Consider the following 72,089-nt stretch of genomic DNA (forward strand, 5'->3'; position numbering starts at 1 on the left):
CGTTCACACCTTGATAAACTATTAAGAGCTTATAATGTAAATCTAGAATATATATTGAAAATGAATTGTACTGATTTAAAGAACTTTGATATATTTACCAAACTTCCACAATTTTATAAAGAGGTGTTTATTTACTTTAATCAATGTAAAAAAATTCCTAATGTGCAAAATATGAACAATAACGAAATATTACAAGAACCAATTTGGAACAATAAGCATTTTTTGTTTAATGGCAAGACTATATATTTTAAAAATTGGATAAAAAATATTAAATATGTAAAAGATTTGTTCAATGATAGCGGTTTTAAGACCATTGATGAAATAAGCAAAGAAATTTGCAAAAAAGCAAATGTACTTTGTGAATATAAAATAGTCAAATCAGCTTTTAAATACATAAGAGAGAAAATTCATGGATACGAATCAAAATTTATAAACATAAAAGATAAAAGATATTTCAATTTTACTAATAAATATTGTACGGTTGAAAAACAAAAATGTAAATTTTTCTATGAAATACTTTTGAGTAAATTGTTTATATCACCTAAGCACCATAATTTATATCACAAAGAATATAATGTCAGTAAAGAAATGTGGAAACACATTTATCAACAAAAAATCAAGTTAGCTTTAGATAGAAATATTGCTGAATTTAATTATAAACTGATGCATAATTTGCTTTCCTGTAAAAAATACATGTTTAAATGGAAAAAAGAATCTTCTGACAAATGTTCTCTGTGTCTAGAAACAGAAGATATGAGACATCTTATATATGAGTGTAAAAATGTTTCATTGGTTTGGAATATGGTGTCTTTGGCGTGCAAAGTCAATATTCAATGGAAAAGTATTGTTATTGGTTTTTATTTTGAATGTAATCAAAGCACACGCCTGCTTAATAACTTTATTTCCTTCATTGCTTTGAAGATATACAAATATAAAATGTTTTGTAGACTAAGTAATCTTGAAGAAACTGAATATAGCATATCAAATCATGTCAAGAAGTGTACAGTTTTGTGGTGTAAAGTTATAAAGTATAGTAATTATGCATTGAAAACAAATGCTATTGAACATTTCATAAAACTGTTGTAATTTGTATCTATATTTTTTCTGCAATGTATTGCATTGTACCTGTGCTATTGTACTACTGATGGTATTAATATGAGTAATAAACTATGAAATCATAAAAAAAACAAAAAAACAAAAACAACAGAAATAAATTTAAGCTGCTGTTAGCTTGGTCAGCCTGTGTTTACATTTATTGTATAAAAGAAATGAAGTATATTGAATGATATTTTTCAGTGATTGTTTACTTTTTTGGTGGATTGGCATTACAGGCTGGTAATCCTGTTTTTCAAAGTAAGGGAGAGAACAGTGTTAGGAGAAGTTGACTTCACAATTGTCTATAATTCTTTACAAGCAAAAAAAAAAAAAAAAAAAAAAAAAAAAAAAAGATAAATAAATAAATTTAAAAATCTAAATTAACCCAACCTTCAAAATCCTGGAAAGGGGGGGGGGGGCAGGGAAAAGCCCGCACGCACACACAAAGTAAACAACGATTTTTACTCAAAACTCAAACTTCACAATCTTTAATCGTAAAGGGTCGGAGGGGGGGCGGGGGGTAGCAAGTGTTCATCCTCCTCTACACGGGTTCAATTCATAGAGTAAAGTGCTGTCTGACGAGTTACAGTGTATATACTACTTTTGACTACGGATTACTCCGATTGCCTGATCAAGATATGGGCTTACCGCGGGTTGCGACTGTCAACGCACGCCACCTTTACTTGATCAAGCTTACATCCTTAACAGTCGATACTACTTTGCAAAGAGGGGGATTATAACCCAATATATTTTACTTTGAATTGTAAAGATAATTTTTGAATGTAAAAATTAACGGAAAATGTACGCTGTAAAACACGAGGCAAATGGAGCCATCTTAGCCCTGCCGTTGTTCAAGGTCATTAGGTCAAACAACAAAGTATAACAAGGTATACATACAAAATATGAAAGCCCTACGGTGTATCTTAAATAGTTCAGGAGATATTAAATAGTTTTTTTTTTTTTCAAAAAGGTCAAACTCCAAGGTCAAAAGATCAAACACCATTGTGTCACAAGGTCTTGCCAAAGAATTTATACACAAAATATGAAAGCCCTACCTAAATAGTTCCGGATATACTTAATATGTTATGTTTTCTAAAAAGTAGGTCAAACTAAGAGTTCAATGTCACAAGATCAAAGGACATGATATGAAATGAAAGGTCTTGCCATAAGAAATGTTTATATAAGATATGAAAGATTAATCTTGAATAGTTCAGGACATATTGTATAGGTCAGAATTTTATTAAAAGTAAGTCAGACTTCCAGGTCAATGTCATAAGATCACACACCATGGAATCACATGAAAGGTCTTTCTGTAAAGAATTGTATATACAAAATATAAAAGACCTAGCTTAAATACATGTAGTTCAAGAGAGTTGTAATGCTGTTTCCTAAATATATCAGCATACAAAACTTTGATCCCCCTACGTGTTACCCCTATGGGTCACCCCCATCCTAAACCCCGGGGACCATGGTTTGAACATTCTGGACTCTATTCTATGTATAAGGAGGCTTCCATGTAAATTACCACTTTTTTTTTACCCAGTGGTTCTTGAGAAGATTATTCCAAATTTTCCCTATACATCTAAATGTAAACTTTGATCCCTAACCCTAACCCCGGGGACCATGATTTGAACAAATTAGAATCTACTCTATATCAGGGAACTTTCAAGTTTCAACTTTTCTGACGCAGTGGTTCTTGGAAAGAATATTTTAAAAGATTATCCCTATATATTCGCATGTAAAACTTTGATTCCCTATTGTGACTTGAGCTTTCAGCTCAGCTGAGCTAAAAAGGGAGAAGCTCTCTAGTTCTACATGTTTGCATTAGTAGTATAAATATATCTATATTCTCAATAAAATAATCTACATCTAGGCTGGCTGATTTGTTGCTCAAATATCGAGTTAGCTCGAACATGTTGTGGTTTATTAAAACAATAGAATCTAAATTTATTCATGACAATGGAAAATAAGTATTTTTGTTGAATAGAAGAAAATATATCGTCACCTAATCATTAGTTTCCAGCTAGAAATAAAAAATTTCTTGTCATCTTCACGACGAATAAAATTGTGATGTAATACATGTAGTTATCATAAAATGATCTATTCAATTTTGCGGAATTTGTTAATTCATAATCGTTATGATTAAATTTTGGAAAGAACAGGCCCATAACATTTCCAAAGGTACTAACTCGTTATAACGAGATACTAACTGCTTATAACGAGATAATTAACTCCTATAACGAGATAATTAACGAGTTATAACGAAATACTAACTCGTTATAACGAGTTAGAACCCCCCCCCCCCTCCATTTTAAAAATGAGCCTATCCGGCTTTCGTAATACCTTCTCTTATTCCCGAAAATTAAGATTAGTTTGAAAACAAGCAGTAACAATGATACATGTACTTAAACAAATAAACAAATTTTATTCTGAATCCAGGAATTTCCAAGATAAAAAAAACCACACGTCAACTTCGTAAGTGTTTGTAATAATGCATATATCATATAAAATGAATCATCAAAGTATAGCAATTTGCTGATGTTTGTAAGTTTATATATCTTACCGGTAATATTTGAATATTTTTCGCGATATTTAACAAGAGAAAGAAATCCAAGCTGCTGTTAGCTTGGTTAGCCTGTATTTACATTTTAACTTATTAGCAGATTGGCATTGTGTACAGGCTCGTAGACCTGCTTTTTCAAAGTAAGGGAGAGGACAGTGTTGTGAGAAGTTGACTTCACAGTTGTCTATAATTCTTTACAAGCAAAACATAAATAAATAGATGAATAAAAATAAATAAATAAAAATCGATAAAAATTTCAAATATAACAGGCGCGGATCCAGAAATTTTTTCCAGAGGGGATCGAACCTTTTCACAAAATCTAACCCGTAATATACATGTATAACAGTCAACTCATTTTTCTTATAAATCATTATATTGTAAATTTTTTTACCTATGCATATTCCGGGGGGGGGGGGGGTGTCCGGACCCCCCGACCCCCCCTCTATCCCCTATATATCTAAATATAAACTTTGATCCCCTATTGTGGCCCCACCCTAACCCCGGGGAACATGATTTGAACAAATTAGAATCAACTCTATATCAGGGAACTTTCAACTTTTCAACTTTTCTGACCCAGTGGTTTTTGAAAAGAATATTTTAAAAGATTATCCCTATATATTCGCATGTAAAATTTTGATTCCCTATTGTTACCCCACTCTACCTCTGGGAGCCATAATTTTAGTAAACTTGAATCTGCACTATGTCAGAAAACTTTCATTTAGATTTAAATTTTCTGGCCAACTGGTTCTTGAGAGATTTTTGAATTCATTCAACTTTTGTATTATCGTGATTACTCCCCCGTTAAGGGGTCTGTCCCTTCATTAGAACAAACCTGAAATCCCTTTCCACAAGGATGATCTGTGCCAGTTTGGTTGAAATTGGCCTATGGCAGTTCTGGAGAGGAAGTTGAAAATGTAAAAACGTTTACTGACAGACAGACGGAGGCCGGACAAAAAGTTAATAGAAAAACTCACGTGAGCTTTCATCTCAGGTGAGGTAAAAAGGGAGAAGCTCTCTGGTTCTACGTGCTTGCATTAGTAGTATAAATATATCTATAATGTAAAAAAAATCATCTGCATCTAGGCTGACTGATTTGTTGCTCAAATATCGAGTTAACTCGAACATATTGTCAAACCATTGTGGTATATCAAAACAATAAAATATGAATTTATTCATGACAATGGAAAATAAGTATTTTTATTGAATAGAAGAAAATATATCGTCACCTATTCATTTGTTTGCAGCTAGAAAAATACATTTTCTTGTCATCTTCACGACGTATAAAATTGTTACATAATGCATGTAGTCATAAAAAAAATAATCGTGTGTGAGCCAGAGATTTTAACATACAATTTTGCGGATTTTGATAATTCATAATCGTTCTGAATAAATTTTGGAAAGAACAGGCCCATAACTAACTCGTTATATAACGAGATACTAAAAAAAACTCGTTATAACGAGACAATTAACTTGTTATAAGGAGTTAAGATATTTTTTACTATTTAAAAATGAGGTAGATCTTTTGGTTTATTATTCTACCTGTAATATTATTAACCGAAACATAAAGACTTACAGGTATATTATATATGTACATGTATACACTTTCACAGCACGTGCTTTTTAAATATAAAAATAGATAATCAAGGTATATTCATAAAAAAAATTATACGAGCCCAGATATTCAAAGCAAATTCGACCAGGAGCCTGAGAAAATGAGAGGTGTCTTTATTTTTTATTTTCTTTTTGTGAGCACTTGTGACATATATTTAGTACATCACAATACAATATAGGGTCTGAACCAAACGTAGTTGATGGTTAACAGTAATTATTGAATTTGTTGTTGTTGTTTTCTTGTCGCTGTTTTCCGCCACACTCAACAATTTTTCAGTTATCTGGTGGCCCCCAGTTTTTATTGGTGGAAGAGAGAACCCAGATATCACCGTGGACCATCGTGACCATGGTGAAAAAACTCAGTAACGCAGGGTTTCTAGATTTTTGAAGAGATCGGTCGATTTATTTTTCTCAAAAGCAACATAAATGAGGGTTTTCTTTGTCTAACACATATCGCACGGAACGCACAGAAGTATTAAGAAACGGAATATGCCCCATACTTTGAATGAAAGGAGTTACTTTTCTCAAATACTCGTGTTTAATATCGAGTACCTACGAAAATTCGCACGGATGTTTGCTTCATGAGCTGAATTCAAGGTTTGAAACAATTTGAGAAAGAACCATGATAATCTGTCACAACAAAATGAAAAACAAAGGGAACTATTAAAAATATTTAGAAACCATCGTCTGTGGCTTCTATGTATAAAATTTTAACTTTAGTACAGTGTATAGTCTTGCTTTTATTGACCACGGAAAAAGGGGCAATCCTTTCAACATTTGAACAACCTGTACATAGTACCAAGTCTCAACTACTTGTAACATAAATTATAAAACTGAAATACGCGTATATGATATAGTTTATTCACCAACTATTGTCATCTTGTGTACATAAAGTTTTAAATTTTAGCAGTGGTTTAAGTGATGTCCACAATTGTATTGCTGCCCAATTGAAGTGCGACACTCCTTTGGCAACCAAACAAACCAAATTGTGTAGAAGTTTTAAAAATTTCGATGTACAAAACTATTTAGAAGAGTTAAGTAATATAGATTTCATTAATGCTATTGATGTGGAAGATATCAATATGGCATACCAAAATTTTGAAAACAAATTCTTAGAGACGATCGAAAAACATGCTCCTTTCAAGGAGAGGAAAGTTTTTACCTAAACAAGTTCCTTTCATGAATAAAACTCTGAAGAGGGCTGTTTACAGGAAAAAGATGCTATTTCACAAATTTCAAAAATATAATACAGACAAAAATTGGAAAGCATATGCAACTCAAAGAAACTACGTTACAAAAGTTAAAAGGCAATCTCTAAATAAATATTTTATAGAGAGATGTGAAGGGGGGCCAAAGTCGAAAGATTTCTGGCCTACAATCAAACCGTTTTTGACAAATAAGGGTAATAATACCATCAGAAATACTATCATGTGAAAATGACAGTTTGGTCAACGATCAAGGTGCTGTATGTGATATTTTTAACAACTATTTCGTTAATGTGACAAAGGATATAGGAACAAACGATGTGCAGATAGATGCAAAACATTCAAGTGTTAGACAAATTGACACTATCATGAAAGATAAGGACTCACAACCACTATCCTTTAAACCGGTAAATGAATCTTTCATCATTGAACATGTAAACAAAATCAATATTAAGAAAGCTACAGGGGTAGATAATATATCACCCTTGCTATTAAGACTAGCCGTGCCATCTATAGCTAAACCATTAGCATGTCTTATAAATAAGGCCATAGAAAATTCAGTTTTCCCCGATTCATTAAAGAAAGCCAAAGTCTGTCCTATTCATAAGAAAAACAGCTGTCTAGACAAGGGAAACTATAGACCGGTCAGTGTTTTGCCAGCCATCTCAAAGCTCTTTGAAAGAGCCATCCATATACAGCTTTCTGAATATTTTGAATCTATATTTCATCCTTTCCTTGCTGCTTTTAGAACTGGGTATGGATATCAGTCCACCTTATCTAGGATCATGGAAGACTGGAAGAGAGCCTTGGATGAGAATAAGTATGTAGCCGCAATTCTTATGGATCTCTCTAAGGCTTTCGACTGTCTCCCCCATGATTTGCTTCTCTTAAAACTTAAACACTACGGTCTTGGAAATGAAGCCTTAACAGTCTGGTAATAAATCTATTGTACCAGACCGGTAAAGTAAAGGAAATGTGTAGAATGCAAAGACATGTATTTGCAGTATCACATTACACTGTTCAAAATCATCTTACTGAATACAGCATGCTAGTATATTACATATTTACACGCAGTATCATTGCTCTCATTAATTCAATTGATGCTGATATACAGTGGCTTTCATCATACGCGCATCGTTTTAGAAGACATCTCAAATCCATTCAGGCCTAACGTTTCGTCTTGACCGAGTTCACGTTATTAGAACTGCTGGTACTTTGATTTCCTATCGGTCGGTGGCGACTGGAATCAAGGGCAGACAACTACTTCCTGTACAAACTTTCTTCACATGGTTCTTTTGTGTTAATTTTTAAATTATTTTCATTGGAGTTCCTGAATCAGGAGGATAATCATGTTTCTTTTGCCTGCGGCAGACGATTCAACGACGTCTGTTGTAGCGCCATTATCAGGCAAGTAATAGACCGATTTCTTAATTATCCCAAGTCAGTCCGAAATTCCTCGGTATTGAGATGTTGTTTTTATTTTATCTATTCTTTGGTTTATTTGATTATTATTTGTTGTATAATGACCGAGATTCGGTTTTACTGTAGCATTTTGACTGATACCTTCACCGATGTCATATGTCAGTCAAAATATCCACAGGAGTCGGCAGTTTTAGCCATAAACTTTTAAAGATCTACAATTTAAACAACAATTAGTGAGCTGAGTGTACCGATGAGCTTCGGGGGTGTAGTTTTCTGGTTGTTGTATAGACCTTCATTGATAAAACTGCCAGCTCATGTGAAATATCACAGCTAGGGTTGGACTAATCTCGGCCGAGATTCGGCTCGGTTGGATATTTTGACTGACACCTATACCGAATCTCAATGCAGTCCTTCATTATTCATGTCTGGAAATTCGCATTCAGCTTCTGCCAGTTGAAGCACTTAGGAGACACTGTTATTCACTTCAGATAAATGATTTGGATGTTAACATGGTTAAATTAACTCTCTATCACTTTAATGCTGCATTGCATCTCGGCTGAGATTAGGGTTGGACACCTGTACTCGGTATTCATACCGTACCAAAGAGTTGTTAAAATGCTGTTTAATTTCATACACGTAGCATTATCGGTAATAGATCTAATTATTTGTTATTATTACAATGCATTCGATTGAATTTTACATTGTTCTTATAAGTTTCTGTTAGTTAACGGAATAAGGTCTTGTTTTGTAACTTGTAAGGCTTTCATTGCAGTTTTTTGGGACAGGCTCCCAATTCCTTTAAATTGGGAAATTGATTGGAATTTTTTTTTATCAGATTGGGAATCTATTATTTACCATACAATCACTCAAGTTTTTGTTTCAGTTAAAAGATTTTTTTCACTAAAAAGGTAATTTAAATTAAAGCCCAAGCTAGACTTTCACTCAGTTACATTCGTTCAGTAACAACAACTCCCAAATCCCCATCAAAGTATTTAAAGAGTAGAATAGAAATCTCAATTTTGCTGCATTTTGACAATAGGTGATCATTTGAGAAATGCATACTACTTGCATTGTCTCATCAATTTAGGGAATTTCTAGACATCAATTGAGAAATGTTTTGCTTATTTTCCAATTGGGAAAGGTCCTTTTATCAGACCCATTTTAGGGAGATTGATAGCCTTGACTTGTGAGTTCTCTTACTGTTTTGGACATTGCAAAGTGTCTTTAGTTTTTCTTAGCTATTAAAGATGTAGTGGTCAGCCGGGTTCGATCGCCGGTGGCCAGATAGCTCAGTTGGTAGAGCACCTGACTAGAGATTCAGGGGGCCCGGGTTCGAATTCTGGTCTGTTCTGTTTCATTTTCTCCCTTCCTGTTACATTTGGTGCCGTAGACCAGCTCCTGGAACTGACAGGTGAAAATGCCTGCCAGGGGATAAAGATCCTGGGTTGATGTCTTCAGGTGTGAAGACATTTAAGGAGGGTGGAATGTAGCAGTCAGCCGGGTTCGATCGCCGGTGGCCAGATAGCTCAGTTGGTAGAGCACCTGACTAGAGTTTCAGGGGGCCCGGGTTCGAATCCCGGTCTGGTCCGTTGCATTTTCCCCCCTTCTTGTTGCAAAGATTTTATCAAGATAAAAGAATGCCAGAAAAAATAAACCAGTTAAATGAGATTCCTGTATTATATGAAACTTTTCCTTTTAGTATCTGACATCATAATTGTTTGTAAACAACACGGATCCTGGAAACTGCAAAGCTGTTATTTGCCTTGTTGATTTCCCTATAATGTTTAAATAAAAAATACAGTTAAAGTTAAAGTCAGTCCAAATCCACATTTTGTTTTATGTAATGTAATGATAGGTTGAGTATCATTTAAAAGTATCATTATCATTTCAGAAACAGCCTTTACACTTCACTTTTTTAATACAAGCCCATAGGGCAAGTGAGAGTGCAAAATATGGTAGTCTAAATAAAATTTTACAAGCCCAAATGCTATGTCTAGATTGATTCAACATATTTAAAATTTCAATTTTAAATAATTTTATTGAGTATTACAATACAAGTTTAAGACAGCTCAAGCTCTCTTTCGTCTTTTAATTCTGTCATGTCACAGTGCATTTCTTCGGAATTCTCCAATTGTGATTCTTCTTCTTCTTTATCATCGCTCTCATCCTATTAAAGGTAAAACAAAGGTTTTCAACTAATGCTCACATATTCTGAATATCTGAAGCGGCCACTTTGTCGCTTTGTTTCCTTATGCTTCTTCTGAGCACCAATTTTCTTTTCCTCTGTATGAACGGTTCATTTCGCTGATTTTCTACCAGGAAACACACCCTCTTTATATTTTAGGGAATCTTAATTTCCACTGGAGATGTGTTACTGGCCCACTGGGCATTCAAGAACTTTAAAACTGTAAGAATTAGGCCTTCCATATTTCTTAGCACATGTTTCCCTTACAAGTGTAAGAATTATTTGATATATGCCTTGATCACTGTTGCCCTATCGTGTACTGAAAGTGTTACAGGACTTGTGTTATAGACATTTCCTGTTTACTGACATCAATGTTGTCACATTTTCTTAAATTATTTAAAACTGAATTATTTGAAATAGAATTATGATAAATAAGCTTTGGTTAGATTTCATTTGAACAATATAAAGAAACTTGCAATTCGTGATTTTATCCACTGGTGATTGGACTGGGAAGATATATCGATAAAATGGGGAATTGTCTGAATATAACTGAGGGTGAGTTGTTAAAGAATATAATTTTTTTATATTGAATACAAACAGCACCTGTCAAGGTCAGCTTTGAGCCTGCTGGACGCTGGTTTGAAGCGTTACGATTACGAAGACGAAACAAACATTCCCTGTCCCATCATTCCCTGCAGAGTTCCAGCAGCGAGGAGAGCGACAATGAAGAGATAGAGGAGGAAGATAATTCTGCTCTGTTGCAAGGCCTTGATCCAAAAGAATGGAAGGTAATAGTATAAATCATTATACTTTCATGTAAAATATTTGAATCTGATTGGTCGAGAGGCATTTGAAAAAACATACTGTTACCCTCTGAGAACAGAAAGCATGTGCTCCAGGGTGATAATATCTAGCAACAGGTAACAGTACTTGACAATGGGTGATATTATAAAAAATTATCACATGCGTCAAATTTAGGAGTGTACGGGTTCGCTGTAGATTGTTAGACGACGTCGTTTGAGCGTTTAATACCTGCATCGATATACAGAATATCGCCTGAAAGTGATCGATCAAATGTCAACAGATGAAAGTCTTTCTGCTTTGTTGCTTCTATAACATTCATTTCAGTATAATAAAACAAATATTGCATGTGGTTAAGGGTAACATTGAAAATTTTCACGCCTCGAGAAACCATTGTCAACTGAGGCGTAGCCTCGAGGTGGTTGTCATTTGTTTTCTCAGAGTGAAAATTTTCAATGTTACCCTCAACTACATGCAATATTTATATATTCTAAACTTATTTTTGAATTCATACAAAAACCCTTCATATGGAGGATATTAAAAAATAATTTTAGGAAAATTGTCATAAATGTTGTGTATGACCTATAGAATATGTGAAAATACTCTCTACCTATAAGTATACACAGAACTTCATTTCATATCTTCATATTGAACCAGTAGTATAGTACCGTAGTAAACCGATAGTGACTGTTTCTTTGTCAAATATTCCAAGACCTGGTTTATGAAAGGACTATTGATTGGCTTAGGTCCTAAGGTCTTGGTATCTAAGAAACAATATAGCTCAGATATTGTATGATTGTCTGTGAATTAACATCTTCTATTTCATTAACAAACATTACACACTGAAGTAATCAACTATTTCAGTTTTGATTTTACTTGTAAGCATTTATGTAAAATGGTGCCCTAGAACTTGATTAAGACTTCTTAATGTGGTGGGAACTACCGTACATGTGTATTTCATCAGAAATTAACTCCTCTAATTTGATTTTCAGCAACAAGACCACTATGCAGTGCTGGGGTTGAGTAATCTTAGATACAAAGCTACAGAAAACCAGATCAAAAAAGCTTGTAAGTCAACGCTGACCTGCTTATCATTCATAACTGAGTAATCTTAGATACAAGGCTACAGAAAACCAGATTAAAAAAGCTTGTAAGTCAACGCTGACCTGCCAATCATTCATAACTGAAACCTCTATCAATCTAATAATATCTATGAATACACAACTCATCAATTTCAGAAGCTTGCTGTAAATAATTTTGAGAATAGTTTCTAGTGTTTAGAGTTCAACAACAGAATGTTGTGTTTTTAAGACTGTGATAAGTTTCAGTGATATTTCCGTGTGTGATTGCAGATATCTTTAAGAATGTAAAAAGTTTCAGTATTACAGATAACTTGAAGATGGTACTAAGTTTGAGTGATATTACCGTGAGTTAAGTTGTAAGTTTCTGTGTGATTACAGATAAATGTATGGTATTAAAACACCATCCAGACAAGAGGAAAGCGAGAGGTCTGAAGGTTGGCGATGGAGAGGACGATTATTTCACTTGTATAACTAGAGGTAACATATTTAGATATGATGTCATGAACAGTGAATATTCAATATTCTCTACATACATGTAGATATGGGATTTATTTCAAGACTGGGACATGATTTTTTTTATTACTTGTAATTTCGTGAGTTCAAAACACAAGTGAAAATATCAAAAGAGTGAAATGAAATCTAGAAAGTTGAATTTTCTGTATGTTAGATATTTTTAAATTTTCGCAGTGAGTATCGTTAAGCATTGGACTTTGTCTTGCCACCAGTGACCTTAATCAACCAGATACATTTCTGTAGACAGTCTTTAACAAACCAAGTATTAGTAACTTTGTTTATTACATTTTCACCAGAGACAATTATTCACCCCCCGTTTTATTTTTGCTCCTTTCGCCTCATCAGTGAACGAATTTAAGACTGGGCAAAACTGATTTTTCTTTTATATCTCTTTAAACATTACTGTGTGTGGTATAACGGTGTATATTATATCTCTTTAAACATTACTGTGTGTGGTATAACGGTGTATTTTATATCTCTTTAAACATTACTGTGTGTGGTATAACGGTGTATTTTATATCTCTTTAAACATTACTGTGTGTGGTATAACGGTGTATTTTATATCTCTTTAAACATTACTGTGTGTGGTATAACAGTGTATATTATATCTCATTAAACATTACTGTGTGTGGTGTAACGGTGTATTTTATATCTCTTTAAACATTACTGTGTGTGGTGTAACGGTGTATTTTATATCTCTTTAAACATTACTGTGTGTGGTATAACGGTGTATTTTATATCTCTTTAAACATTACTGTGTGTGGTATAACGGTGTATTTTATATCTCTTTAAACATTACTGTGTGTGGTATAACAGTGTATATTATATCTCTTTAAACATTACTGTGTGTGGTATAACGGTGTATTTCATTAAGTATGGCCAACTTCCTTTGGTGTATATCATTCACTGCTGAAAATATGATGAACATTTTTCAGCGTTTTATTTATAACCAATGTGACGATTAGTTTTATAGAGAAACATTGATGTGCAGAAAGTTTCTTTGGATGCGTCATATTTTTATCAGCGGGCACACATACATGTACCTGTTATTGTTGCAAATCATACACATGAGTGATCAACAATGATGGTTTTTTCATGGTCCAGTAAAAATCCACATTTGTTTTAGAAGTATCTTAGTTACACCCACAAATCTCAACCTTCAAGGGTTTCTTATTATCAATCCACAACAACCTTAATATTCGTGTAATGCCAATAGTGTACCGGTAGGTTTATTAATTGTGCTGGTAGAGATTTGATATTGAAGACAGCCACATCTGAAGATTTTTAAATATTGAATAATTGTATGTCTCATGAACAATTGTATGTTTATTTTACAAAGCTTATGAAATTCTGGGAAACAAATCAAAACGTCGATCGTATGACAGTGTGGATCCACAGTTCGATGACGATGTGCCGTCCAATGATGAGGAATCAAAGAAAAAATTCTTTACAGTGTTTGGCCCGGTCTTTGACAGAAATTCTAGGTATACATACATTTCAAATTCTGCAAGGGGCAGGCTGTATATATAGTAACAATGTCTTACCAATTTCAAGACAATCTCAAATAAGTTATTACTTGGGAGAAGGAGATACAAAGTAAAGTTACAGTGATGTTACATATGTAGAGGTCCTGTTGACTATGTCGTTCAGTTGTTAAATGTAGTTCTTTCATTACTGCCGTATCTTCTCGCCCCTGGAGAGGGTTTTTTTTTTTTTTTGAGTTATTGCAGATTGCATTTGTTCACTCTGACTCAATAATGGGAGAAATTCTGATAGATTCTGCAACACCTGCTTCCTAGTTACCAGTTCTTCTCCAACACTTTTTTTGATCCCAAAGGACAAGCCATGCATTGTTTGTGAATTGTAGAAAATAAATTTGATTTTGAAAGAAAAACTCCAAGTAACTTATAAATATTGTGGACCCTGTATGAAATATGGTGGATTCATGTTTGGAGTATTTTTGTAGATGGTCGTTTGACTTTCTATGAATAGGAAGTACAGTGGATTCATGTTTGGAGTATTTTTGTAGATGGTCCAACAAAAGGACAGTGCCCAGTCTAGGGACGGACTCCACATCCATAGAGGACGTCAACAGATTCTACACGTTCTGGTAAGATTCTATGCGTTCTGGTAAGTTCTACACGTTCTGGTAAGATTCTACACGTTCTGGTAAGACTCTACACGTTCTGGTTCTGGTAAGATTCTGCACATTCTGGTAAGACTCTACACGTTCTGGTAAGATTCTACACGTTCTGGTAAGACTCTACACGTTCTGGTAAGACTCTACACGTTCTAGTAAGATTCTACACGTTCTAGTAAGATTCTACATGTTCTGGCAAGATTCTACACGTTCTGGTAAGACTCTACACGTTCTGGTAAGATTCTACACGTTCTGGTTCTGGTAAGATTCTACACATTCTGGTAAGATTCTACACGTTCTGGTAAGATTCTACACATTCTGGTTCTGGTAAGGTTCTACACGTTCTGGTTCTGGTAAGATTCTACACGTTCTGGTAAGATTCTCCACGTTCTGGTAAGTTCTACACGTTCTGGTAAGATTCTCCACGTTCTGATAAGATTTTACACGTTCTGGTAAGGGAACTGACAAACTTACATTCTGTGCTCTCGGGTAAGGGAAATGGACATCATGTGAATTTCTCTGTTTTCTAATGAGGGAAATGGACATCATGTGAATTTCTCTGTTTTCTAATGAGGGAAATTGACATCATGTGAATTTCTCTTTTGACATCTTGTAAATTTCTCTGTTTTGACATCATGTGAAGGAGAAATAGACATCTTGTGATTTCAACAATTATTAGATAAACAAACTGTTTTCTTATAATGGAAATTGATGACATCTTGTGAATTGTATGCTCTATAGTATAAAGGGAAATTGACCTCTCTAAAAGGGGATCTCTCCCAGCAACAGACCATTGTAAAGGTTAATTTTTGTTGTTTAACAGACCCTTGTAAAGGTTAATTCTTTGTTGTGTAACAGACCCTTGTAAAGGTTAATTCTTTGTTGTTTAACAGACCCTTGTAAAGGTTATAATTCTTTCTTTATTATTTCTGTTCGTTTATTCCCTGGTGTTACTTCCCGTATTACAGGTATGATTTTGATTCATGGAGAGAATATTCCTATTTAGATGAAGAGGAAAAAGAAAAGGGAGAGAAGTAAGTATCAAGCATTCACTTTTACGTACTATCAACTGATTAACTTTGTGTAGTAATACATGTAGAGACTGTAAATTACCAAGTATGGATACATACAATGATATTTACGTTTTCAATGTTTTTGTTTTTTATGTCTCTACAAATTGTAATGATGCTAGATATTTCCTCTGAACGTGCTGAAGTCATAAACAATGCACAAATGAATACAGAAACTACTTGATGAATATCGTACGTCTATTTTAATGGCTCGGAATTCTATCAAAAATGAAAGTAGAATGTAAAAGCATATGTATGTATCAAAAATAAACTTTCAAATAAATACAAGAGGGTATGTAAATCATTATACATGTAGTTTATTATTCATATGTTGGTATAATACTGATACTGTCCATTTACTTGCATATATACATGATTAACAATTCATATATGTATGTACTTGTTTCCCCAACGTGCTGCATCCACATGCAGTATGCAGTCTATGTAACCTGTAGTTAATGTTGTAAACTTTCTTTCTTTTTTGAATTTCCTTCTTTATAAAATGTCTTCCTGTTATGCCCTCTGGGCCCAAAATTGGAATAAAACTTATCTTATCTTATCTTATCTTTACTGTGACACTTCATGCCAGTATACTTCAACAGAATCAATACTTGAATTGTTTGCAGTCGTGAAGAAAGAAGATGGATAGAAAAACAGAATAAAGCAGCCAGACAGAGGTTAAAAAAAGAGGAAATGGCTCGAATCCGACAGTTAGTAGGTCAGTAACTCAAACTGTAATACCATTGTCATACAGAAATCTAGTTTTTCTCTTTTTTTTAAATACCTGATGAAGGTATATATGTGTGTATTTTTTTTTTTTTTTTTTTTAATTTTTAATTATTTTTTTTTAAAGATCTTATAAATGTGAAGTGTTAATTTACATTGACAAAGATGTATCTTAATCAGCGAAATTTTACATATGTGTACATAGCATTTCTCCGATTTTCTTACCTGAAATCTTGTTTATGTTTTAAAGCAAAAATTTTATATCACAATCAACTGTTCGTTATAATAGTATATTGATCCTTCAATAATGTCAGCTGTAGCTGATATCTTCAAGTCTCTATTTCTGGTTGTTTTTTTCAACAGACAACGCTTATGCTTGCGACCCTCGTATAATTCGTTATCGGGAAGAAGAAAAGGAAAAAAAGGAAGCTCAAAAACGTGCCAAAAAAGAAGCAGCTCGACAGAAAGCTCTGGAGGAGGAAAGGGTAGGTTTTATGTGGAGTCAGATGATGGGGGGGGGGGGGGGGGGGGGGGGGACAACAAGGAGAGGACTGGTTATAGAAAGGCAGAAAGAAGATGAAAGGCGTCAAAGAAAGATGACAAGAAAAGGATAGTTTCCTGAAGTGCTGTATATATGTACTTATTTTAAATACATTCATATTTTAGTTCTGAGACAAGGGGGATAACTTGTACTGAAATGTGAAATTCGCTACATATTATTTGTTAACATACACGTCAGAAGTCAACACTGAAAAATGGCTGTTAATTCATGATTACCGTATATACTCGCCTATAAGTCGGTCCGCCTATAAGTCGGTTGTATTTTTTAAGGTTATTTTGTAGGAATTTGCCATTGACCCGCTTATAAGTCAGTACAAATTTTTGTCAGAATAGGTTGATAATTTCAAGTCAATGCTCTAGTGTTTTTACCTGTTTCAATAAATATTTTGAGAAATTAATAATTATGAGGTGCTCAATATCCAAGTCATATCTGTTTGGGGTTTAAACACAACCCTTGATCTATTATGGGCAATGATCCCTTGTTTACCTAAGCAATTATGGTCTCCTAATTACCAGTACCTGACACCATGTTTACTTAGTGGCATGTGCCTCATGAAAACTGTTATTGTGGGATTCCAGTATAATTCATTGTATCAACATTAGAGTTTTTAAGAGTCAAGAATGATGATCTAAATTAGCTGTTAACAATATTCAATCTTTTATGAAATATATTTCAGCCGGTATGCATATGAATATTTCAATATCAAATTGGGTTCGCAATTCAATTTTACCGATAAACGATAGATTAGCTGAATTAAAAGTATTAGTTACCGGTATGTAAATAATTTTTAACTAGATAAAAATATGTAAATACTTGTACTTTATACATAATTTTAAAATAGATAAACAATACAATATGTCTAGTATAAATGAAAAGAAAAAAAGATCTTGAAAATATACGAAATCATAAGGTCAATGGTTGTATGGTACGTTCCCGGGCTAAGTGGATAAATGAAGGAGAAAAGCCATCTAATTATTTTCTCAACCTAGAGAATCGCCATTTTACAAATAAAATCATTCCAAAAGTAATAATTGTAGAAAATGATGTACAAAGAGAAATAATCAAACAAGAAGACATTCTGATGGAGGTGGAAAATTTTTATAGAAACTTATATTCGAGTAATAGAAATATAAATGAAAAAGCCGATGGTAAAATATCTGATATATTAAAGGATTTTAGTGTTCCTAAGCTATCTGATGGAGAGAAAAAATCAATAGAAGGATATATTACTCACAAAGAAGCATCTATAATCTTAAAGGATATGTCAAATAACAAAAGCCCTGGTAGTGATGGCTTCACAGCTGAATTCTTTAAAATTTTCTGGAAAAAAATTGGATTTTTAGCTCTTCTGAGCCAAAGGCTCAAAGAGCTAATGCTATGGCCATTTGTGCGGTGTGCGTAAACTTTTTAGAAAAAGGGCTATAACTCAAGAACCCCTTGGCCAATTTCTTTCAAATTTGGTACAGGGTATCATTGGCCCAAGGGCTTTCATACATACTAAATAAAGGGATGTGACCCTTTAACAAGGGGAGATAATCAGGAAAATACAAACAAAAGTAGTGGTTGCTAAAAAATCTTCTTCTCAAGAACCACAGGGCAGATTATCACCAAACTTACACATAAGGATGAGGATATGTTGTAGATTAAAAATTGTTCAAGGCATTACCCTGGGGCAAAGGGCGTGGTCTCAATGTCACTTCAAAGTTGACCTAAATTTAAATTTTTTTTTAAATTCCTTAAATCTTAGATATTTTAGCCATTATAAGGACTAGGATCATCAAATTTTGACAGTTGATGCATCTTAGGACCTTGTGTCAAGTTGTCTCAAAAGTAGGTCACGGTGACCTACTTTTTGAATTTTGCAGGTATTTATTTTAAAATTAATTTTGATGCATATCTTGGACACTTTGAAGCCTATGATCATCAAAACTTGTCAGTTGGTGGATCATGGGACTTTGAAATGCGTCAACTGAAAAATAGGTCACCGTGACCTACTTTCTGAATTTTATGGCTTATCATTTATAGATATATTTTAAGTTGTTATTTCAAATACCGAGAGGTTTAGAATCATCAAATCTTGTAAGTTGATGCATCTTGAGGCCTTGAAACATATTTATAAAAAAGTAGGTCACAGTGACCTACTTTTTGAATTTTGTAGATATTCAAATTTCACATTTTCAATTTTAGATGCATATTTTGGGCACTGTAAAACCTAGGATCATCAAACTTTGTCAGTTGATGCGTCTTCGTCTTCGGTTTGTGTCGACCAAAAAGTAGGTCACCGTGACCTACTTTTGGTATTTGACAGCTAAATTACTATATTTCAGACACTATTTGACCTACAATCATCAAACTTTAACAGTTGATGCATCTTGAGTCAACGGAGTGTGTCGACCAAAAAGTAGGTCACCTTGACCTACTTTTGGAATTTGACGGCTATATTTATATATTCAGATACTATTTGACCTACAGTCATCAAACTTTGTCAGTTGATGGGTCTTGCATGTTCGAAGGGTTTCGACCAAAAAGTAGGTCAACTTGACCTACTTTTGGAATTGGACACCTATATTTATATATTTCAGATACTATTTGACCTACAGTCATCAAACTTTGTCAGTTGATGCGTCTTGCATGTTCAAAGGGTGTTGACCAAAAAGTAGGTCACCTTGACCTACTTTTGGAATTGGACGGCTATATTTCAATATTCAGATACTAATTGGCTTAAAATCATCAAACTTTGTCAGTTGATATTTCTTGGGTTCTCAAAATGTGTAAACCAAAAAGTAGGTCACATTGATCTACTTTTTTTGAATTCTTAGGATTTAACTAAAGATTTAGAATACTAAGAGGCTAAGAATAGAAATGGTGGGGTTGTACAATTTATCAGAAGAGCGATTCTAGGCCCTTGGGCCTCTTGTTTGTCGTGCGATCATTAAATTATGGATTTGACCAAGGAGAATTATCATCAACACAAAAACAAGGAATTATAACTTGCATACCCAAAGAGGGAAAATCAAAATTCTCTCTAAACAACTGGAGACCAATTTCTCTTCTCAATGTTACATATAAAATTGGGTCAGGCTGTATAGCAAGAAGAATAAAAACTGTGCTTAGTAAAATTATTAGTAATGATCAAACAGGTTTCATACCTGGAAGGTACATAGGAGAAAACAGTAGATTAATATATGATCTAATGAATCATACAGAAACAAATCATATTCCTGGAGTGTTAGTTATGATAGATTTTGAAAAAGCCTTTGATTCTGTTTCTTGGAAATTTATAAAAGATACTTTGCAATACTTTAATTTTGGACCTTATTTCTGTAGTTGGATTACAACATTTCACTATAATGCGGTTTCATGTGTGACACAAGCAGGCTTTTTATCTAATTTCTTTAAACTAGGACGTGGTTGTAGGCAAGGGGACCCACTATCACCTTACATATTCTTATTATGCGCTGAAATTTTGGCTATAAAAATTAAAAATAACAGAAGTATAAAGGGAATTCTAATCAATAACACAGAATATCTAATGTCACAGTACGCAGATGATACATCCATTATCCTTGACGGATCGGAGGTTTCATTGAGAGAAACCTTGAAAGAACTTGATGAATTTTATAAATTATCTGGTCTCAAAATTAACCGAGATAAAACTCAGATTGCATGGATAGGAAGTAAAAAATATTCAGATGAAAGATTATGTTCTGATATGAATTTCAAATGGACAACTCAATTTAAACTACTAGGAATCCATTATGATGTGGATTTAAATAAAATTTTGAAATTGAACTATGACAAAAAACTTGTGAAGATTAAGTCAATTATTGACCAGTGGAGTAAACGAAAGTTGACTCCAATTGGGAAAATAACTCTAGTGAAATCACTCCTAATTTCACAACTAAATCATTTATTTATTGCCTTACCAAACCCAAAGAATGCTTTCATAAAAGAACTTAATACTATTTTATTTGAATTTGTCTGGAATTCAAAATCTGATAAAATTAAAAGAAAAGTTGCCACACAAAAGTATGCATATGGGGGACTAAAAATGGTTGATCTAGATTGTTATATCAAAGGACTAAAGTCGACTTGGATAAGGAGATTGGTTATGGAGGACAACTCAAAATGGAAAAGTCTCCTTAGAAATAATGTAAACTTGGACAAATTAATAAATACAGGTTCAGACTATATCTTACAGATAGTTGAAAATGTAAAAAATGACTTTTGGAAAGATGTCATGGTGGCTTTTAAGGAAATTCAAGAAAAAGTTGTCATTAAATCTTGGGAGGACTATATGAGCCAACCTTTATGGAATAATCATAAGTTCAAGATAGAAAGTCAGTCCATCTTCTATAAAACATGGTATGATAAAGGAATAAAAAATGTATATAATCTACTTGACGAAAATGGAGAAATTATAAATTTTAAAATATTTAAAGACAGATTTAACCTACAAATGAATTTTTTAACATATATGGGTATAACACAAGTAGTAGCCACAGATATGAAAAAGTATAACTTTACAAATAAAGCATCTGTGCAAACACCCCTTATTCCCTTGAATATCAAACTATTTGTTTTAACAAAGAAAGGGTCGAAACCTATGTATGATACTCTCAATAAATCAGATGCTATACCCACAGGAAAAAAGAAATGGAGTAGATATTTCATTACCTCTGATAACCAATGGAAGGCAATCTTTTACCTGCCATTCTTGACTACATTGGATTCTAAATTATTATGGTTTCAATACAGAGTTAACCACCACATTTTAACTACTAATAGCTATATGTACAAATTAGGTAGAGTAGATTCTAAACTATGTACCTTTTGTGATAGGGAAGACGAAACAATTTACCATTTACTTTGGGATTGTCCAAAAGTACAACAATTATTATCAGAATTTATCAGATATTGCAATTCAAAGGAGATTGAAATAGAATTTGATGTCAAAACTTTTATATTTGGTGATACAAAACAAAAACATTTCAGGTCATACAATGCATTACTTATAATAATCAAAAAATATATATATAGGAATAGATGTCAAAAAAATCAGCTAACACTTAAAGCCCTTATAAATGATTGGAAACAATTGTATCAAATCAACCTGGATAGTTATAAGGAAAGAAATGAATTAGATAAATTTAAAATGGACTGGGAAAAATGGTCTCCATTAGTCAATTGACTCCCTCCTCCCTCTCTCTCTCTCTCTCTCTCTCTCTCTCTCTCTCTCTCTCTCTCTCTCTCTCTCTTCTCTCTCTCATAAAAAGAAAATGAACATTATAATATATATATGTACGCTTAAATATATTCATATTCTTTTGTATATACTTTTGTGCAAATGTATGTCGATTGAGTGAAATAAAAAAAAAAAAAAAAAAAAAAAATATGTCTAGTATTTGTGAACAATAATCATTTGTGTGGTAGTCCATGATAATCGTTGCATAAAAAACACTACATTACATCGCCTAGAAAAATACCAATCTTCTTAGGACACGCCTATAAGTCGGACATAGAGTTTTGGACCAAAAATTGACTCCCAAAAATCCGACTTATAGGCGAGTATATACGGTACACCAATCAGTGCATCAAATTTAACTGTACTGAATCTTCAATATGAAATACTGGTAAGTGATTATATACTGTGCCTGGGTTTGGTGAACCCAAAGTTTTAATCAAAAGGAGGGAATTAAAAGTGGGAATCTTTCAAAATTATCTCTAAAGAGTACTATAGGGCTACAGGATTTTTTGTCAAAAGCATGTATGTGCAACATTTGTTTTAAATGTAGACCCCCAAAGGGGCAGAAAAATGTATTATTAGGAAAATTATGAATTGATATCCGTGTTCATGTTGTACAAGTAGGTTCCTTCTGACACAAAATTAATCTCTGTTCTCATTGAGTAGGGTGAATCAACCTCTTCTGCAAAAATCCAAATTCTGGCCTTTACAAAATTTAAGATGACTCACTGAGATTTTTTTTCACAGATAAAACAGGAGGCTTTAGAGGAGGAGAGAAAGAAAAAAGAAAAAGAAGAGGAAGAAGCCAAAGCACAGGTTTGTAGTGAATAATTTGTATGAAATCACTACTGATGTAATGCCCCTCTGGGGGTATGATAACAATCATTTCCATCACTCTTATTGATTCAGTAGTGGTTTGCATTAATTTGAATATCACTGGTGTATTTTTCTTACTTACAACCCAATAATTAGTATGAATGTGATACACATTTCTACTTGATGATAATACATGTATTTTCTTTCACTGCCTTTAAATAGGCTGCAATTGTCAAGAAAGAAAAAGAAGCCCAGAAAAAGTTACTGAAGAAAGAACGCAAAGCACTCAGAACCGTGGCAAAGGTTTGTACTTCAGGGAAATGTGGATTATATAAAATCTCAGATTAGGTGTCACTACTGGCAGATGTCTTGTGTACTTCAGGGAAATGTGGATTATATAAAATCTCAGATTAGATGTCACTACTGGCAGATGTCTTGTGTACTTCAGGGAAATGTGGATTATATAAAATCTCAGATTACATGTAGATGTCACTACTGACAGATGTCTTGTGTGCTTTTCATGAGACAAAATATCTTCAACAAACATGCATTAAATTTTTATGATTTTTTTTTTAGGATAAGAACTATTTTGCTGAAACAGAGGATGAGAAAGTAACCAACATGGCAGATGTTGAAAGAATAGCAGACCAACTCTCACTGCTCAGGTGAAAAAACGGTCACAGTATTCACAAGCCCAAGCTCGCAAAACTTTGGGAAATGAGGACTGGTGTTAAATTTTATTTTGGAAAACTTTGAATAAGTGTGACAATATCTTGTAACACAATGAAATGTTTTTAGGTGTTCTTGATCTGTTTTGTGACAGGTTACAGACACTGAATGAAGCGATGGCTGAGGGAGAAGGCAGTAATGCTAAGGAGGCATTCCTCCAAGTGGTCAGTATCACTGTATTACTAGAATTTTTATTGTGTGCAACTTCAAACACTATAATGGATGACTGCGTATACCTTTCTACTAAGTCCACATTCCGTGATTTTGCTTTTCATTTCATGCACTCCCTAGAAAAATAAGGGCACCCTTATTCGTGCCAATCCAGGTGGTATTTGTTTTTTCATTACCAAGCAATCCCTTAAAGATCAGTTCTGCTTGCTTCTAAATTATTTTGGCCATTTTGTTGACCTCTGTCGCCTTGATCTGAAACATTTTCGGGAAACATTTCTATCTTGCCTAAATTTGCTGATTTTAACATTGCATAGGACACTACAAGTTGATTTTTAATTGATAACACAGGACCCTATATGTTGTTTTTTAATTGATAACATTTGACACTACATGTTGTTTTTTATTTGATAACACAGGATGTTGGAACACATAAACTGCTGCAGGGTTCGGTTTCCTTCATGCACAAGGCATTTTGACATGAACAATTAGAATTTTGTTTGTAACAAGTTCAAGATCATTTATGTAGGTGAAGGTCAAATTTTCAACTACTGAGCTTGGCCATGCAATGTGTAAACAAATGCATCTCCTTGTAGAAAATTAATAATATATATCAATGCTACATAGATGTTACATGAAAACCACAACTAAAGCCATTGTTGAAAAATTGATTTTAGGTACAAGAATTGAACAAAGAAATAGAAGAGGAAAAACAGAGACACCTGGAGGCACTACAGAAGCAGAAAGGGGGAGATAACTCACAAAGTTCAAAGAAGACCTGGTTGGAGACAGAAATTCAATGTTTGATTAAAGCAGTCAATCTGTTCCCAGCAGGCACTAAGGAGAGGTACAAGATCTCACAATACATTTGCAATGAACACTGTATACCAGGAGATTTTTGCCCCTGATTTATCTTAACCAGTGTCGTCCTCATCCTGAGGAGCAAATTTAGATTTACAAATTTTTCATTTAAGATACATGCATTTGAATTAATTCTGTGAAGTGAATGATTTTCATGGATGGGTAATTTTTGTTGTCATGTGCACATCATAGATGGGTTGTATTATGGTGCAGTGTGTCCGTCTGTCAGTCTGTGAGTGAGATAAGACCAGTACTTGTAGGGTTAGGATCATCAAACTTAGTGCACTTGTTCCCAATGATTAGAGAAAGAAGCCAATCGCTTTTCAAGGTCAAGGTCAAATTTTGATAGGCACAAAACGACATTGGAACAGTGCCAATAAGGGTAGAGTTTTCAAACTGCATACACTTATTCAAACATCATAGACAAGGTGTGTTATGGTGTGGTGCAGTTTTTCTGTGTCTGTCTGTTCATCCATCATCGCCTTGTGCGAAGGAGAAAACTAGTACTAATCAGCTAATAACCCCATGCAATGAAGTTGTGGAGGGTATAATATAATCATGAAGGAAAAACAGTACTTACAAACTTGATATACATGCTCCCCATGGTGTTGGTGCCAGTTCTGCTTTATTGGAGTGAAATCTTTCTTCAAATTGATGTGTAACAAAGCCAGATTAGAACTTAACATTTTATCCGAATTCCAATATCAGAGATATTGTTGAAAGAACACAACCAGAGCCAGAGGCCAAAGAATGGTTTATTTGGATGTCAATCAGTTCTTTGATTACTACTGTATTTCTGAATATATAACTGTAATTTTGAATATATTGGATGGGCGTATTATTCAGTATGAGTGTTGATCTTGCTTACATAGCGAGAACATGAACATGAATTATATTCCTCCATGAACAAGGGAAATATCATAATTATAGTTATAAATGGCAAACTCTGCAACCTCAAGACATTATATTCTCAAATCTTCAAAATTTGGCTTCAAGAAAAGAAAGATCTCACTGTGTGGGTGTGTGTTTATTTCTGTGAGTTTGTTCTTTTTATATTTTAAAGTAATTCCACCCTCCTGTGATGTCATCAGATTTTGCAAAATCAATGATTTATTTAGATTATGTATGATATGAACATAAATTTTGTTGGAGTCTTTTCCTATAGTTATTGTAAAAAATCTTGTTAAAAATAGAATATTTCAAAAGTCTAAGTTATAGATGAATAATCAATGATACGTTTCAAAATATTGAATCCAAGGGCAATAACTCAGTTTCTATTGATTTCTTTATCAAGTCTATTATGCGATGATTTCCTGTATTTTTTACAGACATTTTGTATATTTTTGTGAAGATACAGTTTCATGAAATTGTTATGAATGCTATTATATCGTCATAACCACTTTGTATGGAATTTTAATAACACTAGTTAAGGAAAATTGCAATTTTCTGACGGTGATATAGGATTCTGTTTATGTACGTCTCACATCTTAAAAAGTGTGATGACCTATGTATTTTGTTTGATAATTTGTTAGTTTTAACTCTAATGAGTGGAAATAAATACACATTTTAAACTTGTATCAGATAAAACTGCGAGTATGGAGTTACCTTAAAATGATCTCACTATGGGTGTGTGTTTATTTCTGTGAGTTTGTTCTTTTTATATTTTAAAATGATATCTCTGTTGCTTCTCAGGTGGGAAGTGATTGCCAGTTTCATCCAACAGCATGTCCCAAACAGCAACAAGAATGCGAAAGATGTCCTTAGCAAGACAAAAGAACTGCAGAAAGATGGTGAGGTGGCAATTCATTCTGTAAATGTCCAAAAAATCAATTCATTCTGTAAATGTCCAAAAAATCAATTCATTCTGTAAATGTCCAAAAAATACAGCAATTCATTCTGTAAATGTTCAAAAAAATCAATTCATTCTGTAAATGTCCAAAAAATCAATTCATTCTGTAAATGTCCAAAAAATACAGCAATTCATTCTGTAAATGTCCAAAAAAATCAATTCATTCTGTAAATGTCCAAAAAAAAAATACAGCAATTCATTCTGTAAATGTCCAAAAAATCATTTCATTCTATAAATGTCCAAAAAATCAATTCATTCTGTAAATGTCCAAAAAATCAATTCATTCTGTAAATGTCCAAAAAATACAGCAATTCATTCTGTAAATGTCCAAAAAAAAATTACAGCAATTCATTCTGTAAATGTCAAAATTCTTTCTGTAAATGTCAAAAAAAATCAATTCGTCCAAAAAATACAGCATTCATTCCGTAAATGTCCAGGAACTATACGCCTTTGTTATTGATGCATCAATATGCACTGTATATACACTGTAGATGTACATGTGTGTAGATGACAGTTTAATCTGTTGTTCTGAATACTGTATATACATTGTAGATGTGTGTAGATGACAGTTTAATCTGTTGTTCTGAATACTGTATATACATTGTAGATGTGTGTAGATGACAGTTTAATCTGTTATTCTGAATACTGTATATACATTGTACATGTGTGTAGATGACAGTTTAATCTGTTGTTCTGAATACTGTATATACATTGTAGATGTGTGTAGATGACAGTTTAATCTGTTGTTCTGAATACTGTATATACATTGTAGATGTGTGTAGATGACAGTTTAATCTGTTATTCTGAATACTGTATATACATTGTAGATGTGTGTAGATGACAGTTTAATCTGTTGTTCTGAATACTGTATATACATTGTAGATGTGTGTAGATGACAGTTTAATCTGTTGTTCTGAATACTGTATATACATTGTAGATGTGTGTAGATGACAGTTTAATCTGTTGTTCTGAATACTGTATATACATTGTAGATGTGTGTAGATGACAGTTTAATCTGTTGTTCTGAATACTGTAGATTCTTAATAGCAAGGAATTGATACAGTATCTGTATAAAATTGTGACAGTCTGTCTTTGCGGATACTAAAATCTTGCATTCATATGTGTTGCTAATCCTATTATTAGAGTTCAATTTGTGAAATTGGTATGAAAGTTACTTCATAAAATGTAGACTCAAGTTTGTTCCCACAATGTCAAGAGCTGACATATGATAGGCGGTTTGAAATTCACATAGATATATGCAGGAAAACTCTTGGAAATCTTTTCAAGAACTGCAAGGCTACAATATTTTTTAGCTCTCCTGAGCCGAAGAGTAGTGTTCCTAGCTCATGTACAGTATATGTGTTTCATGTTATGTTAGAAAATAATTTCATCACCTGTCATGTAATAAACATATTTTTATTATTGTAAAATATGTTTTGTCCACCCTATAGCACTAAAATGTGGTCGGAGCTAATAATGAAACCTGTACAATATCATCAATTATTATATAGCTAATAAATAGTCTAGTATAAAATCTGCGTAAAATCTAGAGAATGTTAGCATTCAATATCCTGAGAATTTATTGAACGCTAAATTTACATTGCGTAAATTGTATGCGCCCGAAACATTCCGAGTATGAGCGTTCAATATTGACGTTACCGTAACAACGTAAACAAGCCAAAATGGCAGACGACGGTCCTCCGAATCTGACAGAGCCGGTATTTGATATTTACTTAAGCAAAATGTTTTACTGTACATAAATTATTATGTCCCTATTTACAAAATCAGTTTGCTTCATGCATTAATAACGGGTTAAATATTGCTCACTGCCAATATTGATGTATTGTCGTCTATTTTGGAGTAGTTTGAGTGAAAAGGGATATGATTTAACAACTAAATACTTTAGCTATATAATAAAAGGGTTATTGAACTTATATAGGTGAATATTGGCACTCGTTGGCTTTCAAAATGCACTCGCAAGCTCGTCCATTTTACAGCCAACTCGTGCCAATATTCACCAATATAAGTTCAATAACCCTATAATGTCGTATCAGAAATCAGTTAGCTGTCAGATCACGATATTAAACTGTGATTTAATGATTTTTATTTCAGACTTTTTCCTAAAGCAAAATGCAGACAAGAAAGCGTTTGAGAATTTTGAGAAAAAGTTGAAAACTGCACATGTACAAGCCAAACCTAAAGAGGGCGTAGTGAGCGAAAGGTTTGAGAGTAAGTATTGTGAGGATAGGTGTATGTAGCAGAAGTCTAGGATACTTAATCGGCGTTTTATCTTTGATATTTCACATGAGTATTCCTTGTGACAAGACCTTTCCATGGGTACCAACATTGTTGACGTTTGATTTTGACCTACTTTTAAAAAATTTGACATTGGTCATAACTTCTAAATGGTAAATATTAGAGCATTCCTATTGCACATGAGCATTTATTGTGACAATATCTTTCTATTGGTACAAAGATATTTGTCCTTGTGATCATGGCCATTTTTGGAATTGGCCATTATCGGGGGCATTTGTGTTTCACAAACACATCTTGTTTCTGTCTAGATAAAGCACTACTGTATATTAAAGTTTATTTACTTACTAATATTTATTCAATTTCCCACTACTAGAAGTCTGATGATAAACAAAGTTATGTTAATAAGTAATCGCTTTAGAAAGAAAATGTAGAACAGAAAATTTGTGTGAGGAATTTCATAAAGATATCCACATCTGCAGGTGTTGGAGAGCAGCAAGTGAGAGAGGCGGGGACAAACCCTGCCCCGTGGTCCCCCGAGGAGCAGAAACTCCTGGAGCAGGCCCTGAAGACGTACCCCGCCAGCACCGCGGACCGGTGGGACAGAATCAGCGATTGTATCTCCAGCCGAAGTAAAAAGGACTGCATGAAACGTTACAAGGTCAGTACATCCAACAAACTTACATTTTGTCAAAATAATATGCAATCGTTCTGCAGTATTCATGACAATTATTTCAAAGCACTAGCCCTTTAGCATTTATCACTAACCTAATTGAAATTCTACACAGCAATTTTGCTTTCCCAACAAAAAATCTGGTAGCCAGGGTCATTGGGCTAGTAGTGAATACTGATTCTAAGTCGTGTCTAGGGTGGTCCAATGGCACGTTGGAGCTTATTGTTAGGTCTTGAATAGTGTTCCGACCCTGTGAGTCTCCAGTCTGTGTAAACAAGTTGACTTGAGTGGTGGGCGTTGTGACCCATGGCTTTTTATTGAGAATTCAGTCAGTCAGAGGGTCGGAATTGTAAACAAGTTGACTTGAGTGGTGGGCGTTGTGGCCCTTGGCTTTTTATTGAGAATTCAGTCAGTCAGAGGGTTAGGATTGAATTATACATAGGACTATTCTGTTCATTATTATGAGGAGTTTTGTTACATTTCACTGTTAAACCCATGATTTTAAAAATGGAAAAGCGATGTTTGAAATTTGATGAATATACAACACTACTGTAGGTGAAGAACTGAACTAGTGTGTTACATTCAGCGATATTACTGAACTAGTGTGTTACATTCAGCGATATTACTGAACTTGTGTGTTACATTCAGTGATATCACTGAACTTGTATGTTACATTCAGCGATATGACTGAACTTGTGTGTTACATTCAGCGATATCACTGAACTAGTGTGTTACATTCAGCGATATTACTGAACTAGTGTGTTACATTCACTGAGAACTTGCTATTCCAAATATTGAATTCCTTTCTGTGATTGTAGGAACTGGTGGAAATGGTGAAAGCAAAGAAAGCAGCGCAAGATGCCGCCGCAAAGAAAAAATAACACGAATGGAGCCTAGGGGCTGAGGAGATGTAAGCGTAGAGCTGTGGAAGGTTCCACTATCGATTACGGACTGCAAGGACTTGATTTGGTTTGGTGCTCAGTTGAGTTGAGGAAAATAACATTGCAGATATCCACATGTAAATAACATCCACTCGCTCAAACATAAAGGATCTGATTAGGGATTTGATTCTAGACAGGACTAGGGATTTCAGGCAGTGCTGTTTTGGGGGGCTATGGCCTCTGATACTTGCTATGGATGGTAGAGATATGACAGACACGTGAAGGAATCATAGGTGCGGTGTTTCCTCGCTTCTCGTTACCACGGTCGCAGTCTGTGATACCAGTTGTTTTATTAACATCATTGCTGTTAAACAGTATTTACATTTGCCCAATAAAAACTGTATAAAAATTTCCATATTGTGATACTCCTTATTTTAAAATAAGTATAATGAATGGCAGACAAACCTTTAGAATTATTGAGACCTTCAAACTTCCAAGTGGTGGTAATTCATGGCCCCTGCATCAGGGAACCCGGCCTGAAGGTTATAAACTTTTATCGTACTCATACACAAACTCAGCCATTTTTGTTTTGGGTATAACCCGGAGCAAGCTTTGAAACATACTCGAAAGATCTTGAGCATGTATTCCATTTGAGTGTGAGAATGATTTTATAAAAGTTTTATAACCTTCACCTTTGAGTTTGTGTACGATTTAGAGAACATAGTTTGAGTCTGAGTTTGAGAATGTGCTCAAAAAAGTTTTATAACTTCCAGGCCTGGTGCTAGGATTGGGGTCAAAACCTTAAAACATTTAGCAATCTTTAAAAATCCTCTTTATTTAGGGACATCAGTAGGCAAACTGTATAACCATGAGGTGAAATTCATGGCCACTGGGTCAGGGATACTGTTGCTAGGATGGTGCTCTCTTATTGAAAATGTATCAATTCTTTAAAATTCTTTTTTACCTCTGCACTGCTGGGGGAAAAAAAAGAAGAACTCTATGCATTGTTATGAAGAGAGTGGATCTCTCTACCACATCTGTGAAAATTATGACCCCTGGACAAGGGGATCTAAGTTGGGACCCAAATGGGTACATGTATATAAAGTGATAATGCATCAAAATACTTTCTTCATTTTGTCTGTATTGTGAAGAAATACATGGTTATAAAAAGTGTGTAGTTGTCAACCACAGAAGAAATAATAATCTGAACAGACAAATACGAATGTTGATCATCAGTTGACATCAAATACTCAAAGAAGAGCTGAATGGAAACTGTCGATAAGTCTAATGAAAGCAAGAAAAGTCTGCTGGAAGATAGAAAAGTGTAATAGAAGCGATAAAGGTCTATTGGAAACGAGTAAAGTTTAATGGAAATGAAGCTGAATGAAAACAATGGAAGAAACACCTAATAGAAGCAAGAGACCCACGGGCCACATCGCTCACCTGAGTCACCTTGGCCTTGCCATTGTTCACCTGTTGTGATGTTTAAAGATTTTTTTATCAATCTTTATTCCCATGAAATATTTTGACCCCATATTGCAGCCCCAACCTAGCCCCAAAGGATCACAATAATACTGAAAATGAATTCACATACATGTAGCAAAGAAACTTGTCATAAGAAATCTATGTACAGAATATGAAAGCTCTCATTTTAAATAGTTCAGGAGGTATTAAATAGGTAAGAATTTTTATTAAAAAGTACGTAAAACATCAAGGTCACAAGGTCAAGCTTCACAAAATAATGTCTTGCCATAAAGAACCTATATACAGAATATGAAAGCCTTCCTTAAATAGTTTAGGAGATATTGAATTGGTCAGGGATTTTTTTATATAGTAAGTCAAACTACAAGGTCAAAAGATCAAACAACACTGTGTACAAGGTCTTGCCATAAAGAATCGATATACAAAATATGAAAGCCCCACCTAAAATAGTTAAGAATATATTTAATAGGTTATTTTTTATTAAAAGTAGGTCAAACTCCGAGTTGAAGGTGACATGGTCAAAGATCATAATATGAAATGAAAGGTCTTGCCATAAGAAATTATTAAATATATATACAAGATATGAAAGATCTACTTTAAATAGTCCAGGACATGCATGCATTGTATAGATTTATATTAATATAGGTCAAACTTCCAGGTTAAGATCATATGTCATTGAATTACATGAGAGGTCTTTCTGTAAAAAATATATACATGTATATACAAAATATGAAAGCCCTAGGTTTAATAGTTCAAGAGATATTTTTAAAGATTTTCCCCATGCATGTATATCAGCATATTATACTTTGACCCCCCCCCCCCCCCCCCCCCCCCCCCCATTGTGGCCAAACCCTACCCCTGGGGATCATGAATTGCAAAAACTTGGATATATTGTATGTCAGAAAGATTTCATGTAAATCACAACTTTTCTGGCCCAGAAAAGATTTTTAAAGATTTTCCTATATATTTGCATGTAAAACTTTGATCCACTATTGTGGCCCCACCCTACCCCCAGGGGCCATTACTTGAACAAACTTGAATCTGCACTATGTCAGGAAGCTTTCATGTAAATCTCAACTTTTCTGGCCAAGTGGTTCTGAACAAGAAGATTTTTAAAGATTTTCCCTATATGTTTGCATGTACAACTTTGATCCCCTATTGTGGCCCCACCCTACCCCCGGGACCATGATTTGAGCAAATTTGAATCTACATCATGTCAGGAAATTTTCCATCGTCGCTGGCCACGATTACAGAGTCCGGTAGTACCTACCCTACCTCATTTGACGTAGTGTAAATGGAAACAATAAGCGTGGCTTGCGACAATGGAATTTTTCATGTAAACTTAACTTTTCTGGCCCAGTGGTTCTTGAGAAGAAGATTTTTAAATGATCCCGCCCTATATTTGCATTTTTGTGATTATCTCGCCTTTGAAGGGACATGTCCCATCATGTGAACAAACGTGAATCCTCTAAACCCATGGACGATATATACCAAGTTTGATGGAAATCGGCCCAGTGGTTCTAGAGAAGATGAAAATGTGAAAAGTTTACAGACAACCAACGGGTGATTAGAATAGCTCACTTGAATTTTCAGCTCAGATGAGCTAATAATGTAACAAGAGAAGTCTACTGGAAACAAGAAAAGGAAACCTGTGAGTCAAAAAATCATCTGAGATAGTTCGTGGACAAAAATATTGCTATCATTGAATGCTAAGTACTAACAAATAAGGCAGAAAAGGATGAAAAACTTCGACAAGAGTGGGCAGAAATTTGTGGGTGACAGATGCATTATAAAAGTTGAACAAGACAACAAAGATAAAGATATAATTATGAGAGAGCATGTTGTGGCTGGAAATATGAATGTAAATGGAAAACTGCCATGTTTAATTCTGTAAAATCACAGACGTAGTTATAGGAGGTTCCACACAAGAGAATGGGGTCACTAGTGGAGTTACCAGAATTCAGGCTGAGCACACCGCAATATAAACAGGGGGTGAAAAAGACATACAAACTATGAGAACAGAAGACTCGGATCATTGCCTGCTTCTTGACAATGTTACAGTCCGGCTTCAAAAACTGAGCAAAAAAAGTTATAAGGTACGATGTTAAGATTTTCTACTCAAAAAAGAAGAGAAGAACCGATTGAAATAACTACGAAACAGATAGAAGCCGCAGTGCGAACTATCATCGAGCAGTCTGTAGAATGACAATCGCCCTTCTGTATCAAAGTCATGATAGTTTATGAAAACAAACTCCACAGCATCAATAGTGGGAAGTTTGTGGCTCTTGCTAAGACAGCATGGAACCTCACTGAAGACCGGCAACGTAACCAAACCACTATGGTGATTCCACAGCATAGACATTGAATGTACCAACATTGGCAGAGCCATTTTCAGTGGAAACAGGAGTTATACAAGGTGAACTCCTCTAACCAACACTGTTCATTAACCATAAGGTCGTTTTATAAAAACGTGAGGGGGATTCAATTGGTCTGTCTAACGATCTTACCACTCAGAACTTTGAAGGATGGAATAAGAAGTTTTGGACTGCAAAAACAAACACAATGCCCAAAGAAATATATGTATATTTATTACCTACCACTTGGACATATATTTGTTTTAACATCAACATAATTTGGTCAAAATGTGTTTTACTATCAAAAACTCTTAACACGGTGGACTTCTTCTTTTTGCTTTTTAAGAAAATCATGATTTAGCTACCCTTGAAGTACAGAATTCACCCCGCCCTCCAGGCTCTATGAATATTGTACTTCTCAAGTCGGTAAATCATCGTATTGACCTAAAAAAAAAAATAGAAAGCAATAACTGAAAAGACATGTCGTTCAATTAAATGAATAAATACAATGAATCAACTATTATTATGTAACGTCATCAGAGGCAGAGTAGTTCTAAATAAATTTTTATTTCCACATCTAATTTTCTTAATATAAATTTTGAAATGTACATTGCAAATTTTCCTTTACATATAAAATTTCAGTGAACAATAATAATATAAGTAGTTCTGTTGTATTCCCCAACAGTTATAAATCATATACTTCGAATTACAGTAAAACCCAGTTACAGTGAACAGTTTTATTCCTCAACAGTTATAAATTATGTACTACAAAATACAGTAAAATCCAGTTACAGTGAACAGTTTTATTCCTCAACAGTTATAAATTATGTACTACAAAATACAGTAAAACCCAGTTACAGTGAACAGTTTTATTCCTCAACAGTTATAAATTATGTACTACAAAATACAGTAAAATCCAGTTACAGTGAACAGTTTTATTCCTCAACAGTTATAAATTATGTACTACAAAATACAGTAAAATCCAGTTACAGTGAACAGTTTTATTCCTCAACAGTTATAAATTATGTACTACAAAATACAGTAAAACCCAGTTACAGTGAACAGTTTTATTCCTCAACAGTTATAAATTATGTACTACAAAATACAGTAAAATCCAGTTACAGTGAACAGTTTTATTCCTCAACAGTTATAAATTATGTACTACAAAATACAGTAAAACCCAGTTACAGTGAACAGTTTTATTCCTCAACAGTTATAAATTATGTACTACAAAATACAGTAAAATCCAGTTACAGTGAACAGTTTTATTCCTCAACAGTTATAAATTATGTACTACAAAATACAGTAAAATCCAGTTACAGTGAACAGTTTTATTCCTCAACAGTTATAAATTATGTACTACAAAATACAGTAAAATCCAGTTACAGTGAACAGTTTTATTCCTCAACAGTTATAAATTATGTACTACAAAATACAGTAAAATCCAGTTACAGTGAACAGTTTTATTCCTCAACAGTTATAAATTATGTACTACAAAATACAGTAAAATCCAGTTACAGTGAACAGTTTTATTCCTCAACAGTTATAAATTATGTACTACAAAATACAGTAAAACCCAGTTACAGTGAACACGCATAAATAAATGTACACTTGCAGCGAAGCGATTTTTCATTCCCTGTATTTTTTTTAAAAACATTTGATGGATATAACGCATTATGTTTATAACGAATCAAAATTTCCCAGCACTTCTCTGTAAGCGTGTTTTACTGTATTACTAGTGTGATTGTCCAAGAATGCATTGTTCATTAGGTGAATATAAGTGTTGTTCACATTATAAAGTGTCCTGAAGGAATTGTCATATTATGAGAGCATAAATTGTAAACATACATGTACATTGATTTATATATAAATGCTAATGTTTCGGGTTTTTAAAAATGAACATACAACACATCTACCTTTTTCAAAACCTTCAAATACACTTTAAGGTTTTCATTATCTACCGATGGCAATGTGGCGAAATAATAAAGGTTGCACTTTTTTGAAATGTTTGAGTATGATGATGTTTTTCCTAAAATTTCCCACTTGATTTTGTAGTCAATATTTTTGTCTTTCAATGTCCATATGAATTTGCTGAGCTCGGTGGTATTCTTTTTCGTGGAATTACGGAATGAATGAGTGTGGTTGGCGTATCTTAATTTGAACTCGGTGTCTGCTAGTCCCACGTAGCTCTCTTCTTGTCCATTATCGGCTCTGACTCTAGCTAAATATACAATTCCGTGGGCGCGACATTCACCGTTGAGCGGGCATTGATCTTTGTTTCGGCAATTACACCTGTTACATGTATCTCCGGTCTGGCGCACTTGTATTCTAGAGAAATTCTTTATAATATGTCATCCCGAAAAATCTTCATTGAATAAGCGTTCAGAACTTGTCAGCATTTGCCGTCATTCCCATAAATTTCTATTTACTCAATCCTGTGTGTAATCATGCTTAGCAACTATCCAGTATGTTTCTGTGTAACATATTCTCAGCCACGCGGATGTTTTTCGTTAGATGTCATTTTTCTCCCGACGAGTGAGGGGAAACCATCCCCTTACGAAACAGCCTGTAGAGAAATAAATGTTATGTGATTGAACTCCATCTGATCATCAATTTATGTAGCTCCGTGAGGCCACGTCGAGCACTCTAGAAGATTATATCGGAGATATATATATATATATATATATATATATATATATATATATATAAAGCACTAAATAATCACAACTAGGTACTGAAATTTTTCGCCCCAAGTTTTATCTCGCAAATACAATGACTTCACAGATGCTCAACTGATTTCCTTTTTGGTCAGTGTATCTCGCGTCATTACCGGTAATTCTGAGTGTAACATAGCGTCCCAAAAGGCAAGACTGACACTGGATCTTGCTGGGTCGTCCAAATTCTGCTGCCTCCTTGATAAGACCGCAGGTGCTCATCTCCTCCCACGTGTTCGACTGTCCTACTCGTACTTCAACATCATGGAAGAAATATGCTAAACGAGAAGAAGATTCAGCATTTTATTATCATCAACAAAAATTCACGATCCTTTCAGGATTTCAGAAATATCTAAGACATATATCAACAATCATTTCTATTTACTCAAGGCACTAGAGAATGTCTTGAAATTATATCGATTTTTTTCTTTCAAATCCATGTATTTATTTAAGGAATAGATCTTGATTGTTGGTATATGAGGCTACAAATGATGTATTGGTTGATTGTATATCGTTTAACGTCCCTCAAGAGAATCCTTCACTCATATGGAAACGTCACCATTGCCGGTGAAGGGCTGCAAAATTCATGGTTATGCTCGGCGTTTACGGCTTTAAGGGATCTTTAGCGTGCCACACCTGATGTGACACGAGACCTCGGTTTATGTGGTCTCATCCAAAAGACCGCCCCAATTAGTCGCCTCGTACACCCAAGCAAGGTGTACTGAGGATATTATTGTCAAAGACTAGTTAGATATTGTCAATAAGGAACTTCAACATGTTTTTAATATCAACTTCAAGGTATTTGTGCGTAGAATTAGATCGATGCATTTGTTTCTTCGTTTCATTAAACTGAAGCTTAATTCTTAAGAACTTCTTTTGAAAGGGAATTTGGAGTAGAAGTAAGATGATTGAATTTAGAAATAAAAATTATTAATTTGAGCTAGTTGTAATAGTGAGCCTCACAAAGAAAGGCAATCTTTTTACAAGCTTTGTCAGCAGGAACCAAAACACACACATAGCACTGAAGGAGAGATGGTGCGCACTTCTGTTTTAATATGTGAAAGATGAAGATAACGAGCAGTGATCAATCTCATAGCTCCAATAAGCAATACAAAATAGAGAGCTGGGAAAATATGGACCTCTGGATATATCAGAGGTGAAATCAGGTGTCTAGGAGGAGTACGCATCCCCTATCGACCGGTCACACCCACCGTGAGCCTTATATCTTGATCAGGTAAACGAGTTATCTGTAGAACGGCCTAACAATCGATATGAAACATGTCAGACAGCATTTGACCCAATGATAGGTTGTATTGGCGAACTAGATCATTATAACGACCATAGAATTTGCGAATTGCATACTTTCAACAAGACTGTTGAAACTCCTGCACCATCAACTTGTTTGTCAGAAGCTTGCCTCGATTTAAAAACTGACCATATACAGAACAAGCTCTTGTGCATCGAATCGATTGAGAGATGTAAACACCATATGCAGGTGATAATGGAATATTGCTACATAAATTTGGGAAGTTTACGATGGAGAATTTGAAATCATCTCGTTTGTCATAAAGTTGAGTTGTTAGTTTGCCGTTAATGAAGCAGAAGTGCACGACTCTGTGATGTCTTTTATTTCGAGTTCACAGGGATATGTTGAATCGACATATGAAAGAAAATTATCATTGTTAACAAAAAATATTTCCTATTTGATAAACGATCACTTGACCCCACGAAAATGATTTATTCGACAGTAGTAATGAATAAACTTAAACGTTAAATAAGCTCATGCAAGGTGAATAATTAGTTGCATGGTTTATTAATGTATATCACTATTTTTTATTTACAAATGCACGAACTTATGGAAACTTTTAGTCAGGGAATCTCCTGTCGCTACCCACAATTCTTATGTGTAACACTGTGTCCTACAAAGGGAAGATTGGCACTGGATATTGTTGGGTCACCCTTATTGTGTTGCGTCATTCTAAAGACCGCAGATACTTATCTCTCACGTGTTCGATTGTCCTACTCAGACTTCAACATCATGGGAAAATATGCTTAACTAGAATAAGAATCAGCTTTCTGTTTTCAAGTTACTTTTGTTGTATACACGTCAATGTCACTATGCTTTTAGTATTTCATAAATATTTTAAAAGAGACAAATTCTAATACCATTTACTCAATGCACAAGGGAGTGTACTGAAATGATATTTAAAAAATTACAAATCCGTGAGTTCGAATATAAATGAATGTCTAGGTTGTTGGTATTTAAAGGTACCAATACAATGAAAGTATATGTACATTTTTCATCCAAATTTTATCAAACAAATAGAAGACTCCCTTGGATAAAAAAAAAACTGTTGGTTGTTATTGGTTTTCAAAATTACAGAAGAAAGACCAAGTTTACTAAGGGGCGGTTATATATAAAAGGTCAAGTCATTGAAGATCTTAGTCACATTTTTATTCATTTTTTCAGAATTGACTCAATAATCTCTCACATAGAGAAATATGATTATATCTGCTTTTAAACATTGAGAGAAATATATTTCTTTTAGGGAAACCTTTCTTTTTGCCCTTTTATGGCAAAAATCCTAAAGACTTATCTTCATAAGAATCTGTATGAAGGGAATAATGTATCTTTAAGATCCAAAAGAAATATCTTCTTCAGCTTCCAAAGGATAAATCTCTCAGACAAAAAAGAGGTACATGTATCATTCAAAGTTAAAAATGTATTTCTCGATTATCTTAATTCTGGTCGAATGCACAAAGAATGCACCCGAAAACGAAATTTAAAAATTGTTGAACGATTCATAAATATTAAATGAACCGTTGTTAAACTTGACACTATACCTATAATCCCCAAAGAAGCAATTACTAGTAATTTTAGATCTAGTGATTAAAAATTTATAGAGCTCATTTACAGCTTGTTGTGGTTCAGCAGTCTTGCTGTATCTATTGACACTGCTTTCAAAATACTATACATGAAAGGTGAAGATAACGAACGGTGATCAATCTCATATCTCCTATAAGCAATACAAAATAGACAGTTATCCGTTGTCAAAATCAGTGTGCCAAGAATGGTCTAATATTCGGTATTAAACAAGTCAGACAGCATTTGACTCAATGATAGGTTGTAATGGCAAACTAGATTATATACATGTATATTCTAATTTTCATATACTATAGGCTATTCTATGGATAACTCCGTTTACCTGATCAAGATATAGGGCTCAAGGCGGGTGTAACCGGTCGACAGGGGATGCTTACTCCTCCTAGGCACTTGATCCCACCTCTGGTATATCTAGGGGTCCGTGTTTGTCCAACTCTCTATTTTGTGTTGCTTAGGAGTTATGAGATTGATCACTGTTCGTTATCTTCACCTTTCATAATTCAATTCTTATTATTTCACCTTTTTTGTTTGTTGTTTGCGTTCATTCGAGAACTTTTCACTAAATAGATACAGCACCAGCTGTAGGTGAAAGACCACGCTTGGCCATACTAGTGAGGATTCTGTTACATGCGACCTCCATTTCAAGGTCACTACCAAAAGAGCAGGCACGTGTACTTTTGATAGTAGGCGCTTGGCGAAGAACAGTCACCAACTCTGTTATAAACTTCTTAGATTTGAATATTTCATGGTTGCGGATTGGACACCCTACAATTTGTTTTCAAAGACACCAGTAACAAATAACTTCGTCTTTAGAAAACCGGGTACGCTGCACTTTGATATACTTTACTGGTAAAAACCTCGGAAAGCGTACATCATCTCAAAATAAATTCGTACATCAGTGCACAGTAAGTTACCGGATGATAAATCACGAAATTCGTACCGGTCACAAGTTTTTTTTTTATCACTTTAAACCGGACACTAGATCAATCCCAAGATTCTACAATAAGAAATGATACACATCAAACGAGCACCCACTACAAATGACACACATGATATAAAATCACAAAGAGTCATTTAAAAGTAAAAATAATGAACAGTGATCAATCTCTTAATCTCAATATAGAATACAAAATTAAAAGTAGGGCAGACACGGACCCCTGGACACACTAGAGGTGGGATCAGACAAACACGGACCCCTGTACACACTAGAGGTGGGATCAGACAAACACGGACCCCTGGACACACTAGAGGTGGGATCGTGTGCCTCGGAGAAGTAAGCATCCCATGTCGACCGATCACACCAGTTGTGAGCCCTATATCCTGATTTGGTAAAGGGGGTAGTTCGTCGTCAAAATTAGTATGTAAAAACTATGAATTGTGAAGATAACGTACAGTGGTCAAACTCATAACTCCTATTAGCAATACAAAATAGATAGTTGGGCAAACACGGACCCTGGACAAATCAGAGGTGGGATCAGGTGCCTAGGAGGAGTAAGCACTCCTGTTGACCGGTCACACCCGTCGTGGGCCCTATATCCTGAGTAAACATCCCCTGTCGACCAGTCCACTCGCCGTGACCCCTATATCTTGATCAGGTAAACGGCGCAATCCGCAGTCAAAATCAGTATGCCGAGAACGACTTAACAATAGGTATGAAACACGTCAGACAGCATTTGACCCAATGATAGGTTGTATTGGCAAACTAGATCGTTATAACGACCATAGAATTTGTGAAATACTCACTTTCAACAAAACTGTTGAAACGAATACATCATCAACTTGTTTATCAGTATCCTGCCTCCATTTAAAAACTGATCATACGTGGAACAAGCTCTTGCGTATCGAATCAGTTGAGATATATAAACACCATACCCAGGTGATAACGGAATATCGTTGCATAGATATATAGGAAGCTGACGATAGAAAAGCTGAAATCATCCCGTTTATCATAAAATTGAGTTGTTAGTTTACATCGATCTAAAAAAAACACAAGTGTCTTTCTTTAATCAAATCATTGGTGCAAATGATTTCTATTATGTAATTGATTATAGGAGATTTGAAAACAACTAACAACATTATGTTAACCTCCGTGTGTCTAATAGGTGAGTAGAACATTTGATTTTTCCAACATGGGGCGAAAAATAAATTCTTACTTGATGAGTGGTAATTATTTTTAGTCGTACAATTAAAACCAACTTTTCGAATAACGTTCGACTAGGTTTGTACTGTAGCGTTGATGCCCTTTGAAGAATTTGGTAACCTTTAGTAGCAGATTTTTCCAACATGGGGCGAAAAATAAATTCTTACTTGATGAGTGGTAATTATTTTTAGTCGTACATATGGCACTCCAAATTCACAAAAATGAGCTAATCATACTTTCACAGTTGATAAACTAGGTTTATCGACTGTAAACTATAGTTTACGAACTGTAAACTACAGTTAACGATTCGTTAACTATAGTTTTCATCCGTAAAACTATATTTAACGGTTGTAAACTATAGTTTACAAATGCTAATCCAAGCTTATCTGTCTTTAAATAAACGTTAACAATAGATTTTGCTGATAAATACAGATTCACATTTGTAAACTATAATTTACATTTGTTAACTATAGTTCACAATTGTTAATCCTAGTTTCACAAATTGTGATACTATATTTATCAGATAAACTATGACTTGTAAACCGTAGTTTACAATCGCGAAACCGTATTTATCAGATAAACTATGTTTTGCAATCGCTAATGATTGTTTTCATTGTTAATTATAGTTTACGCTTGTGAAACATAGATTATCTGTTAACTTTAGTTTACAGATGTGAAATATAGATTAACGTCGTTAACTATAGTTTACGGTCCGTAAACTATAGTTTACAGTCCGTAAACTATAGTTTACAGTCGATAAACCTAGTTTATCAACTGTGAAACTATGTTTAGCTAATTTTTGTGAATTTGACGTGCCATACGTACAATTAAAACCAACTTTTCGAATAACGTTCGACTAGGTTTGTACTGTAGCTTTGATGCCCTTTGAAGAATTTGGTAACCTTTAGTAGCAGATTTCATGCTCGCATTTCTAATCATTTTGGACTATTTCCCGCACTCTAGCTATACCCGTGCACTAGATGTTCAATGTATCAAATTATTCAATCATATAATAAAACAATTATTGACACTTTCTCCAGTCAATACAATGACAAGTCTGCCCCCAGAGTGTGTAAGATTCACCTCCTCCATGCTCAGTGAATACTGGAATTCTCAGATGGCTAAATCATCGTACTGAGATCTCAACAATGCCCATTTTCATGTTTCATTTATATGAATGAATAAACACAGTTAATAAACAAGAATTATTAGAGCGTTTTAATTAATCGACAAATACATTATAGTTCTGGATATTATTTCCCCATCCCCTAAAATAAAGGAGAATTAAACTGAATTATTGATATGTTCATTGTATGTTCATTTTACACTTTGTCAGTTTGCATATAAGATTACAGTGAATTACAAATTATTCGGGTGACTACTAAATTAGTTTTACCAAGAATTTTATGTTCATGAACTAATTAAATGTGTTGTTTTTCATACCAGTGGCTAGACCTTTATGTACTGCTTATTATTAAAGATGACTTCGTAAAACATGACCAATATATAGGGTTCACGGCGAATATGACCGGTGAACAGGGGATGCTTAACTCCTTGGTACCTGATCCCACCTCTGGTGTTTCCAGGGGACCGTTTGTACACTAATTTTAATTTTGTATTTGGGCAACACGAACACCTGCTTCGCGTCTCGTGTGATCTGATAATCCGCACCTGTCAACTCGACGTGATCTGACTATTCGGATCAAGTTAGTAATAAATATATGTATCATGGGAGTTTAAAGTTGTAAAGAACATGCATATCAAGCAGTTATAGATTAGGCATGAGGAATATAGTTTTGTTCAGAGGGGGGCACAAATTTGCTATTTCATGAAATATCCATTCCATAACTCTTTTCTTATATCGAAAAAATTTAAAGAGATATAGACATGATTTTAACACTACACAAATCATTCAAACTTGAAATTCCGATCACTCAGGATAAGTTTCAAGTAAATGCTTTGCTGTTTTAATCACTGATGTGGTGTTTTAATCTGGTGTTTTAATCACTGATGTGGTGTTTTAATCACTGATGTGGTGTTTTAATCACTGATGTGGTGTTTTAATCACTGATGTGGTGTTTTAATCACTGATGTGGTGTTTTAATCTGGTGTTTTAATCACTGATGTGGTGTTTTAATCTGGTGTTTTAATCACTGATGTGGTGTTTTAATCACTGATGTGGTGTTTTAATCACTGATGTGGTGTTTTAATGTGGTGTTTTAATCACTGATGTGGTGTTTTAATCACTGATGTGGTGTTTTAATCACTGATGTGGTGTTTTAATCTGGTGTTTTAATCACTGATGTGGTGTTTTAATGTGGTGTTTTAATCACTGATGTGGTGTTTTAATGTGGTGTTTTAATCACTGATATGGTGTTTTAATCACTGATGTGGTGTTTTAATGTGGTGTTTTAATCACTGATGTGGTATTTTAATCACTGATGTGGTATTTTAATGTGGTATTTTAATCACTGATGTGGTGTTTAAAAGAAAGACTTGTTATATTGTTGTACACTGTATTTCCATATTCAATAAAAAAGTAATCGGTTGTATTCCGAAATCGATACACATACACGGCGATGTACGGACAACTTAACTCTCTACCAGTGTGTGTAATTTTATTGGATGTACACTGGTGTACTCAGAGCAGACATTGTGTCAGTGTAACCAGTCAATATCAAACCAAACACTTTAAATATCTTTCAAAATATTAGACCCTACAGTTTGTTTTCTTTCTCCTTTCGGAAGCTGACATCACGACGTGACTTAATTTTAGGGAAACGATCGGTGGATATTTTTGAGTCGTAATTGAATAGAAATGCTATTTGAAACATAAAAGTTTCGGCTAACGAGGCGTTTTTTTTATAATTCAAAATAATATTTCTCGATCTCGGCGCGAATAGGAGGTTATCCTCCAACATCCACGAAAACGTGCACTTCCTTTCAGCAGATCGATTATATAACGTCTGCTATTAACATTACGTCACAGATCTGACAATATTTGTAACGCTCCGCCTACCGAGCAGTTTAGATATCAATGAGGAAGTATCCCTGTAGCACTGATTGATAGATATAATGAGGAAGCATCCCTGTAGCACTGATTGATAGATATAATGAAGAAGCATCCCTGTAGCACCGATTGATAGATATAATGAGGAAGCATTTCTGTAGCACTGATTTTGCAGGGAGAATTCTATGGATGGATACGACAAGAAATTAGAACAGTTTCCCCAATTGGCAATTCTGTGACCAGGTTACACTTGGGAGAATGTTGATGTTTCCTTAACATATGTTCTAGAAAGCAGAAATATGCTATTCATACACCTCTCTGCTGAGACAGGGATACAAGAGTTATAAAGTTACAAACTCTTAGGTTACTAATGAATTCTCTTCAAAGTCGCGGTTACCGAGGTTACAGACCTTTCTCACCACCCACTTCTTTTCCAAGTCAGGGTAAAAAATATTACAAACCTTCCATCACCACCCACTTCTCTTCAAAGTCAGGGTTACGAGGCTTACAGACCTTTTTTATCAACACCCATTTCTCTTAGCCCAGCAAATATGTGGGAAGATTGTGCTATTAGTGATACAAGCATGAAATTTGGTACACTGATAGAGCATTCTGCTAGGAAAAGTTTTGGATATAGGGACATTCCAAATTTCTCCTTGGGCCAAAATGGCGGTCATTCTGTTAAAATGGCCATTTTCGAGTAATATGCGAAACAGGATCCATGTCAATATAACTATATTTACTTATCAAAAAGCACATCAATTACGTTTTTCCCACATAAGCAGGATGCCAGTTAAATATGTTAAAGCTTACACACCATTTATTTGGCCCTTCTTACCAAAAATAGTTTTGAACTTTTTAAAACAAACTTAGGAAACGCGAAGAAAATGAACGGGATATGTCACTTTAACACCCTAGGAGTGCTCCTATTTGACTTTTATATAAAATATAGTGCACAGAAAAGGCTTGGATCCAAGTGATATAGTATTCTACATGATTGTGTACAAGTTTGTAATCTCTCCTGTAAACAATCTTGTATACTCTCTTCCGCAGTGGCACAGAGCTGTGCACTGGAATGTGGCCTTAACGCACTGTTCTCTGAAACCCATCTTGCATTCACATGTTATAAATTGCCGGAATGCCCCAGGTGCCTGCGGTAGGATTGACCTATACATACCAAAGTCATTATTAATCTGAGCCCAATTCTATTTACTTGGCGAAGGAATCTCTGGTATGGAAATCGTCATCTGACCGATACATGTACCCAACAGAAGCCGGTTTGGTAGGCAGCTCTCTGGTATACTGAGAGCTTCTCGAGTTGGGGGATGGCCTCTATTGATCTGCCACTCTGGGTGAAGAGATGCTTGCAAGCCTCATTGACATGTTCTAGGCTGCTGGTTCGATCGTAGATCAGGGCAACAAAACACTCCAGTGGATCCATGTGATCATCTACAACTGCAATGATTTGGCATAACAACTAATGCACAGAAAGCTATAGTGACATCATTACAGGATTTCCATGTTTCCCATGTTGTTTATCGATGTCCAGCTGCTGTTACTGCAAGGATTAAATATCTGTGTCCAATGTTAAGATCGACACCTTACTATAGCCCCGCCTCACTGCATCTTGGGCATGGAGTAGTCTTCTCGTATTTGCCTCCTCCTAACTGCACAGGGAGTCTACAGCAACACCTCGTGGTTGTATACAAAGCATGTCTTTGTGGTTTGTGCTGATGATTTGCTTCTCTGTTTTCGTGGTTGCGTGTCAGTTCCCTAGGGTGGAACTAGATGCCTCAACTCGTCTCCTGATGATTTACCCCTCTTCCTGGTGTCTATTTTCAACTGTCTGGGAAGTTGCAAACAATAGCTACCCTGTTTGAATGCTGTAGCTGAGATGTGATGTACGGTAAGAATATTATGTATACTCAGAGACTTCAACAAGCACTTCTTGAACTGAGGTTATGATCAAAAGTTATTTATTGCCCCATTTGTGAATTGATCTCCCCAGCCCAGTGTGACAAAATGGACCCTCCTTCTGGACGAAGCGGCAGATTCTGCTCACCAAATCCATGGAGATGCTCAGCACCCTATTATAGGAGATCGAGAGATGCAGGTGGAACAAAGCATTAACCATGTTTCGTTTCCGAGTTTTTATGTGCATTAGAGTGTCCAGCTGCACATGCATGGGGGTCTTCCAATTGTGGCTGTGTCTGATAGACTCGATACTACTGATACTCTCTCGTCTGCGTGCGTAGTTCTCGAAAATGAGGAGTTGTGAGACTATGGGAGTAGGTGTTGATACAGATGAGTGGCTTGACTGCTCTTCAATACTTGGATGTTACGACCATTCAAGATCATACCACCTAGTGCTACAGGAGAAGAAGAAACCGGCATTTCTTAGCAGTGGGTTTAAAATGAACCACGAAAGGTGTCATCATTTTCAACATGCCTATTTGGACTATGTTTACGGCTCTAGGAAGACAAATTATCACTGTCAGCGTCGTGCTTATATGCCCTCTGCAGGGCTGAATCAACATCCTGGTTGACAGCAAACAGAATATATTGACCGGACTTGTGCTCCTTCAGGTCTTGAAAATATGTCATGATTCGATCTTTGAGTTTGGTCGAGACTGTACCAAGCTGTTCCAGTTTAGTGGTGTACAGTCTTGTCAGGGAAATTTGGATTATATAAAATCTCAGATTAGATGTCACTACTGGCAGATGTCTTGTGTACTTCAGGGAAATGTGGATTATATAAAATCTCAGATTAGATGTCACTACTGGCAGATGTCTTGCGTACTTCAGGGAAATGTGGATTATATAAAATCTCAGATTAGATGTCACTACTGGTAGATGTCTTGTGTACTTCAGGGAAATGTGGATTATATAAAATCTCAGATTAGATGTCACTACTGGTAGATGTCTTGCGTACTTCAGGGAAATGTGGATTATATAAAATCTCAGATTAGATGTCACTACTGGTAGATGTCTTGCGTACTTCAGGGAAATGTGGATTATATAAAATCTCAGATTAGATGTCACTACTGGCAGATGTCTTGTGTACTTCAGGGAAATGTGGATTATATAAAATCTCAGATTAGATGTCACTACTGGCAGATGTTTTGTGTACTTCAGGGAAATGTGGATTATATAAAATCTCAGATTAGATGTCACTACTGGTAGATGTCTTGTGTACTTCAGGGAAATGTGGATTATATAAAATCTCAGATTAGATGTCACTACTGACAGATGTCTTGTGTACTTCAGGGAAATGTGGATTATATAAAATCTCAGATTAGATGTCACTACTGGCAGATGTCTTGTGTGCTTTTCATGAGACAAAATATCTTCAACAAACATGCATTAAATTTTTATGATTTTTTTTAAGGATAAGAACTATTTTGCTGAAACAGAGGATGAGAAAGTAACCAACATGGCAGATGTTGAAAGAATAGCAGACCAACTCTCACTGCTCAGGTGAAAAAACGGTCACAGTATTCACAAGCCCAAGCTCGCAAAACTTTGGGAAATGAGGGCTGTTGTTAAATCTGAATTTTGGAAAACTTTGAATGAGTGTGACAATATCTTGTAACACAATGAAATGTTTTTAGGTGTTCTTGATCTGTTTTGTGACAGGTTACAGACACTGAATGAAGCGATGGCTGAGGGAGAAGGCAGTAATGCTAAGGAGGCATTCCTCCAAGTGGTCAGTATCACTGTATTACTAGACTTTTTATTGTGTGCAACTTCAAACACTATAATGGATGACTGTGTATACTTTTCTACTAAGTCCACATTCCGTGATTTTGCTTTTCATTTCATGCACTCCCTAAAGAAAGAGGGGCACCCTTTTTTGTGCCAATCCAGGTGGTATTTCTTTTTTCATTACCAAGCAATCCCTTAAAGACCAGTTCTGCTTGCTTCTAAATTATTTTGGCCATTTTTTTTACCTCTGTCGCCTTGATCTGAAACATTTTCTGGAAAACATTTCTATCTTGCCTATATTTCCTGATTTTAACATTGCATAGGACACTACATGTTGTTTTTTAATTGATAACACAGGACACTACATGTTGTTTTTTATTTGATAACACAGGATGTTGGAACACATAAACTGCTGCAGGGTTCCGTTTCCTTCATGCACAAGGCATTTTGACATGAACAATTAGAATTTTGTTTGTTACAAGTTCAAGATCATTTATGTAGGTGAAGGTCAAATTTTCAACTAATGAAGTTGACCATGCAATGTGTAAATGCATCTCCTTCTAGAAAATTAATAATATATATCAATGCTACATAGATGTTACATGAAAAACACAACTAAAGTCACGGTTGAAAAATTGATTATAGGTACAAGAATTGAACAAAGAAATAGAAGAGGAAAAACAGAGACACCTGGAAGCACTACAGAAGCAGAAAGGGGGAGATAACTCACAAAGTTCAAAGAAGACCTGGTTGGAAACAGAAATTCAATGTTTGATTAAAGCAGTTAATCTGTTCCCAGCCGGCACTAAGGAGAGGTACACGATTTCACGATACATTTGCAATGAACATTGTATACCAGGAGATTTTTGCCCCAGATTTATCTTAACCAGTTTCGTCCTCATCCTAAAGGAGCAAATTTAGATTTACCAATTTTTCATTTAAGATACATGCATTTGAATTAATTCTGTGAAATAAATGATTTTCATGGATGGGTAATTTTTGTTATCATACGCATACGACAGGTTGTATTATGGTGTTGTGTGTCTGTCTGTCTGTCAGTCTGTGGGTGAGATAAGAACAGTACTTATAAGGTTAGGATCATCAAACGTAGTGCACTTGTTCCCAATGATTAGATAAAGAAGCCAATCGCTTTTCAAGGTCAAGGTCAAATTTTGACAGGCACAAAACGAGACTGGAACAGTGCCAATAAGGGTAGAGTTATCAAACTGCATACACTTATTCAAACATCATAGACAAGGTGTGTTATGGTGTGGTGCAGTGTTTCTGTGTCTGTCTGTTCATCCATCATCGCCTTGTGGGAAGGATGAAACTAGTACTAATCAGCTAATAATGCCAACATAATTATACTCCATGCAATGAAGTTGCAGAGGGTCTAATGTTTTCAACTTTTGAACTCAGATTTTGAGTCTGTCAGTCCCTTTCTTGTCAGCGCATTCCTTTGAGACTGCTCAACAGAATTTCATGAAACTTTGTAGTTATTAAGGACACACAGTGTAGATGTCCATATTCTCAGAACATTCTGATTCAATAATTTTTCTGGGAGTTATGCCTCTTTTGAATTTAGAATTTCGAGCCCATCTGTCCTGTTCTGGCAGTGATGCACAGCATTACCATTCATTATGTGTGGCATTGTCAAGCAACGTTGGAGCGTGGGGTATGTGAGCTTTCTCACTTTTACTTTCGTTCATTAAATCTAGAACTCATCTTCTTCCCCTTGGTGAAAGGAAGATACCCTTTATTTCTCATGGTTAAAGGTCATATTTTCATGGATAATCATGAAGGAAACGGTAAAATGAAAGATCGATGTTTTTCGATATTTTCTGTAAGTATATAATGCGCAAATTTTTGGTTTTAGAATTAGAGTATCTGTGTAAACAACCATGGCAGAATTATCAACTTTTTTTAAAATAAAAATAAAAAATAAATTTTTATTTTTCTCTTGAATTTATATCTTAGTTGTAGCTAGAAAGTACAATAAAACAACTGTTAAAGACAATAAGGATAAGACTTGTTGAAGAGGAGTGCAAAGGAATGATTTAACCTACATTTTCTACCCTTTAAATCAAAAAATAATTATAGAAAAACACAGTCTTGATAAAAATTTGATATATCATGATATGTTGCGATATTTTTATGCAATATCATGATACATCGTAATACTTTTCCCCCTCACAATGCACAGCCATACTATTCAATGTGAGCATTGTTTACATAGTGAGCACATGAACAGGAATTATATTCCTCCATGAACAAGGGAAATATAATCATAGTTAATGGCAAACTCTGCAACCTCAAGACATTATTTTCTCAAATCTTAAAAATTTGGCTTCAAGAAAAATGATTTCACTGTGGGTGAGTGTTTATTTCTGTGAGTTTTTTCTTTTTATATTTTAAAATGATATCTGTTGCTCCCCAGGTGGGAAGTGATTGCCAGTTTCATCCAACAGCATGTCCCAAACAGCAACAAGAATGCGAAAGATGTTCTTAGCAAGACAAAGGAACTGCAGAAAGATGGTAAGGTGGCAATTCATTCTGTGTCCAAAAAAAATACACCAAATCATTCTGTTAATGTCATAAAATACACCAATTCATTCTGTAAATGTCAAGAAAAAAAAATACAGCAAATCATTCTGTAAATGTCCAGGAACTATAGGCCTTTGTTATTGATGCATCAATATGCACTGTATATACATTGTAGATGTACATGTATGTAGATGACAGTTTAATCTGTTTTTCTGAATACTGTATATACATTGTAGATGTGTGTAGATGACAGTTTAATCTGTTATTCTGAATACTGTATATACATTGTAGATGTGTGTAGATGACAGTTTAATCTGTTGTTCTGAATACTGTATATACATTGTAGATGTGTGTAGATGACAGTTTAATCTGTTGTTCTGAATACTGTATATACATTGTAGATGTGTGTAGATGACAGTTTAATCTATTATTGTGAATACTGTATATACATTGTAGATGTACATGTATGTAGATGACAGTTTAATCTGTTGTTCTGAATACTGTATAAACATTGTAGATGTACATGTATGTAGATGACAGTTTAATCTGTTGTTCTGAATACTGTATAAACATTGTAGATGTACATGTATGTAGATGACAGTTTAATATGTTATTCTGAATACTGTAGATTCTTAATAGCAAGGAATTGATACAGTATCTGCATAAAATCGTGACAGTCTGTCTTTGTGGATACTGAAATCTTGCATTCATTTTGTGTTGCTAATCCTATTATTAGAGTTCATTTTGTGTTGCTAATCCTATTATTAGAGTTCATTTTGTGTTGCTAATCCTATTATTAGAGTTCCTTTTGTGAAATTGGTATGAAAGCTACTTCATAAAATGTAGACCCAAGTTTGTTCCCACCATGTCAAGAGCTGACATACATGTATGACAGGCAGTTTGAAATTCACATAGATATATGTAGGAAAACTCTTGGAAATCTTTTCAAGAACGGCAAGGCTACAATATTTTTTAGCTCTCCTGAGCCGAAGGGTAGTGTTCCTAGCTCATGTACAGTATATATGTTTCATGTTTTGTCAGAAAATACTTTCATCACCTGTCATGTAATAAACATATTTCTCTTATTGTAAAATATGTTTTGTCCACCCTATAGCACTAAAATGTGGTCGGAGCTAATAATGAAACCTGTACAATATCATCAATTATTATATAGCTAATAAATAGTCTAGTATAAAATCTGCGTAAAATCTAGAGAATGTTAGCATTCAATATCCTGAGAATTTATTGAACGCTAAATTTTCATTCCATAAATTGTATGCGCCCGAAACATTCCGAGTATGAATGTTCAATATTGACGTTACCGTAACAACGTAAACAAGCCAAAATGGCAGACGACGGTCCTCCGAATCTGACAGAGCCGGTATTTGATATTTACTTAAGCAAAATGTTTTACTGTACATAAATTATTATGTCCCTATTTACAAAATCAGTTTGCTTCATGCATTAATGACGGGTTAAATATTGCACACTGCCAATATTGATGTATTGTCGTCTATTTTGGAGTAGTTTGAGTGAAAAGGGATATAATTTAACAACTAAATACTTTAGCTATGTAATAAAAGGGTTATTGAACTTACATAGGTGAATATTGGCACTCGTTGGCTGTCAAAATGCACTCGCAAGCTCGTCCATTTTACTGCCAACTCGTGCCAATATTCACCAATATAAGTTCAATAACCCTATAATGTCCTATCAGAAATCAGTTAGCTGTCAGATCATGATATAAAACTGTTAATGATTTTTATTTCAGACTTTTTCCTGAAGCAAAATGCAGACAAGAAAGCGTTTGAGAATTTTGAGAAAAAGTTAAAAACTGCACATGTACAAGCCAAACCTAACGAGGGCGTAGTCAGCGAAAGGTTTGAGAGTAAGTATTGTGAGGATAGGTGTATGTAGCAGAAGTCTAGGATACTTAATCGGTGTTTTATCTTTGATATTTCACATGAGTATTCCTTGTGACAAGACCTTTCCATGGGTACCAACATTGTTGATGTTTGATTTTGACCTACTTTTAAAAAATTTGACATTGGTCATAACTTCTAAATGGTAAATATTAGAGCATTCATATTGCACATGAGCATTTCTTGTGACAAGATCTTTCTATTGGTACCAAGATATTTGTCCTTGTGACCTTAGCCATCTTTGGAATTGGCCATTATCGGGGGCATTTGTGTTTCACAAACACATCTTGTTTCTGTCTAGATAAAATACTACTGTATATTAAAGTTTATTTACTAACTAATATTTATTCAATTTCCCACTACTAGAAGTCTGATGATAAACAAAGTTATGTTAATAAGTAATTGCTTTAGAAAGAAAATGTAGAACAGAAAATTTGTGTGAGGAATTTCATAACGATATCCACATCTGCAGGTGTTGGAGAGCAGCAAGTGAGAGAGGCGGGGACAAACCCTGCCCCGTGGTCCCCCGAGGAGCAGAAACTCCTGGAGCAGGCCCTGAAGACGTACCCCGCCAGCACCGCGGACCGGTGGGACAGAATCAGTGATTGTATCTCCAGCCGAAGTAAAAAGGACTGCATGAAACGTTACAAGGTCAGTACATCCAACAAACTTACATTTTGTCAAAATAATATGCAATCGTTCTGCAGTATTCATGACAATTATTTCAAAGCACTAGCCCTTTAACATTTATCACTAACCTAATTGAAATTCTACACAGCAATTTTGCTTTCCCAACAAAAAATCTGGTAGCCAGGGTCATTGGGCTAGTAGTGAATACTGATTCTAAGTCATGTCTAGGGTGGTCCGATGGCACGTTGGAGCTTATTGTTAGGTCTTGAATAGTGTTTCGACCCTGTGAGTCTCCAGTCTGTGTAAATAAGTTGATTTGAGTGGTGGACGTTGTGGCCCATGGCTTTTTATTGAGAATTCATCAGTCAGAGGGTTAGGATTGAATTATACATAGGACTATTCTGTTCATTATTATGAGGAGTTTTGTTACATTTCACTGTTAAACCCATGATTTTCAAAATGGAAAAGCGATGTTTGAAATTTGAAATATGATGAATATACAACACTACTGTAGGTGAAGAACTGAACTAGTGTGTTACATTCAGCGATATTAATGAACTAGTGTGTTACATTCAGCGATATTACTGAACTAGTGTGTTACATTCAGCGAGAACTTACTATTCCAAATATTGAATTCCTTTCTGTGATTGTAGGAACTGGTGGAAATGGTGAAAGCAAAGAAAGCAGCGCAAGATGCCGCCGCGAAGAAAAAATAACACGAATGGAGCCTAGGGGCTGAGGAGATGTAAGCGTAGAGCTGTGGAAGGTTCCACTATCGATTACGGACTGCGAGGACTTGATTTGGTTTGGTGCTCAGTTGAGTTGAGGAAAATAACATTGCAGATATCCACATGTAAATAACATCCACTCGCTCAAACATAAAGGATCTGATTAGGGATTTGATTCTAGAGAGGACTAGGGATATCAGGCAGTGCTGTTTTGGGGGGCTATGGCCTCTGATACTTGCTATGGATAGTAGAGATATGACAGACACGTGAAGGAATCATAGTTGCGGTGTTTCTCGCTTCTCGTTACCACATTCGCAGTCTGTGATACCAGTTGTTTTATGAACATCATTGCTGTTAAACAGTATTTACATTTGCCCAATAAAAACTGTATAAAAATTTCCATATTGTGATACTCCTTATTTTACTTACTTACTTAATCCTCTTCGTGCATGTCTGCACATAAGGCTGAAACTCCTTATTTTAAAATAAGTATAATGAATGGCAGACAAACCTTTAGAATTATTGAGACCTTCAAACTTCCAAGTGGTGGTAATTCATGGCCCCTGCATCAGGGAACCTGGCCTGAAGGTTATAAACTTTTATCGTACTCATACTCAAACTCAGCCATTTTTGTTTTGGGTATAACCCGGAGCAAGCTTTGAAACATACTCGAAAGATCTTGAGCATGTATTCCATTTGAGTGTGAGAATGATTTTATAAAAGTTTTATAACCTTCACCTTTGAGTATGTGTACGATTTAGAGAACATAGTTTGAGTCTGAGTTTGAGAATGTGCTCAAAAAAGTTTTATAACCTCCAGGCCTGGTGCTAGGATTGGGGTCAAAACCTTAAAACATTTAGCAATCTTTAAAAATCCTCTTTATTTAGGGACATCAGTAGGCAAACTGTATAACCATGAGGTGAAATTCATGGCCACTGGGTCAGGGATACTGTTGCTAGGATGGTGCTCTCTTATTGAAAATGTATCAATTCTTTAAAATTCTTTTTTACCTCTGCACTGCTGAAAAAAAGAAAGAAAGAAGAACTCTATGTATTGTTATGAAGAGAGTGGATCTCTCTACCACATCTGTGAAAATTATGACCCATGGACAAGGGGATCTAAGTTGGGACCCAAATGGGTACATGTATATAAAGTGATAATGCATCAAAATACTTTCTTCATTTTGTCTGTATTGTGAAGAAATACATGGTTATAAAAAGTGTGTAGTTGTCAACCACAGAAGAAATAATAATCTGAACAGACACACACGAATGACGATGACCATCACACGAATGTTGATGCAGCAATGATCACCAGTTGACATCAAATATTCAAAGAAGAGGTGAATGGAAACTCGATAAGTCTAATGAAAGCAAGAAAAGTCTGTTGGAAGATAGAAAAGTGTAATAGAAGCGAAAAAGGTCTATTGGAAACGAGTAAAGTTTAATGGAAATGAAGCTGAATGAAAACAATGGAAGAAACACCTAATAGAAGCAAGAGACCCACGGGCCACATCGCTCACCTGAGTCATCTTGGCCTTGCCATTGTTCAGCTGTTGTGATATTTAAAGATTTTTATGCCCCCCCCCCCTTTGAAAAAGAGGGGGCATATTGTTTTGCACCTGTCGGTCGGTCTGTAGACCATGTGTTGTCCGCTCAATATCTTGAGAACCATTCACTTGATGATAATGATATTTCATATGTGGGTTAGTTATGAGTAGAAGAGGATCCCTATTGTTTTTCAGGTCAAAAGGTCAAGGGTCAATCTACTCTGGACATAGGAATATAATGTCCGCTCAATATCTTGAGAACCCTTTGCTTGAAAGACATCAAACTTGGCACACTGGTACATCCTAAGGAGTAGATGACCCCTATCGATTTTGAGGTCATTTGGTGAAAGGTCAAGGGTTAAACTGGGCATAGGAATATACTGACCTTTCAATATCTAGAGAACCCTTTGCTTGACAGACATCAAACTTGGTACGCCAGTACATCTTCAGAAGAAGATGACCCCCATTGATTTTGAGGTCACATGGTCAAAGGTCAAGGATTAAACTGGACATAGGAATATACTGTCCATTAAACATCTCGAGAACCCTTTGCTTGACAGACATCAAACCTTATACACTGGTACATCTTCAAGAGAAGATGACCCCTATTAATTTTGAGGTCACATGGTCAAAGGTCAAGGGTCAAACTTGACATGGGAATATACTGTCTGCTCAGTATCTTGAGAACCCTTTTCTTGACAGACATCAAACTTGGTACACTGATATGACTTCAGGAGAAAACGACCACTATTGATTTTGAGGTCACATGGTCAAAGGTCAAGGGTCACACTAGACAGGAATATACTGCCCGTTCAATATTTTGAGAGCCCTTCCCTTGACAGACATCAAACTTGGTACACTGGTACTTCTTAAGGAGAAAGTTACCCCTATTGATTTTCAGATCACATGGTTAAAGGTCAAGGGTCAAACTGGACATTGGAATATACTGTCTGCTCCATATCTTGAGAACCCTTTGATTGACAGACGTTAAACTTGGTACACTGGTACATCTTCAGGAGAAGATGACAACTATTGATTTTGAGGTCGCGTGGTCAAAGGTCAAGGGTTAAACTGTACATAGGAATATACTGTCCGCTCAATATCTTGAGAACCCTTTGCTTGACAGACATCAAACTTGGTACACTGGTACATCTTCAGGAGAAGATGACTACTAATTATTTTAAGGTTGCATGGTCAAAAGTCAAGGGTCAAATTGGACATAGGAATATACTGTCCGTTCAATATCTTGAGAACCCTTTGCTTGACAGACATCAAACTTGGTACACTGGTACATCTTCAGGAGTTGATGACCCCTATTGATTTTTAGGTCATATGGTCAATCCACTCTTGACATAGGAAGATATTGTCTGCTCAATATTTTGAATTAATGATACTACTCTCAATTAAATGATGTGTGTGTGTATAACCCTTTTCAATTTTGCACCATGGGGGGGGGCATATGTGTTTTACAAACATCTCTTGTTTTATCAATCTTTATTCCCAGGAAATATTTTGACCCCATATTGCAGCCCCAACCTAGCCCCAAAGGATCACAATAATACTGAAAATGAATTCATATACATGTAGCAAAGAAACTTGTCATAAGAAATCTATGTACAGAATATGAAAGCTCTCATCTTAAATAGTTCAGGAGGTATTAAATAGGTAAGAATTTTTATTAAAAAGTACATAAAACATCAAGGTCACAAGGTAAGCTTCACAAAATAATGTCTTACCATAAAGAACCTGTATACAGAATATGAAAGCCTTCCTTAAATAGTTTAGGAGATATTGAATTGGTCAGGGATTTTTTTATATAGTAAGTCAAACTACAATGTCAAAAGATCAAACAACACTGTGTACAAGGTCTTGCCATAAAGAATCGATATACAAAATATGAAAGCCCCACCTAAAATAGTTAAGAATATATTTAATAGGTTATTTTTTATTAAAAGTAGGTCAAACTCCGAGTTGAAGGTGACATGGTCAAAGATCATAATATGAAATGAAAGGTCTTGCCATAAGAAATTATTAAATATATATACAAGATATGAAAGATCTACTTTAAATAGTCCAGGACATGCATGCATTGTATAGATTTATATTAAAATAGGTCAAACTTCCAGGTTAAGATCACATGTCATTGAATTACATGAGAGGTCTTTCTGTAAAAAATATATACATGTATATACAAAATATGAAAGCCCTAGGTTTAATAGTTCAAGAGATATTTTTAAAGATTTTCCCCATGCATGTATATCAGCATATTATACTTTGACCCCCCATTGTGGCCAAACCCTACCCCTGGGGATCATGAATTGCAAAAACTTGGATCTATTGTATGTCAGGAAGATTTCATGTAAATCTCAACTTTTCTGACCCAGAAAAGATTTTTAAAGATTTTCCTATATATTCGCATGTAAAACTTTGATCCACTATTGTGGCCTCACCCTACCCCCAGGGGCCATTACTTGAACAAACTTGAATCTGCACTATGTCAGGAAGCTTTCATGTTAATCTCAACTTTTCTGGCCAAGTGATTTTTAAAGATTTTCCCTATATGTTTGCATGTACAACTTTGATCCCCTATTGTGGCCCCACCCGGGACCATGATTTGCACAAATTTTAATCTACATCAATTTTCCATCATCACTAGCCACGATTACAGAGTCCGGTAGTACCTACCCTACCTCATTTGACGTAGTGTAAATGGAAACAATAAGCGTGGCTTGCGACAATGGAAGTTTTCATGTAAACTAATTTTTCTGGCCCAGTGGTTCTTGAGAAGAAGATTTTTAAATGATCCCGCCCTATGTTTGCATTTTTGTGATTATCTCGCCTTTGAAGGGACATGGCCCATCATGTGAACAAACGTGAATCCTCTAAACCCATGGATGATATGTACCAAGTTTGATGCAAATCGGCCCAGTGGTTCTAGAGAAGATGAAAATGTGAAAAGTTTACAGACAACCAACGGGTGATTAGAATAGCTCACTTGAATTTTCAGCTCAGGTGAGCTAATAATGTAACAAGAAAAGTCTACTGGAAACAAGGAAAGGAAACCTGTGAGTCAAAAAATCATCTGAGAAAGTTCGTGGACAAAAATATTGCTATCATTGAATGCTAAGTACTAACAAATAAGGCAGAAAAGGATGAAATTCTTAGAGAGGTATAAAAATGTTAGTGGGTGACAGATGCATTATAAAAGTTGAACAAGACAACAAAGATAAAGATAGACTTATGTTGTGGCTGGAAATATGAATGTAAATGGAAAACTGCCATGTTTAATTCTGTAAAATCAAAGACGTAGTTATAGGACGTTCCACACAAGAGAATGGGGTCACTAGTGGAGTTACCAGAATTCAGGCTGAGCACACCGCAATATAAACAGGGGGTGAAAAAGACATACAAACTATGAGAACAGAAGACTCGGATCATTGTCTGCTTCTTGACAATGTTACAGTCCGGCTTCAAAAACTGAGCAAAAAAAAGTTATAAGGTAAGATGTTATGATTTTCTACGCAAAAGAAGAAGAAGAGAAGAACCGATTAAAATAACTACTAAACAGATAGAAGCCGCAGTCATGATAATTTATGAAAACAAACACTCCAGAGCATCAATAGTGGAATCTGACTGAAGACCGTCAACGTAACGAAACCACTATGATGATTCCACAGCATAGACATTGAATGTACCAACATTGGCAGAGCCATTTTCAGTGGAAACAGGAGTTATGCAAGGTGAACTCCTCTAACCAACACTATTCATTAGCCATAAGGTCGTTTTATAAAAACGTGAGGGAGATTCAATTGGTCTGTCTAACGATCTTACCACTCAGAACTTTGAAGGATGGAATAAGAAGTTTTGGACTGCAAAAACAAACACAATGCCCAAAGAAATATATGTATATTTATTACCTACCACTTGGACATATATTTGTTTTAACATCAACATAATTTGGTCAAAATGTGTTTTACTATCAAAAACTCTTAACACGGTGGACTTCTTCATGCTTTTTAAGAAAATCATGATTTTAGCTACCCTTGAAGTACAGAATTCACCCCGCCCTCCAGGCTCTATGAATATTGTACTTCTCAAGTCGGTAAATCATCGTATTGACCTTAAAAAATAGAATACAATAACTGAAAAGACATGTCGTTCAATTAAATGAATAAATACAATGAATCAACTATTATTATGTAACATCATCAGAGGCAGAGTAGTTCTAAATAAATTTTTATTTCCACATCTAATTTTCTTAAAATAAATTTTGAAATGTACATTGCAAATTTTCCTTTACATATAAAATTTCAGTGAACTATAATAATATAAGTAGTTCTGTTGTATTCCTCAACAGTTATAAATCATATACTTCGAATTACAGTAAAACCCAGTTACAGTGAACAGTTTTATTCCTCAACAGTTATAAATCATGTACTACAAAATACAGTAAAATCCAGTTACAGTGAACACGCATAAATAAATTTACACTTGCAGCGAAGCGATTTTTCATTCCCTGTATTTTTTAAAACATTTAATGGATATAACGCATTACGTTTATAACGAATCAAAATTCCACAGCACTTCTCTGTAAGCGTGTTTTACTGTATTACTAGTGTGATTGTCCAAGAATGCATTGTTCATTAGGTGAATATAAGTGTTGTTCACATTATAAAGTCTCCTGAAGGAATTGTCATATTATGAAAGCATAAATTGTAAACATACATGTACCTTGATTTATATATATATATGCTAATGTTTCGGGTTTTTAAAAATGAACATACAACACCTCTCCCTTTTCAAAACCCTCAAATACACCTTTAACGTTTTCATTTCATGCGGCGAAATAATATACTTTTCCAAATTAGGAAAAAGCTCGATTTTTTTAAATAACTCTTAAAAAGTCTACATCCACGACTGATTCAATCTATGAGATATACATAGAGCTTAATGTTCTTTAAAAATAAAGGGCATCGGTACGATTTTTGATTGTTTTAATTAAGCTGTTACATGTAAAGAAATAGGACCTTTACTAAATAAAGGGAATAGGAATATACTAACAGGATACAACCTGGATCCTAAAATTGTCTTAACTTTGGGAACACGGTTTCCACTTGCATCCAAGTTAGTTGAATGCGCGCGCATTTTATAGGCCTGTAAACAATAGCTTTTCATTAGCAAAGAAACCATGAGTAGGTCGACCACGTGTGACTTCAGCAGCACATAACATAATAAAATCGCTTCATCCGATTGTGTCATCTTCGTCAACGATTTACAAAGCGTCATCTATAGCATATGTCATTGCTGGGATTTGCAGAATATCAGATCAGACTGTTAGCAATCGAAAACGGAATGCTGGGATTAGAGCACAGGGTGGTAGGATTAGAGCGCGGAATACTGATGTCGTACATCCACAAGTTGTTCTAATAATGTAGCATCCCGGAGCAGTGTTTCAGTATGACAGCGACAGACCACATAATGCTTGTGCAAGGTGAAGATAACGAACAGTGATCAATCTCATAACTCCTATAAGCAATACAAAATAGATAGTTTGGCAAACACGGACCCTGGACACACCAGAGGTGGGATCAGGTGCATAGGAGGGGTAGGCACCCCTGTTGACCGGTCACACCCGTCGTGGGCCCTATATCCTGATCAGGTAAACGGAATTATCCGCACTCAAAATCAGTGTGCCAAGAACGGCTTAACAATCGGTATGAAACACGTCAGACAGCATTTGACTTAATGCGAGGTTGTATTGACGAACTAGATCGTTATAACTACCATAATTATAATTTGCGAAATGCTGACTTCAATCAAGACTGTTGAAACCCCTGTACCATCAACTTGTTTGTCGGCAGCTTACCTCGATTTAAAAACTGACTATACGCAGAACAAGCTCTTGCATGTCGAATCAGTTGAGATATATAAACACCATATGCAGGTGATAATGGAATATTGCTACATAAATATGGGAAGTTGACGATGGAGAAACTGAAATCATCCCGTTTGTCATACAGTTGAGTTGTCAGTTTGCCGTTAATGTCTACTAGTCTAATACGTGATTTTCTGCAGACACAATATCCAGATTCTTCCTTGGCCATCCAAATCATCAGATTTGAACCTTATCGAACACGCATAGGACGGATTGGATAGACGCATTCACCAAAGATAACCACCGCCTCTGACTCTGCAACAACTGACTCAAGCTCTGCAGTTAGAGTGGAATAACATCCCCAGACAGTTTTAGAGACTTAATTGCGTCCATGGGAAGGCGTTGTCAGACATTCATAGGTTCTCGTTGGGGGCACACTATATATTGAAGTTGGGTGACCTTGAACTGTTAATTATAATTAGTGGTTGTGATACTTTTTCTTTTCTTTTTTTTCTTTCTTTCGTTTTTTTTTTTTGGTCAGTATATTCCAATATCACTTAAGCATATATATATATATATATATATATATATATATATATATAAAGCACTAAATAATCACAACTAGGTACTGAAATTTTTCGCCCCAAGTTTTATCTCGCAAATACAATGACTTCACAGATGCTCAACTGATTTCCTTTTTGGTCAGTGTATCTCGCGTCATTACCGGTAATTCTGAGTGTAACATAGCGTCCCAAAAGGCAAGACTGACACTGGATCTTGCTGGGTCGTCCAAATTCTGCTGCCTCCTTGATAAGACCGCAGGTGCTCATCTCCTCCCACGTGTTCGACTGTCCTACTCGTACTTCAACATCATGGAAGAAATATGCTAAACGAGAAGAAGATTCAGCATTTTATTATCATCAACAAAAATTCACGATCCTTTCAGTATTTCAGAAATATCTAAGACATATATCAACAATCATTTCTATTTACTCAAGGCACTAGAGAATGTCTTGAAATGATATCGATTTTTTTCTTTCAAATCCATGTATTTATTTAAGGAATATATCTTGATTGTTGGTATATGAGGCTACAAATGATGTATTGGTTGATTGTATATCGTTTAACGTCCCTCAAGAGAATCCTTCACTCATATGGAAACGTCACCATTGCCGGTGAAGGGCTGCAAAATTCATGGTTATGCTCGGCGTTTACGGCTTTAAGGGATCTTTAGCGTGCCACACCTGATGTGACATGAGACCTCGGTTTATGTGGTCTCATCCAAAAGACCGCCCCAATTAGTCGCCTCGTACACCCAAGCAAGGTGTACTGAGGATATTATTGTCAAAGACTAGTTAGATATTGTCAATAAGGAACTTCAACATGTTTTTGATATCAACTTCAAGGTATTTGTGTGTAGAATTAGATCGATGCATTTGTTTCTTCGTTTCATTAAACTGAAGCTTAATTCTTAAGAACTTCTTTTGAAAGAGAATTTGGAGTAGAAGTAAGATGATTAAATTTAAAAATAAAAATTATTAATTTGAGCTAGTTGTAATAGTGAGCCTCACAAAGAAAGGCAATCTTTTTACAAGCTTTGTCAGCAGGAACCAACACACACACAGCATTGAAGGAGAGATGGTGCGCACTTCTGTTTTAATATGTGAAAGAAGACGATAACGAGCAGTGATCAATCTCATAGCTCCTATAAGCAATACAAAATAGAGAGCTGGGAAAACATGGACCTCTGGATATATCAGAGGTGAAATCAGGTGTCTAGGAGGAGTACGCATCCCCTATCGACCGGTCATACCCACCGTGAGCCCTATATCTTGATCAGGTAAACGGAGTTATCTGTAGAACGGCCTAACAATCGATAAGAAACATGTCAGACAGCATTTGACCCAATGATAGGTTGTATTGGCGAACTAGATCATTATAACGACCATAGAATTTGCGAAATGCTTACTTTCAACGAGACTGTTGAAACTCCTGCACCATCAACTTGTTTGTCAGTAGCTTGCCTCGATTTAAAAACTGACCATATACAGAACAAGCTCGTGTGCATCGAATCAGTTGAGAAATGTAAACACCATATGCAGGTGATAATAGAATATTGCTACATAAATTTGGGAAGTTGACGATGGAGAAATTGAAATCATCTCGTTTATCATAAAGTTGAGTTGTTAGTTTGCCGTTAATGAAGCAGAAGTGCACGACTCTGTGATGTCTTTTATTTCGAGTTCACTGGGATATGTTGAATCAACATATGAAAGAAAATTATCATTGTTAACAAATTATTTTTCCTATTTGATAAACGATCATTTGACCCCACGAAAATGATTGATTCGACAGTAGTAATGAATACACTTAAACGTTAAATAAGCTCATATAATTAGTTGCATAATTTATTAATGTATATCACTATTTTTTATTTACAAATGCACGAACTTATGGAAACTTTTAGTCAGGGAATCTCCTGTCGCTACCCACAAATTTTATGTGTAACACTGTGTCCTACAAAGGCAAGATTGGCACTGGATATTGTTGGGTCGCCCTAATTGTGTTGTGTCATTCTAAAGACCGCGGAACCTTATCTCTCACGTGTTCGATTGTCCTACTCAGACTTCAACATCATGGGAAAATATGCTTAACTAGAATAAAAATCAGCTTTCTGTTTTCAAGTTACTTTTGTTGTATACACGTCAATGTCACTATGCTTTTAGTATTTCATAAATATTTTAAAAGAGACAAATTTTAATACCATTTACTCAATGCACAAGGGAATGTACTGAAATGATATTTAAAAAATTACAAATCCGTGAGTTTGAATATAAATGAATGTCTAGGTTGTTGGTATTTAAGGGTACCAATACAATGAAAGTATATGTACATTTTTCATCCAAATTTTATCAAACAAATAGAAGACTCCCTTGGATAAAAAAAAAACTGTTGGTTGTTATTGGTTTTCAAAATTACAGAAGAAAGACCAAGTTTACTAAGGGGCGGTTATATATAAAGGTCAAGTCATTGAAGATCTTAGTCACATTTTTATTCATTTTTTTCAGAATTGACTCAATAATCTCTCACATAGAGAAATATGATTATATCTGCTTTTAAACATTGAGAGAAATATATTTCTTTTAGGGAAACCTTTCTTTTTGCCCCTTTATGGCAAAAATCCTAAAGACGTATCTTCATAAGAATCTGTATGAAGGGAATAGTGTATCTTTAAGATCCAAAAGAAATATCTCCTTCAGCTTCCAAAGGATAAATCTCTCAGACAAAAAAGATGTACATGTATCATTCAAAGTTAAAAATGTATTTCTCGATTATCTTAATTCTGGTCGAATGCACAAAGAATGCACCCGAAAACGAAAGTTAAAAATTGTTGAACGATTCATAAATATTAAATGAACCGTTGTTAAACTTGACATTATACCTATAATCCTCAAAGAAGCAATTACTAGTAATTTTAGATCTAGTGATTCAAAATGTATAAAGCTCATTTACAGCTTCTTGTGGTTCAGCAGTCATGCTCTATCTATTGACACTGCTTTCAAAATACTATATATGAAAGGTGAAGATAACGAACGGTGATCAATCTCATATCTCCTATAAGCAATACAAAATAGACAGTTATCCGTTGTCAAAATCAGTGTGCCAAGAATGGTCTAAAATTCGGTATTAAACAAGTCAGACAGCATTTGACTCAATGATAAGTTGTAATGGCAAACTAGATTATATACATGTATATTCTAATTTTCATATACAATAGGCTATTCTATGGAAAACTCCGTTTACCTGATCAAGATATAGGGCTTAAGGCGGGTGTAACTGGTCGACAGGGGATGCTTACTCCTCCTAGGCACTTGATCCCACCTCTGGTATATCTAGTGGTCCGTGTTTGTCCAACTCTCTATTTTGTATTGCTTAGGAGTTATGAGATTGATCACTGTTCGTTATCTTCACCTTTCATAATTCAATTCTTATTATTTCACCTTTTTTGTTTGTTGTTTGCGTTCATTCGAGAACTTTTCACTAAATAGATACAGCACCAGCTGTAGGTGAAAAACCACGCTTGGCCATACTAGTGAGGATTCTGTTACATGCGACCTCCATTTCAAGGTCACTACCAACAGAGCAGGCATGTGTACTTTTGATAGTAGGCGCTTGGCGAAGAACAGTCACCAACTCTGTTATAAACTTCTTAGATTTGAATATTTCATGGTTGCGGATTGGATACCCTACAATTTGTTTTCGAAGACACCAGTAACAAATAACTTCGTCTTTAGAAAACCGGGTACGCTGCACTTTGATATACGTCACTGGTAAAAACCTCGGAAAGCGTACATCATCTCAAAATAAATTCGTACATCAGTGCACAGTAAGTTACCGGATGATAAATCACGAAATTCGTACCGGTCATAAGGGTTGTTTTTTTTATCACTTTAAACCGGACACTACATCAATCCCAAGATTCTACAATAAGAAATGATACACATCAAACACGCACCCACTACAATGACACACATGAGATTGTTCGTTATCTTCACCTTACATGATATAAAATCACAAATAGTCATTTAAAAAGTAAAAATAATGAACAGTGATCAATCTCTTAATCTCAATATAGAATACAAAATTAAAAGTAGGGCAGACACGAACCCCTGGACACACTAGAGGTGGGATCAGACAAACACGGACCCCTGTACACACTAGAGGTGGGATCAGACAAATACGGACCCCTGGACACACTAGAGGTGGGATCAGACAAACACGGACCCCTGGACACACTAGAGGTGGGATCGTGTGCCTCGGAGAAGTAAGCATCCCATGTCGACCGATCACACCAGTTGTGAGTCCTATATCCTGATTAGGTAAAGGGGGTAGTTCGTCGTCAAAATTAGTATGTAAAAACTATGAATTGTGAAGATAACGTACAGTGGTCAAACTCATAACTCCTATTAGCAATACAAAATAGATAGTTGGGGAAACACGGACCCCTGGACAAATCAGAGGTGGGATCAGGTGCCTAGGAGGAGTAAGCACCCCTGTTGACCGGTCATACCCGTCGTGGGCCCTATATCCTGAGTAAACATCCCCTGTCGACCAGTCCACTCGCCGTGACCCCTATATCTTGATCAGGAAAACGGCGAAATCCGCAGTCAAAATCAGTATGCCGAGAACGGCCTAACAATAGGTATGAAACACGTCAGACAGCATTTGACCCAATGATAGGTTGTATTGGCAAACTAGATCGTTATGACGACCATAGAATCTGTGAAATACTCACTTTCAACAAGACTGTTGAAACGAATACATCATCAACTTGTTTATCAGTATCCTACCTCCATTTAAAAACTGATCATACGTGGAACAAGCTCTTGCGTATCGAATCAGTTGAGATATATAAACACCATACCCAGGTGATAACGGAATATCGTTGCATAGATATATAGGAAGCTGACGATAGAAAAGCTGAAATCATCCCGTTTATCATAAAATTGAGTTGTTAGTTTACATCAATCTAAAAAAAACACAAGTGTCTTTCTTTAATCAAATCATTGGTGCAAATGATTTCTATTATGTAATTGATTATAGGAGATTTGAAAACAACTAACAACAGTATGTTAACCTCCGTGTGTCTAATAGGTGAGTAGAACATTTGATTTTTCCAACATGGGGCGAAAAATAAATTCTTCCTTGATGAGTGGTAATTATTTTTAGTCGTACAATTAAAACCAACTTTTCGAATAACGTTCGACTAGGTTTGTACTGTAGCGTTGATGCCCTTTGAAGAATTTGGTAACCTTTAGTAGCAGATTTCATGCTCGCATTTCTAATCATTTTGGACTATTTCCCGCACTCTAGCTATACCCGTGCACTAGATGTTCAATGTATCAAATTATTCAATCATATAATAAAACAAGTATTGGCACTTTCTCCAGTCAATACAATGACATGGCTACCCCCAGAGTGTGTAAGATTCACCTCCTCCATGCTCAGTGAATACTGGAATTCTCAGATGGCTAAATCATCATACTGAGATCTCAACAATGCCCATTTTCATGTTTCATTTATATGAATGAATAAACACAGTTAATAAACAAGAATTATTAGAGCGCTTTAATTAATCGACAAATACATTATAGTTCTGGATATTATTTCCCCATCCCCTAAAATAAAAGAGAATTACACTGAATTATTGATATGTTCATTGTATGTTCATTTAACACTTTGTCAGTTTGCATATAAGATTACAGTGAATTACAAAGAGTTCAGTTTTAATCCGAAAACGTTGATAAATTTTGTATTTCGGGTGACTACTAAATTAGTTTTACCAAGAATTTTATGTTCATGAACTAATTGAATGTGTTGTTTTTCATACCAGTGCCTAGACCTTTACGTACTGCTTATTATTACAGATTACTTCGCACAACATGACCAATATATAGGGTTCACGGCGAATATGACCGGTGAACAGGGAATGCTTAACTCCTTGGTACCTGATCCCACCTCTGGTGTTTCCAGGGGACCGTTTTTACACTACTTTTAATTTTGTATTTGGGCAAACACGAACACCTGCTTCGCGTCTCGTGTGATATGATGATCCGCACCTGTCAACTCGACGTGATTGACTATTCGGATGAAGTTAGTAATAAATATATGTATCAAGGGAGTTTAAAGTTGTAAAGAACATGCATATCAAGCAGTTATAGATTAGGCATGAGGAAAATAGTTTTGTTCAGAGGGGGGCACAAATTTGCTATTTCATGAAGTATCCATTCCATAACTCTTTTCTTACCGGTATATCGAAAAAATTTAAAGAGATATAGACATGATTTTAACACTACACAAATCATTCAAACTTGAAATTCCGATCACTCAGGATAAGTTTCAAGTAAATGCTTTGCTGTTTTAATCACTGATGTGGTGTTTTAATCACTGATGTGGTGTTTTAATCTGGTGTTTTAATCACTGATGTGGTGTTTTAATCACTGATGTGGTGTTTTAATCACTGATGTGGTGTTTTAAAAGACTTGTTATATTGTTGTATTTCCATATTCAATAAAAAAGTAATCGGCTGTATTCCGGAATTGATACACATACACGGCGATGTACGGACAACTTAACTCTCTACCAGTGTGTGTAATTTTATTGTGTGTAGTGTACACAGAGCAGACCAGCTGATTACATTGTAACCAGTCAATATCAAACCAAACACTTTAAATATCTTTCAAAATATTAGACCCTACAGTTTGTTTTCTTTCTCCTTTCGGAAGCTGACATCACGACGTGACTTAATTTTAGGGAAACGATCGGTGGATATTTTTGAGTCGTAATTGAATAGAAATGCTATTTGAAACATAAAAGTTTCGGCTAACGAGGCGTTTTTTTTTATAGGTCAAAATAATATTTCTCGATCTCGGCGCGAATAGGAGGCTATCCTCCAACATCCACGAAAACGTGCACTTCCTTTCAGCAGATCGATTATATAACGTCTGCTATTAACATTACGTCACAGATCTGACAATATTTGTAACGCTCCGCCTACCGAGCAGTTTAGATATCAATGAGGAAGTATCCCTGTAGCACTGATTGATAGATATAATGAGGAAGCATCCCTGTAGCACTGATTGATAGATATAATGAGGAAGCATCCCTGTAGCACTGATTGATAGATATAATGAGGAAGCATCCCTGTAGCACTGATTGATAGATATAATGAGGAAGCATCCCTGTAGCACTGATTGATAGATATAATGAGGAAGCATCCCTGTAGCACTGATTGATAGATTTAATGAAGAAGCATCCCTGTAGCACCGATTGATAGATATAATGAGGAAGCATCCCTGTAGCACTGATTTTGCAGGGAGAAGTCTATGGATGGATACGACAAGAAATTAGAACAGTTTCCCCAATTGGCAATTCTGTGACCAGGTTACACTTGGGAGAATGTTGATGTTAACATATGAAACATACCTCCTAGAAAACAGAAATATGCTATTCATAAATACCCATCACCTCTCAGCTGAGACAGGGATACAAGAGTTATAAAGTTACAGACTCTTAGGTTACTAATGAATTCTCTTCAAAGGCGGGGTTACCGAGGTTACAGACCTTTCTCACCACCCACTTCTTTTCCAAGTCAGGGTAAAAAAAACATTACAAACCTTCCATCACCACCCACTTCTCTTCAAAGTCAGGGTTACGAGGCTTACAGACCCTTTTTATCAACACCCACTTCTCTTAGCCCAGCAGATATGTGGGAAGATTGTGCTATTAGTGATACAAGCATGAAATTTGGTACACTGATAGAGCATTTTGCTAGGAAAAGTTTTGGATATAGGGACATTCCAAATTTCTCCTTGGGCCAAAATGGAGGTCATTCTGTTAAAATGGTCATTTTCGAGTAATATGCGAAACAGGATCCATGTCAATATAACTATATTTACTTATCAAAAAACACATCAATTACGTTTTTCCCACATAAGCAGGATGCCAGTTAAATGTGTTAAAGCTTACACATCATTTATTTGGCCCTTCTTACCAAAAATAGTTTTGAACTTTTTAAAACAAACTTAGGAAACGCAAAGAAAATGAACGGGATATGTCACTTTAACACCCCAGGAGTGCTCCTATTTGACTTTTACATAAAACATAGTGCACAGAAAGGGCTTGGATCCAAGTGATATAGTATTCTACATGATTGTGTACAAGTTTGTAATCTCTCCTGTAAACAATCTTGTATACTCTCTTCCGCAGTGGCACAGAGCTGTGCACTGGAATGTGGCCTTAACGCACTGTTCTCTGAAACCCATCTTGCATTCACATGTTATAAATTGCCGGTATGCCCCAGTTGCCTGCGGGAGGATTGACCTATACATACCCAAGTCATTATTAGTCTGAGCCCAATTCTATTTACTTGGCGAAGGAATCTCTGGTATGGAAATCGTCATCTGACCGATACATGTACCCAACACAAGCCGGTTTGGTAGGCAGCTGTCTGGTATACTGAGAGCTTCTCGAGTTGGTGGATGGCCTCTATTGATCTGCCACTCTGGGTGAAGAGATGCTTGCAAGCCTCATTGACATGTTCTAGGCTGCTGGTTCGATCGTAGATCAGGGCAACAAAACACTCCAGTGGATCCATGTGGTCATCTACAACTGTAATGATTTGGCATAACAGCTAATGCACAGAAAACTATAGTGACATCATTACAGGATTTCCATGTTTCCCATTTTGTTTTCTCCTCCACGGTATCATACCCAGCGAAGGCGTGCAGGAATGGCAACTCTCGGCACTTGTTCAGTGCCATAGTCATTTTGCTGGCTGCCAAGAAATTCTTTCCTGTGGCAAAGCAACCCAAAGTTTATCGATGTCCAGCTGTTGTTACTGCAAGGATCAAATATCTGTGTCCAATGTGAAGATCGAAACCTTAGTATAGCCCCACCTCACTGCATCTTGGGCATGGAGTAGTATTCTCGTATCTACCTCCTCCTAACTGCACAGGGAGTCTACAGCAACACCTCGTGGTTGTATACAAAGCATGTCTTTGTGGTTTGTTCTGATGATTTGCTTCTGTTTTCGTGGTTGCTATCCTAGTTGCTAGGAAGGCAAACAATTCTATCTTGTTTTCATGTATGCGGAGGAAGGCCTGTCAGTTCCCTGGGCTGGAACTAGATGGCTCAACTCGTCTCCTGATGATTTATCCCTCTTTCTGGTGTCCATTTTCAACTGTCTGGGAAGTTGCAAACAATAGCTACCCTGTTTGAATGCTGTAGCTGAGATGTGATGTACGGTAAGAATATAATGTATACTCAGAGACTTCAACAAGCACTTCTTGAACTGAGGTTATGATCAAAAGTTATTTATTGCCCCATTTGTGAATTGATATCCCCAGCCCAGGGGGGCAAAATGGACCCTCCTTCTGGACGAAGCGGCAGATTCTGCTCACCAAATCCATGGAGATGCTCAGCACCCTATTATAGGAGATTGAGAGATGCAGGTGGAACAAAGCATCAACCATGTCTCGTTTCCGAATTTTTATGTGCATTAGAGTGTCCAGTTGCACATGCATGGGGGTCTTCCAATTGT

At 35.4% G+C, this 72,089-nt stretch overlaps 2 protein-coding genes across 3 annotated transcripts; both read left to right on the forward strand.

The window, feature by feature from the left end:
- The first annotated feature begins 7,679 nt into the window (after nt 1–7,679).
- On the forward strand, nt 7,680–30,863 carry LOC125654575 (dnaJ homolog subfamily C member 2-like). 2 transcript variants are annotated; one of them, XM_048884548.2, is made up of 18 exons: nt 7,680–7,881; nt 10,682–10,869; nt 11,875–11,950; nt 12,343–12,441; nt 13,817–13,961; nt 14,507–14,587; nt 15,586–15,651; nt 16,314–16,405; nt 16,777–16,898; nt 22,968–23,036; nt 23,259–23,339; nt 23,613–23,701; nt 23,860–23,929; nt 24,611–24,780; nt 26,487–26,584; nt 28,756–28,872; nt 29,379–29,557; nt 30,388–30,863. In XM_048884548.2, exons 1-18 carry the CDS (start codon nt 7,824–7,826, stop codon nt 30,448–30,450), a joined length of 1,863 nt encoding a protein of 620 aa, XP_048740505.2. In that variant the 5' UTR covers nt 7,680–7,823; the 3' UTR covers nt 30,451–30,863. The 2 variants fall into 2 exon arrangements, with proteins under 2 accessions (XP_048740505.2, XP_048740508.2); XM_048884551.2 differs by lacking the exons at nt 7,680–7,881; nt 10,682–10,869 and having other exon boundaries at nt 11,927–12,032.
- A 16,435-nt stretch (nt 30,864–47,298) lies between these two features.
- On the forward strand, nt 47,299–54,942 carry LOC125648657 (dnaJ homolog subfamily C member 2-like). Its single transcript, XM_056142932.1, has 8 exons — nt 47,299–47,322; nt 48,423–48,511; nt 48,671–48,740; nt 49,385–49,554; nt 51,177–51,274; nt 53,055–53,171; nt 53,678–53,856; nt 54,489–54,942. The coding sequence occupies exons 1-8, from the start codon at nt 47,299–47,301 to the stop codon at nt 54,549–54,551; spliced, it is 810 nt and encodes a 269-aa protein (XP_055998907.1). The 3' UTR covers nt 54,552–54,942.
- The last annotated feature ends 17,147 nt before the right edge of the window (nt 54,943–72,089 follow it).

The sequence above is a fragment of the Ostrea edulis genome, chromosome 7 (genome assembly GCF_947568905.1).
Source record: "Ostrea edulis chromosome 7, xbOstEdul1.1, whole genome shotgun sequence".
Classification (NCBI taxonomy): domain Eukaryota; kingdom Metazoa; phylum Mollusca; class Bivalvia; order Ostreida; family Ostreidae; genus Ostrea; species Ostrea edulis.

Bases quoted from the DNA above. Each gene is read 5' to 3' on its own strand.
- LOC125654575 (XM_048884548.2), top strand. From the start codon at position 7,824: ATGTTTCTTTTGCCTGCGGCAGACGATTCAACGACGTCTGTTGTAGCG. The intron at 11,951-12,342 runs GTAAGTCAACGC...GTGTGATTACAG, and splicing joins AAACCAGATCAAAAAAGCTT to ATAAATGTATGGTATTAAAA. The intron at 23,340-23,612 runs GTTTGTACTTCA...TTTTTTTTTTAG, and splicing joins CACTCAGAACCGTGGCAAAG to GATAAGAACTATTTTGCTGA.
- LOC125648657 (XM_056142932.1), top strand. From the start codon at position 47,299: ATGAGGAGTTGTGAGACTATGGGA. The intron at 47,323-48,422 runs GTAGGTGTTGAT...ATTTTTTTTAAG, and splicing joins GGAGTTGTGAGACTATGGGA to GATAAGAACTATTTTGCTGA. The intron at 53,857-54,488 runs GTCAGTACATCC...CTGTGATTGTAG, and splicing joins ACTGCATGAAACGTTACAAG to GAACTGGTGGAAATGGTGAA.